This window comes from Amphibalanus amphitrite, unplaced genomic scaffold (assembly GCF_019059575.1).
Source record: "Amphibalanus amphitrite isolate SeventyFive unplaced genomic scaffold, NRLGWU_Aamphi_draft 000221F_arrow, whole genome shotgun sequence".
NCBI classification, from domain to species: domain Eukaryota; kingdom Metazoa; phylum Arthropoda; class Thecostraca; order Balanomorpha; family Balanidae; genus Amphibalanus; species Amphibalanus amphitrite.
The window spans coordinates 520,329-577,044 of NW_024881716.1; the positions used below are offsets into that span (position 1 = coordinate 520,329).

Here is a 56,716-nt window from a genome sequence, read left to right on the forward strand (position 1 = left end):
AACTGCCCTACATGTTCTTCAGAAAACTAACCCCCTTTGGCCTTGAACACTTTCTCAAGGTCATCAACCAGCTATGGGTTGAAGGCCACTTTCCGGACTCCTGGAGAGAAAGTATAATCATCCCCATTCTCAAAAAAGACAAACATAGCACCGACCCAGCTAGTTACAGACCAATTTCATTGTCGAGCTGTGCCTCTAAAATCGTCGAGAGAATGGTCAACAATCGAATCAGAGTGTACCTAGAATCACAACACAAGCTCTCACAACACCAAAACGGATTTCGACCAGCACGCTCCACAGCTGACAACTTGATACACATTATTGACACGATACAACAGGGGTTTTTCCATAATAAAGTTACAGCTGCACTCTTCCTCGATCTGAAAGCAGCCTTCGACAAAGTACATCACAAAGCTATACTTATAAAAACACATAACATGGGAATACGCGGACGAATGGCCAATTTCATAAGTAATTTTCTTAATAACCGCACTTTCAAGGTCAGAGTAGGCAACACCTACTCAACCCTACATAACCTCGATCACGGCGTCCCTCAGGGAAGTCCTCTCTCCCCGACGCTCTTCCTTATATATATAAATGACATCTTTGACAATATACACAATGTAACACATAACGTACACTATTCCATGTACGCGGACGATTTGGCGGTCTGGACGTCGCACCACAATGTGAATGCGGCATACCAAAAACTTCAAACGGTACTAAACCACGTAAACAAATGGTGTGACAAGTGGGGAATGCAAATTGCTCCCCACAAGTCAGCCTCACTAACCTTTTCCAAACAACGCAGACACCCCACACCTCCACGCCCGCTCCGTTTGGGCCGGGTTGAGATTCCGCAAACAAATACCTTTAAATATCTAGGCATCACACTGGACAGGGGACTCACTTTCACACAACACATAGCAGACATCACAGGAAGGTGCACCCGGCGCCTCAACATCATGAAATGTATCTCTGGTACACACTGGGGCGCCGACAGAAAAACACTGACACTTCTATATACATCTCTGATTCGATCCATCTTGGATTATAATGCCTTTTTACTAACAAATATATCCACTACTCTCAGTAACAAGGTCGAGAGTATCCAGAATTCCGCTCTTCGCATTATTTCTGGCGCACTCCGCACTTCGCCTTCATCGAATCTCCGTGTTGATTCAAACATTCCTCCTTTGGAAAGAAGAAGAGAATACCAGCTTATAAGGTATTACACGAAAGTAATGGCAAGAAAAGATACAATACCATACGCTATACTCAGTAACCTACCAGAAAATAACATAATAACACATAGAGAATACAAGTACCAAACAATAAGAAGACACCTTAAAAACATACTTAGGGACTATAAAATAGAGACTCCAAAAGTTCTAGATAACCCTCCACTGAGCCCGTACTGGACTAGGCACCCCATCCAAACCCTCATCCTCTTCGATGACAACAAAAAAGACATGAACACTGATGAAATGAAACAACTTTTCCTCGAATTCCAAAACGACCATAAAGACCATACTTTTATATACACAGACGGCTCTCGGGCGGACAACAAGACCGGAGCCGCCTTCTATATAAAAGGATTCGCACAATCCACCCGCCTCTCCGATAACCACTCCATCTTTTCGGCCGAACTCTACGCAATCAGTGCAGCGCTTCGACACGTAATCAACAAACCTGATAGACAACTAATGATTTGTACTGATTCCAAGGCAGCAGTGCAATCAATCGCAGCGGCCCATAATGATTCGCACCCAATCACGCGAGATATTAAAAGACAAATTAATCAAATCACCGACCAAAACAGAGAAGTTAAGATAATCTGGATACCCGGTCACGCGAATATTGTGGGGAATGAGCGCGCGGACAAAGCGGCCAAAGCCAGCCTCCGAGATCCCCCCAATAACTCCCTCCCATGTCCGGTATCAGATTATCTTAATGTCATTTACACGTCCTACAAAAAGTATGTCCAGTTTGAATGGGACGTAAATCCACATTACTACTTTCACCCAATCAAACCAATTATCGGACACTGGTCGACTGCTTATCAAAATACCCGGCTTAAAGAAGTAATTATAGCCAGACTTAGAATCGGACATACTAAATTGACACATGAATATATCTTTGATCAAGGCCCCCCTCCAATCTGCCAACGTTGTAACATAAGATACACAATTGAACACTTCTTGATCCACTGTCCCCAATATCAAGCAGAGAGGCAACCTATAATCCAATATATCACCCACAACCAACTTGCACTTTCAATTCCTACTCTCCTCGGCGATTCTCACCCGGATCTACTCGACTTGCTTTTCTCTTTCCTAAAGAATTCCAGGCTAGACCGATCCATATAGCACAGTCTCGCGCTCAGTTCCGTGGTCGGCCAGCCGTCGATAGCGGTTCTGGGCGCGGGACTCAATCTTTTTGATTTCCTGGACACTGGCCATGTCAATTAAGGAGCCCCGAGCTTACGGGCACCAGCCGCCGCCGCGGGGACCATTGGCACGCGGCGGAGGGCTCCTCTGCCCCCCATCTGCTTGGAGAAAGAGGTGTCGGCACTATGCCGTCCGCAACGACCCGTTTAATGGATTGTTACGTCACTGGAGTCAGCACTGAAACGTCAGTTCTCTAATCATACCAGTCAGCACTTGGTGGGGGTTTTGTAGGAGCCCCGAGCTTACGGGCACCAGCCGCCGCCGCGGGGACCATTAGCACGCGGCGGTGGGCTCCTCCCCCAACTCCTTGGACACATGATTTTCTCTTGGTTTTTCTTGGTTTCTCTTGGTTTCTCTCGTGGTTTCATCGTAATTGTTTTTGTTTCCATTGTTCTTGTTGTGCCGTGATTTCGTCTATGTTTGCGAGCGCGCGCGTTTGCGTCCCTCCGGCGGCGGCGGCGGCAATCGGCACCTGCCCATCCCTCTCGCGGTTCTCGACAGGGATCCCTCTTAAAGGTTGAGGCCCACTCGAGACACATAGCTCCACAAACACACTTACACATTAGCGATATAACGTAACGTAATATCAAAGCAAAGGGATTTTTCCTGTGCAATTTGGCAAAAGCGCACAGGTTTTGCCCTCTAAGATAGGCACCAGGTTTTTCTAGTTAGGACTTTCCTGGTGGAACTCACAACACAACAACATCACACATTACAACACTACCACATTTCAGCATCAAGATTCAGCAGCAAGAAATGTAAGTACTCAAAATCCCTCTCGGCACTGCCACTCTGGCACCCTTTCTGGCTTTCCCTTGCACTTGCTTCCACCGGACGTCACATGAGCCGGGCTAACGTAAACTTTGTTCTTAATATTGCCTTGGGCCGGAATAACATAGCCGGCATTAAAGTAAAGTAAAACGGAAGATCTGGCTAATTGCCAGCTAGTAACTTCCCCCTACCCCGACCAGGGCCTCGGCCTGTCGGGAGCAAAATTCAAAAAAAAAAAAAAAAAAAAAAAAAAAAAAAAGCTCTGTGTTGTGTTGTTCGGGATCGCAGTTGTTAGAGCAGTATGCTTTATGCGTCGTACGCTGACAGAACGCTGGTCGTACACAAGTCATGTGTTTCCTTTCGCCCCTAATGGGTTACTGCGGTACCTATGCAGTTGGAATGTATCTCGATTCTCGAGACACTAACTGGTCGCACTTGGTTGTGAAAATGACACTAGCTGGTCGCACTTGGTTTCAAGCTGCGCTTGGAAATGGTGCAATATTATTTGCATTTTGCAATGCAATTTTATTGCCGTAACCGTATTGGTAGATAGTGTCAGAAGTTGGCCATTTGATGCGTTGTCACTTGTCAGACGCTGTTGCCTTAGTACTGACAAATTGATGGGCCGCGTTTGTGTTCCTGTTAAGAAACGGATCTCAATATAAGGTGATTCAGAGGTAGGAACCTGAATGCATTCGTTCAGACTTTTCATTTTATGGGGATGCACTGTTTCATGAGCAAGAACGAGCATGGCTCTCGTTGAGTGAAGCGGAAGCGCAATCGATATTTGTTATCGTGTTTGTAGACTGTGGCCACATTTACATCACTATTCAACTCCACGCACCAGCATTATTTAAAGTGCTTGAACCTATACTTCATTTCGCTAAATTTCGGGGTCGTCAACCTACGGTCCATGGCCGTTACGTTTGGCCAATAACTAGATTTTATACATATTAACTGGTTCATATAATCACAGCATGATGCCCCGGACCATTTTTATTTGATTCACTGATAATGAATGTATCCCAGTACCGCACAAACTGAGACTGAAACTGGACAACTCGCTTTTCGAGGTTCAGGTTCATTATCTTCAGATGTTATGGTATGGTAAGCATTTAATGTCCGAAGAAAATGGTCAGCGTTAGCAGTGCTAGGCGGGTATTATGAGCTTTCAGTTATTTCAATATTTGTTTAGGCTATTATTATTGTGGTATCTCCTGTCAATTTCACGCGGAATATATAGTATTATCTATACAATGGCGGTAACTACATATTTTCTGCCGGTTACTGTTATTATCATTGATTCGTAATATTTCGCTACGAGCGTGGCTCGATTCACATTGTTATTATATTGGCATTCAAGATTTAAGAATAAACATCTTTTAATGCATTCCAATTCCATCAAAATGTCGATATGCAAAAAAAAGTTCTAAAAATTGCAGCAGTTTTGTGAATAAAAAATAGCTGTAAAATAGACCTGTGTAACTTCAACAACAGTGCGCCGAAAAACGTCTAAAAACGCGTAAACAAAAACTAAGATGTTTTTTTTTTTTTTTTTTTTTTTGAATTTTTCTCCCGACAGGCCGAGGCCCTGGTCGGGGTAGGGGGAAGTTACTAGCTGGCAATTAGCCAGATCTTCCGTTTTACTTTACTTTAAAGCCGGCTATGTTATTCCGGCCCAAGGCAATATCAAGAGCAAAGTTTACGTTAGACCGGCTCATGTGACGTCCGGTGGGAGCAAGTGCAAGGGGAAGCCAGAAAGGGTGCCAGAGTGGCAGTGCCGAGAGGGATTTTGAATACTTACATGTCTTGCTGCTGTATCTTGATGCTGAAATGTGGAAGTGTCGTAATGTGTGCTGTTGTTGTGTCGTGAGTTCCACCAGGAAAGTCCTAACTAGAAAAACCTGGTGCCTATCTTAGAGGGCAAAACCTGTGCGCTTTTGCCAAATTGCACAGGAAAAATCCCTTTGCTTTGATATTACGTTACGTTATATCGCTAATGTGTGTGTGTTTGTGGAGCTATCGCCTTCATCCACTCCCGGGGGCCATGGATGCAAGCCACCTAGGCCGCGCCCGGGGTGTCCGGCCAGATAGCTTGTGTCTCGAGTGGGCCTCAACCTTTAAGAGGGATCCCTGTCGAGAACCACCTGCCCACGGTGGGCAGGTCCCGATTGCCGCCGCCGCCGCCGGAGGGACGCAAACACGCGCGCTCGCAAACGTAAAGGAATCACGGCGCAACAAGAACAATTGAAACAAAGACAATCACAATGAAACCACGAGAAAAACCAAGAGAAACCAAGAGAAAATCATGAACTCGGGGAGGGGAGCCCACCGCCGCGTGCCAATGGTCCCCGCGGCGGCGGCTGGTGCCCGTAAGCTCGGGGCTCCTACAAACCTCCACCAAAAGCTGAATGGTATGATTAGAGAACTGACGTTTCAGTGCGGGGACCTGTGTCGTAACATTCCATTATAACGGGTCGTTGCGGACGGCATAGCGCCGACACCCCTTTCTCGAAGCAGATGGGGGGGGGGGGAGGAGCCCACCGCCGCGTGACAGTGGTCCCCGCGGCGGCGGCTGGTGCCCGTAAGCTCGGAGCTCCTAAATTGACATGGCCAGTCTCGAATTCTTCAGAGATCAAACAGATTGAGTCCCGCGCCCAGAACCGCTATCGACGCTTGCCGACCACGGAACTGAGCGCGAGACTGTGCTATATGGATCGTTCTAGTCTGGAATTATTCAGGAAAGAGAAAAGCAAGTCGAGTAGATCCGGGTGAGAATCGCCGAGGAGAGTGGGAATTGAAAGTGCAAGTCGGTTGTTTGTGATATATTGTATTATAGGTTGCCTCTCAGTTTGATATTGGGGACAGTGGATCAAGAAGTGTTCAATTGTGTATCTTATATTACAACGTTGGCAGATTGAAGGGGGGCCTTGATCAAAGATATATTCATGTGTCAATTTGGTATGTCCGATTCTAAGCCTGGCTAGAATAACTTCTTTAAGCCGGGTATTTTGATAAGCAGTCGACCAGTGCTTAACGATTGGCTTGATTGGGTGAAGATAGAAGTGCGGGTTTACGTTCCATTCGAACTGGATATGTTTTTTATAGGCCTCGTGAATCACGTTAAGGTAATCTGATACCGGGCAGGGGAGGGAGTTATTGGGGGGTTCGCGGAGGCTGGCTTTGGCCGCTTCGTCAGCGCGCTCGTTCCCCACAATGTTCACGTGACCGGGTATCCAGATTACCTTAACTTCTCTTTTTTGATTGGTGATTTGGTTAATTTGTCTTTTAATGTCTCGCGTGATTGGGTGTGAATCATTATGGGCCACTGCGATTGATTGTACTGCGGCCTTGGAATCAGTGCAAATCACCAGCTGTCGATCTGTTTTGTTGATTACATGTTGGAGCGCTGCGTTAATCGCATAGAGCTCAGCCGAGAAGATGGAGTGGTAATCAGAGAGGCGGAATGATTGTATGTGTCCTTTTGTGTAGAAGGCGGCTCCGGTCTTGTCCGCCCGTGAACCGTCTGTATATATAAAAGTATGGTTTTTATGTTCATTTAAAAAAATAACTGCACCCGGTTATTGACCTTTGGCAACGAATACCGGCGCAGGGCACCGCCCGCCACAAGGATTCACCAAATTTATTCTTGCAAGTCGGGCGCGTGCAACCATTTGTCGTATTAAATTTTGGTGGGGGTGCGCTCGGCGGTTTGCACGTGGCGGGCGCATCTCTGCGGGATTTTGGCCGCGGCCGGCTTCGAGCAGACTGCACGTGCCGTCTGCTCGAAGGCTCAGTTTCTTCGCTTGCAAAACTGACCGAAATCAGAGCCGGAAGGTCACTGACGTTTGGCAATGAATACCGGCGCAGGGCACCGCCGGCCAAGAGGAGTCAACAAATTTATTCTTGCAATAACTCGGCCGCTACTGGGCCGATTTTAATGAAAATTGATTTATTACGCTGCGCGTAATGCTGTCCCTCTAGTACTATGTAATATGTATCATAACAGCTTGTGTGCAGTGATGGAGCTCGCAGCTGGTAGTCCTATGGAATCGGACCGTGTGCGTGTCGCACCCATGCCGGATGGCATCGTGGACACGGAAAGTGGACACTGGACAGTTTGTTTGCAAGTTGTCCTCCAGAGTAACTGCAGGGCAGCTCGCCGCCTACTTAGGCTACTCGCGTGTTATTGGTGTTTTGTTTGTTGTCGCGTCGCACAAGCGACGCTGAATAAATAGGTACGATGATGACAGCTATACCTATCCGACTATAGCGCACGTTTTAGTGAGTAGGTAGAGGTAGAGCTGTGAGAAATGAACGTCACCCAATTCAACGGTTTAATGTTCCCCCATCCCATTATTTCTATCCATACGTCTATTGGCAACCGCTACAAGTTCAAATGTCAATGTGAACGATGCATCGTTTTCCCGTACCGTATCATCGTGCCTATGCTGAAAATCTGCACCGGCAGTATTCTAGCCGCTCGTGCTTACGAACGGGCAAATTGTCCATGGACTCACAGCTGCGCGGGTCATGCGCAGCGCCTCGCCGACTGAGCGTAGCCAGGCGACAAGCCAGCCCGTCACCGCAAGAACGGCGCTGCCTCCCCCCTCCCCCACTCCTCCCGACCCGGCGTCCCCCGACCGGCGCGGCATTCCACAGGCCACAATAGTGACTCCCCTCCCTCAGCTGACCCGTCCTCAGGTGCGGTGCGTGCGGTGTACACTGGACAAATACCTCTGCCGGGGCTGACGGGGTCCATGTTTGAACAAGGGATTAAGGGAAGCCTTCAAACATCTCAGACGGAGTTTTCGCCGAAACTACAAGCTAGCGCCATCCACCGGTGAACGGCGGTACTAAACTTCATTCGCTAGTTCCCGAAACGACACACCATGAAGTAAAAGTCTAATATCTTGAAAACCGGTGAATATTTTTCGGTGAAATTTGGTAGATATTCGTTTTCGCTCTTTCTGAACCGAGCGACATCACTTTCATGCCAATTCATAAACTTTTTTGAAGGTGGGAGGGTCCCTTTAACATAGCACAAGTAAGTCACAGTAATTGAAATAGGCCGGTGGTAATATTGTCACACGAATGCAGCACGAACACAGATACGGCCGATTAGACGGCCGGCAGCGGGCAGCCGCTGCCAATATTCTTCAGGATAAGGTTGGGGCCGCTGTCGCGTGGCTGTCAGCTGTTGTGCCAGGCGGTCGTGCTGACATGCCGGTGGGCGGTAGCGGTATTCCAGAATTCCATTATTTACCTAATTGCTTTGCTTTTAAAGGGGTTTAAATAATAGACGATTCCGGGCTTATCTCGTGAGGTTGTTATTATAATTAGGAGACGTTTGTTATTAATCTTACCGAGACCGTAGCATTTGAATGCAACAAATTCGGACGATCGTTCCCTAGTAGCACACAACATTGACTTCTATGGTGTATTTAGCGGAATGCCCTTCATGGTCACATCTCGGTCACCCTTATAATCCTCGCGAAAACATACCTTTGCCGAAGAATAATCGGAAACCGGTACAGGAAGGGCGAGGAGCCTGTTTCCGAATATTCTCACGGAAACATTCCTTTACCGAAGAATAGCCGGAAAACAGTACAGAAAGGGCGAGGAGCCTGTTTCCGAATATTCTCACGGAAAAATACCTTTACCGAAGAATAGTCGGAAAACGGTACAGAAAGGGCGAGGAACCTGTTTCCGAATATTCTCACGCAAACATAACTTTACCGAAGAATAGTCGGAAAACGGTACAGAAAGGGCGAGGAACCTGTTTCCGAATATTCTCACGGAAAAAAAGCTTTGATGGCCTATTTTTCGGAATGCTTTTTATGGTCACTTCTCGGTCACCCTTATAATTCTCACGGAAACATACCTTTTCCGAAGAATCTTCGGAAAACTACGAATCCCGTGGACTCCCATGGGAATTAGGCGGCATTATTGTAGGCATTTTTATTCGGCATCCTCGCCTCCGGCTAATTGAGGGGGAGACCGCGACAGGGGACCGCGCGTCCCCTGTCCCGTTGTGCCGGCTCGCAGAGTGCGGACGGGTGTGCTGAGTGTGTTGTGTCCAGTGTCGTCTGACGTCTCCTCCTCCGACCATGAAGGTTTCCGCCAGTTTCTGCTGTGTGACAATCAGAGCATTAATCCTAGTTATTGCAATGCTAGATCAAAAAACCGGCGCTGAAACGTTCACTTCAAAATGGCGGCGGTCACCATCGTCACTCATTTGCCAGCGGCAAAGGGGAAAAGTGCTGCTGGTAGCGTCATGTAGCGGGCCCAGGTAACGGTATATAACAATAGATTCAGGGTAGCAAAACGTAGGGACATGCGTGATGCTAAATGCACTTACGTAAGAATTTATTATCTAAACTGAAAACGGCCTTTGTCTTAGTTCTTGGGCCGGAATTAAATAGCCGGCATTAACGTAACGTAAACGGAAGACCTGGCCAATTGCCAGCTATTAACTTTCCCCCTCCCCCGGCTATAGCCTCATGGCTTGCCGGGAGGACAAAAAAAAATTGAACTGAATGTACAGCCCACCGCTAAAGTAATGTAGGGTTTTACCAATCTCAACGGTTGGCTTTGACTGGCGATTGTTTAATGCGGAGTGATCGAAAAGAAGATGTCAATAGCTAAAGTTGCAGCTGCAAGGGTGACGATACATACAAGCTACATTCAAAGTTTCATTGTAGTCTGGCTAATCGTTCCTAAGCTTCAAAAGCAGAACATACCCATGACTGAAACCACACATTACTTCTGCTGTGGACTGCCCAATTTATTACCGCTGTTACATAGGAATCTCCGCTTTGTTACAGGAGTGCCAGGCTCGACGAGCGACTCAACCGCAAGATGGCGGAGACTGAGCGGCGGCCGAGGACGTGTGACGTGATGTGTGAAGTGCAGCTGACTCGAAAAAGTGAAGAGCTGTGCATATATCTTAGAATTGCAGTTTTCCCCGAATATTGACTGTGACGGTGACGCTGGAATATTTTAGGTAGCTCTCTTTCTAACCGATGACTGTTACACGCGGGTTCATGCGACGGTTGGCGGTTCTCTTCTGTCATCTTTGAGCGCGCTTCTGGCTTCACACGGCGCCTGGCAGCGCCATTGGCGTATCTGTCTGCCTCTGTCTGTCTGAAAACTGCACAGCACGCTTCTTTTTCAAAAGTCATCCTTGAAAACGACAGCTGCGAGCCAGGTTTGTCGTCCGTTTGCAGACATTTGTAGCTTGAAAGGAGCGCAATCGATGCGTTGTGGATCCCGTTGGCTCCGTTCGTCAGCCGGTCATCGCTGCTTGCATATTTGTGCCGATGAAATGATGCCACGTCGCCGGATCACTGCAGCAGCTCGCCAACAGTAACTTGAAAAACAACCTGACTGCGCTCGACGTAGTGGTCTACTCCAAATCGACGGCTGCCAAAGGGAAGAAAAGTGTTGGCGCCACCACAGCGTGCGTGACTGCTCACCGCAACGAGTCCCTGGAAGCATTAGGGCGCAAACAAATGTCACCATTGTCGAGATCAGGCTGCCGGTTATCAGTAAACTGTTGCATCAGTCGTGTTTGTCCGGACTGAATCGTCTATGGCAGCTCTCTGGCTTTCAAGTAAGCAACCCGGCTATACAGGCGTGCCACTGCGGCAATTAGGTGATAGGCTACGGCATTTCTGCGGCTGCTTTCAGCTTTTAGATCCCCGGCTGTGTGCGCCCGTCTTTATTAAGACGGGCGACACACCGGCGGCGCTAAAGCCCCGCATAGAAGTGCTCGTAGTAGGCAGGTAATTTAGGATCGTTTTCGTTTTCTTTCATTCCCTCTCTCTTCTAGGGACATCCTGTCCCACACCCCTCCACATCTTTCTCTGATCTTTCGTTGCTGTTTGGGGGCATCCGAGGTCTCCGGCAGCGCCGGCCCTCTTCGCCCAATTTTTTTATCCGGATCGGACTAATTTTGCTATCTGCGGTTCTGCCCGCTACTGGTTCTTAATTGTTAGTTACTTTCACACATCTCCACCAAGTTTCGTTTTCCTTCCACGTCATGGCTCCGACCACCGACCCCGGTGAGCGGGAGCCACCTGCTGTGCTCCCCACCCCCAAAGATCCGCCCGACGGCCCCTGCTTTCTCCTGATCAAAAAAGACAACGGCGATTTTACGAAGTCCAATCCATTTGCTCTGAAACGGGCACTCGACACTCTCTGCGGCCCTCTCATCTCAGCCAAAACCAATAACACAGGCGCACTCCTCGTCGAAACTACCGACAAAACCCAGTCCATCAACATTCTCCGCACTAAAACTCTGGGTGGCCTCCCGGTCACAGTAACTCTCGCCAGCCGCATGCGCATCACCATGGGCTGTGTTCGAAGTGACGCTCTGACGTCGCTCACTAACGAGGAACTCCTCCAGGAGCTTGAGTCCCAGGGGGTCTGCCGCGTTGAACGCCTGCGCTCCCGGAACTAGGCGGAGTGGGGCCCCAACCCTACCGTTAAACTGGGGTTCTATGGGGATGCTCTCCCTTACCACATCTCCTGCGGCTACCTGAGGGTCCCAGTCAACCCGTGGATCCCGGCGCCGACCCTTTGCAGCCATTGCTGGGAGGTCGGCTCCCACACCGCGCGCTCATGTCGTCGCCGCTCCCCCAAGTGTGGCCGCTGTGGCCGGTCGAACCATGTGGCGGGCGACTGTCAGGCAGAGACCCCCTCCTGCCCCTCCTGCCGTCAGGCCCATCCGGCTTGGGACTCGAACTGTCCAGTACGTGTCGATGCTAGGGACTGGCACCGGGCCGTTCAAAAAGAGCGTCGTGATGCCCACCGCGCCGCGAGTCGCCAAGCCCCTCCCGTTCAATGGCCGTTGAACCCCGCCGAGTGGCCACTCCCCTCTGAAGCCCTTCCCAGGGCAGCAGAGTCCCGCTCGACAGCGAAGCGCGATCCACGCACACCCGAACGAGACGACGGAACCGGAACGCGCCCGGCCATGGAGCTCGCCCTTCCGAGCTGGGTCAGCGAGACGCCAGCGCCCCCCGCGGCTGCCCTCAGCGCGCCACAGACCACTGACTCGCCTGCGTCCCCTGCGGCGGTCCCGAGCGACAGCGAGACGCCCGCGTCGGCCCTCAGCGCGCCCACAGCCAGCGAGACGCCCTTGTCCCCCGCGGCCGACCCCAGCGCGCACACGGAACACCCACCGACCCCAGCGCTTCAGGTTGCTAAAGCGGGTGAGTCCCCGGATCGCGAGGGAAACTATTCCCTTTCCGAGGCATCAACGGAAGCCTCCCCGGTGCTTGACCGGACGATTGTTCCCTCCACCCCAGAGACTGAGCACTACAGCGAGTCAGACCTCTCGACCGCGACCTCAAGCCCGGCCAGCCCTAACATTAGGCACCCGGTGGCACCGCCGCTCCCCAGGCCCAAGTCAGACGCGCCGCACCCGTCAGCGGCTTCTGGTACAAGCGACACTGACGACGAGTGGCCAGAGTCTGCGCCGGAATGGTGGAAAACGAGTCCTGCGTCTCACAATCGCTCCCAGTCGCGATCCTCTTCGACAGACCGCCGTCTGACTCGCTCGGCGGTGCGCAGCCTTAATCTTTAAACATGAATCACAACCGTCCCGAATTCTTCCTTCAATGGAACACTTGCTCGCTAATACACCACTGGGCTGAATTCAAAAACTATATCTTGCATAACAAACCGTTGGTAGCCGCAATCCAGGAAACCAGATTTTTGGATTCAGACTCTATAAACTATAATTACAATATCAGGGACTACTCTCTATATACTAATAACGTAAACGTTCACCCACGCCAAGGCGGCTCGGCGCTTTATATTTCCAATAATCTTTTGCATCACCAAATCTCACTCCGCACAGCGCTTAACGTTGTCGGAGTCAAAGTCAAAATTGCACAACGTGACCTGACTATCCTCTCTATTTACCTTTCCCGTTCCTTTCCTTTCAATCCTTCTCAAATGTCAGAATTGCTTTCCCAAATCTCCCCTCCATTCATTGTGATGGGAGACTTCAACGCCTACCACCAGTCGTGGGGTTGTGCATTTAATGACACGCGCGGAACACAACTGTTTAACGTAATTGACTCACTTGATTTGATACCACTGACAAATCGCGTCCCCACGTGTACACGCATCAACAATGGCGTCGCGTCACACACCGTCATTGACTTCGCCATCACTGACACTAACACCGCACTGCTCTTCACACAGTATACTGCGGACGACCCACTTTTTAGCGATCACTACCCACTTCATTATTCCCTTGACGTCCCTTCAGGACAATCCAACTTCAATTTTCTTCCCAGATGGAACTTTCGCAAAGCCGATTGGGCTGAATATCAAAACCATATTAACGTAAACATCCAAACTCCCCCTAGAGATATTAACACTTTTCTAGATATAATACTTAACGCCGCCCGTAAATCAGTCCCACTTTCAGGCCCTCCCCGCCCCTATAATAATGCTCCATGGTGGAACAGTGAATGCCAGAGAGCGGTCGCCCTCCGGAGGCGGGCACTACGCGCCTTTAGGCGCTGCCTATGCTCAGCTCATGAGGAGGAAGCGCGTAAGGCTCGTTCTCATTCCCGCAAAATTATTCTTAGTGCAAAACAATCGAGCTGGCAACTTTTCTCGAACAACTTTAATCGTTTTACCCCCCTATCGCAAATATGGTCTCTCATAAAATGTTTCTCCAACAAACAACCCCGAAATTATAAAATTCCACACCTACACATAAACAACACCCACTATCTCACACCACTAGAAGTAGCCACACAATTCGCCATACATTATGCTAACATTTCATCAGCACAACAGTATACTCCACAACTAACCACAACACTCGATTCCCAGCTTGCTTCCCTTTCATTTCACTCCAACAACACCGAAATATACAATGCACCATTCACAGCACATGAACTACAATCAGCACTCAACAGATGTGGCAACACATCTGTTGGTCCAGATCAGGTCGCCTACGCTTTTCTCAAAAATCTCCCTGAATCTGGACAGCAAACCCTCCTGGAAACTCTAAATCACCTTTGGGAAAACAATTCGTATCCTGCTTCCTGGAGCGAAAGCACCATTATCCCTATCCTCAAACCTTCTAAACTTCCCTCAAACCCTTCTAACTATCGACCTATATCTCTCACCAGTTGTGCCTCTAAACTAACAGAAAGAATGGTTAACGGACGAATTAGGGCGTATCTCGAATCAAACAATCTTCTTTCCACTTACCAAAACGGATTCCGACCTGGTCGGTCAACTGCTGATTGCGTTACTCACATAATTGACACAATTCAAAGAGGATTTCAAAGAAGGGAATACACGATCGCCGTCTTCCTTGATTTTAAAAACGCCTTCGACAAAGTCAATAAATCCGCTCTTCTGATTAAACTTCATCGAACTGGTATTCGCGGCCATATGGCGAACTTTATACAGAACTTCCTTGCTAATCGAACATTCAAAGTCCGTTGTGGCCACACCTACTCTCCACTCTTTACGCTACATCATGGCCTCCCACAGGGCAGTGTAATTTCTCCTACTCTCTTTTTGATCATGATCAATGACCTTTTCAACAACACACCTAGCAATATACAACACTCTCTTTACGCCGATGACGTAGCCTTTTGGGTTTCTCATCGTGATCTTGATCAAGGCCTAACAATCATGCAACACGTTCTTGAAAACATAGAAACATGGTGTAATCAATGGGGACTCGTCCTCTCATCAGACAAATCAAAGTCGGTCATTTTTTCAAGACGACTCCCCAAAACCAATCATCGTAACCTTAGAATCAACAATTGTAATCTTCAATTCGTTTCACACTTCAAATATCTAGGCATAACACTTGATTCCTTGCTTAATTTTAGTAAACACTTCGAAGACATTCAACAACGATGCGCCAGACGACTTTCGATTATGAGATGTATAGCCGGCAGGGAGTGGGGAGCCGATCGGAGAACCCTCCTCCGTCTATACACCTCCCTAATTCGTCCTATCCTGGATTACAACGGTTTCTTATACGATGATATAGCTACTAAAAAAATTGATTCTCTCCAAGTGATTCAGAACACCGCTCTTCGTATCATCACCGGTGCAATGAAAACTTCCAATATTGACAATCTTCACATTGATGTCAACATTCCTACACTTGATCGACGACGCAAATATCTTCTTCTCCGATTTTATCTTCGTTGCTGCGCGAACCCCTCGAATCCCTCTAATCAAATACTTACAAATCGATATTCTTCGTCTCCTCCAAGCGATCCTGAAAGGAGATTCCCAGTGATCAGTTATCGCGTAGAGAAGGCTCTTAATCATTTCAACATTTCTTTCCCGTCCATTTTGCCTATCCCCCCTCTAACCTCATTCTGGCTGGCACCCATCCAGAACGTAGATCGTCTTTTCTCAGAAAATAAGAAGCATATCTCCTCACAAGAAATCTCTCAACTCTTCATACAATATGTAAATCAATACAACGATCATACTTTCTTTTATACTGACGGATCACTATCAAACGGCAAAACAGGCGCTGGTGTCACATCAAAAGTCTACGAAAACTCCATTCGCCTGCATAATCTTTTTACGGTCTTTTCAGCTGAACTATCAGCGATTCTGCTAGCTATTATCTATATCAACAAGCAACATATCCAAAAAAGCGTAATTTGCACTGACTCAGCTTCGGCAGTCAGTGCCATCTCAAGCAGAAAAAAAGAAGACAATCACATAATATACATTATCAAGAAACATATAATTACAATTCAGAAAAAAGGATTTGAATTCCGCCTGTTGTGGATACCAGGCCACGCGGGGATTCCCGGCAACACAAGGGCGGATCTCCTAGCGAAAAATAGCCTAGACAAACCGGAAAGAAACACACTTCGTTGTCCGCACAAAGATATTGCTAATCATATCCAAAATGCTCTTCTCGACCTTCGCCAATTCGACTGGAATAGTTTTCCAAATCAACATCTACACCCGATTCACCCAAAAATCAAATCATTTGCTTCTTCCAATCAAAGTAATCGTCTTAGAGAAACGGTATTGGCCAGGCTGAGAATTGGACACACCAGTATCACACACCGATACATCTACCAGCACGAACCCCCACCCACATGCCCACATTGCACACCACTAACACGACTCAACATTGCCCACCTCCTTCTCAACTGCCCACACTACGACCAATACCGTCAACCCATCATTCACTACACAAACACACACAACCTCAGCCTGGACCTCCCAACACTCCTGGGTGATGATCATCCAGATCTAATTGAACTTCTATTTACCTTCCTCAGTGATTCGAATCTCATCAATAGCATATGATCGCAACCCAGCACACAGTATATAGATGTTCTTATGATCCTCCATCGTCGTCTCCATCCGCTTCGTTTTGCTTCCATTCGCTTTCGTTCTCTCCGCCTTTTCCAAGTGTATTTATATATGTGTGTAAACTCGACAGGGATCCCTCTTAAAGGTTGAGGCCCACTCGAGACACAAAAGCTATCTGGCCGGACACCCCGGGCGCGGCCTAGGTGGCTTGCATCCATGGCCCCCGGGAGTGGATGAAGGTGATAGCTCCACAAACACACATACACATTAGCGATATAACGTAACGTAATATAACGTAATTAAAGAAAGGGCTTTTTTACTGTGTACTTTGGCTGAAAGCACAGGTTTTTGCCCTCTTGGTTAGGCACCAGGTTTTTTCTAGTTAGGACTTTTCCTGGTAAGTTCACCCCACAACAACACACACCAAACAACAGCACACAAATCAGCAGCAAGTCTCAGCAGCAAGTTCTATGTAAGTAACCAAATTTATTGTCTCGCCCATCAGGCACCTTTCGGCCTTCCCTTTGCTTTGAACCCACTGGACGCCACATGAGCCGGTTTAACGTAGTCTTTTGCCTTTCTCTTAGTTCTTGGGCCGGAATCAAATAGCCGGCATTAACGTAACGTAAACGAAAGACCTGGCCAATTGCCAGCTAGTAACTTTCCCCTTCCCCCGGCTATAGCCACTTGGCTTGCCGGGAGGACAAAAAAAAAAAAAAAAAAAAAAAAAAAAAAAAAAAAAAAAAAAACCCGGCTATACAGGGCGTGCCACTGCGGCCATTAGGTGATAGGCTACGGCATTTCTGCGGCTGCTTTCAGCTTTTAGATCCCCGGCTGTGTGCGCCCGTCTTTATTAAGACGGGCGACACACCGGCGGCGCTAAAGCCCCGCATAGAAGTGCTCGTAGTAGGCAGGTAATTTAGGATCGTTTTCGTTTTCTTTCATTCCCTCTCTCTTCTAGGGACATCCTGTCCCACACCCCCCCCCCCACATCTTTCTCTGATCTTTCGTTGCTGTTTGGGGGCATCCGAGGTCTCCGGCAGCGCCGGCCCTCTTCGCCCAATTTTTTTATCCGGATCGGACTAATTTTGCTATCTGCGGTTCTGCCCGCTACTGGTTCTTAATTGTTAGTTACTTTCACACATCTCCACCAAGTTTCGTTTTCCTTCCACGTCATGGCTCCGACCACCGACCCCGGTGAGCGGGAGCCACCTGCTGTGCTCCCCACCCCCAAAGATCCGCCCGACGGCCCCTGCTTTCTCCTGATCAAAAAAGACAACGGCGATTTTACGAAGTCCAATCCATTTGCTCTGAAACGTGCCCTCGACACTCTCTGTGGCCCTCTCATCTCCGCCAAAACCAATAACACAGGCGCACTCCTCGTCGAAACTACCGACAAAACCCAGTCCATCAACATTCTCCGCACTAAAACTCTGGGTGGCCTCCCGGTCACAGTAACTCTGGCCAGCCGCATGCGGGTCACCATGGGCTGTGTCCGCAGTGACGCTCTGACGTCGCTCACTAACGAGGAACTCCTCCAGGAGCTTGAGTCCCAGGGGGTCTGCCGCGTTGAACGCCTGCGCTCCCGGAACGAGGCGGAGTGGGGCCCCAACCCTACCGTTAAACTGGGGTTCTATGGGGATGCTCTCCCTTACCACATCTCCTGCGGCTACCTGAGGGTCCCAGTCAACCCGTGGATCCCGGCGCCGACCCTTTGCAGCCATTGCTGGGAGGTCGGCTCCCACACCGCGCGCTCATGTCGTCGCCGCTCCCCCAAGTGTGGCCGCTGTGGCCGGTCGAACCATGTGGCGGGCGACTGTCAGGCAGAGACCCCCTCCTGCCCCTCCTGCCGTCAGGCCCATCCGGCGTGGGACTCGAACTGTCCAGTACGTGTCGATGCTAGGGACTGGCACCGGGCCGTTCAAAAAGAGCGTCGTGATGCCCACCGCGCCGCGAGTCGCCAAGCCCCTCCCGTTCAATGGCCGTTGAACCCCGCCGAGTGGCCACTCCCCTCTGAAGCCCTTCCCAGGGCAGCAGAGTCCCGCTCGACAGCGAAGCGCGATCCACGCACACCCGAACGAGACGACGGAACCGGAACGCGCCCGGCCATGGAGCTCGCCCTTCCGAGCTGGGTCAGCGAGACGCCAGCGCCCCCCGCGGCGGCCCTCAGCGCGCCACAGACCACTGACTCGCCTGCGTCCCCTGCGGCGGTCCCGAGCGACAGCGAGACGCCCGCGTCGGCCCTCAGCGCGCCCACAGCCAGCGAGACGCCCTTGTCCCCCGCGGCCGACCCCAGCGCGCACACGGAACACCCACCGACCCCAGCGCCCCAGGTTGCTAAAGCGGGTGAGTCCCCGGATCGCGAGGGAAACTATTCCCTTTCCGAGGCATCAACGGAAGCCTCCCCGGTGCTTGACCGGACGATTGTTCCCTCCACCCCAGAGACTGAGCACTACAGCGAGTCAGACCTCTCGACCGCGACCTCAAGCCCGGCCAGCCCTAACATTAGGCACCCGGTGGCACCGCCGCTCCCCAGGCCCAAGTCAGGCGCGCCGCACCCGTCAGCGGCTTCTGGTACAAGCGACACTGACGACGAGTGGCCAGAGTCTGCGCCGGAATGGTGGAAAACGAGTCCTGCGTCTCACAATCGCTCCCAGTCGCGATCCTCTTCGACAGACCGCCGTCTGACTCGCTCGGCGGTGCGCAGCCTTAATCTTTAAACATGAATCACAACCGTCCCGAATTCTTCCTTCAATGGAACACTTGCTCGCTAATACACCACTGGGCTGAATTCAAAAACTATATCTTGCATAACAAACCGTTGGTAGCCGCAATCCAGGAAACCAGATTTTTGGATTCAGACTCTATAAACTATAATTACAATATCAGGGACTACTCTCTATATACTAATAACGTAAACGTTCACCCACGCCAAGGCGGCTCGGCGCTTTATATTTCCAATAATCTTTTGCATCACCAAATCTCACTCCGCACAGCGCTTAACGTTGTCGGAGTCAAAGTCAAAATTGCACAACGTGACCTGACTATCCTCTCTATTTACCTTTCCCGTTCCTTTCCTTTCAATCCTTCTCAAATGTCAGAATTGCTTTCCCAAATCTCCCCTCCATTCATTGTGATGGGAGACTTCAACGCCTACCACCAGTCGTGGGGTTGTGCATTTAATGACACGCGCGGAACACAACTGTTTAACGTAATTGACTCACTTGATTTGATACCACTGACAAATCGCGTCCCCACGTGTACACGCATCAACAATGGCGTCGCGTCACACACCGTCATTGACTTCGCCATCACTGACACTAACACCGCACTGCTCTTCACACAGTATACTGCGGACGACCCACTTTTTAGCGATCACTACCCACTTCATTATTCCCTTGACGTCCCTTCAGGACAATCCAACTTCAATTTTCTTCCCAGATGGAACTTTCGCAAAGCCGATTGGGCTGAATATCAAAACCATATTAACGTAAACATCCAAACTCCCCCTAGAGATATTAACACTTTTCTAGATATAATACTTAACGCCGCCCGTAAATCAGTCCCACTTTCAGGTCCTCCCCGCCCCTATAATAATGCTCCATGGTGGAACAGTGAATGCCAGAGAGCGGTCGCCCTCCGGAGGCGGGCACTACGCGCCTTTAGGCGCTGCCTATGCTCAGCTCATGAGGAGGAAGCGCGTAAGGCTCGTTCTCATTCCCGCAAAATTATTCTTAGTGCAAAACAATCGAGCTGGCAACTTTTCTCGAACAACTTTAATCGTTTTACCCCCCTATCGCAAATATGGTCTCTCATAAAATGTTTCTCCAACAAACAACCCCGAAATTATAAAATTCCACACCTACACATAAACAACACCCACTATCTCACACCACTAGAAGTAGCCACACAATTCGCCATACATTATGCTAACATTTCATCAGCACAACAGTATACTCCACAACTAACCACAACACTCGATTCCCAGCTTGCTTCCCTTTCATTTCACTCCAACAACACCGAAATATACAATGCACCATTCACAGCACATGAACTACAATCAGCACTCAACAGATGTGGCAACACATCTGTTGGTCCAGATCAGGTCGCCTACGCTTTTCTCAAAAATCTCCCTGAATCTGGACAGCAAACCCTCCTGGAAACTCTAAATCACCTTTGGGAAAACAATTCGTATCCTGCTTCCTGGAGCGAAAGCACCATTATCCCTATCCTCAAACCTTCTAAACTTCCCTCAAACCCTTCTAACTATCGACCTATATCTCTCACCAGTTGTGCCTCTAAACTAACAGAAAGAATGGTTAACGGACGAATTAGGGCGTATCTCGAATCAAACAATCTTCTTTCCACTTACCAAAACGGATTCCGACCTGGTCGGTCAACTGCTGATTGCGTTACTCACATAATTGACACAATTCAAAGAGGATTTCAAAGAAGGGAATACACGATCGCAGTCTTCCTTGATTTTAAAAACGCCTTCGACAAAGTCAATAAATCCGCTCTTCTGATTAAACTTCATCGAACTGGTATTCGCGGCCATATGGCGAACTTTATACAGAACTTCCTTGCTAATCGAACATTCAAAGTCCGTTGTGGCCACACCTACTCTCCACTCTTTACGCTAGATCATGGCCTCCCACAGGGCAGTGTAATTTCTCCTACTCTCTTTTTGATCATGATCAATGACCTTTTCAACAACACACCTAGCAATATACAACACTCTCTTTACGCCGATGACGTAGCCTTTTGGGTTTCTCATCGTGATCTTGATCAAGGCCTAACAATCATGCAACACGTTCTTGAAAACATAGAAACATGGTGTAATCAATGGGGACTCGTCCTCTCATCAGACAAATCAAAGTCGGTCATTTTTTCAAGACGACTCCCCAAAACAAATCATCGTAACCTTAGAATCAACAATTGTAATCTTCAATTCGTTTCACACTTCAAATATCTAGGCATAACACTTGATTCCTTGCTTAATTTTAGTAAACACTTCGAAGACATTCAACAACGATGCGCCAGACGACTTTCGATTATGAGATGTATAGCCGGAAGGGAGTGGGGAGCCGATCGGAGAACCCTCCTCCGTCTATACACCTCCCTAATTCGTCCTATCCTGGATTACAACGGTTTCTTATACGATGATATAGCTACTAAAAAAATTGATTCTCTCCAAGTGATTCAGAACACCGCTCTTCGTATCATCACCGGTGCAATGAAAACTTCCAATATTGACAATCTTCACATTGATGTCAACATTCCTACACTTGATCGACGACGCAAATATCTTCTTCTCCGCTTTTATCTTCGTTGCTGCGCGAACCCCTCGAATCCCTCTAATCAAATACTTACAAATCGATATTCTTCGTCTCCTCCAAGCGATCCTGAAAGGAGATTCCCAGTGATCAGTTATCGCGTAGAAAAGGCTCTTAATCATTTCAACATTTCTTTCCCGTCCATTTTGCCTATCCCCCCTCTAACCTCATTCTGGCTGGCACCCATCCAGAACGTAGATCGTCTTTTCTCAGAAAATAAGAAGCATATCTCCTCACAAGAAATCTCTCAACTCTTCATACAATATGTAAATCAATACAACGATCATACTTTCTTTTATACTGACGGATCACTATCAAACGGCAAAACAGGCGCTGGTGTCACATCAAAAGTCTACGAAAACTCCATTCGCCTGCATAATCTTTTTACGGTCTTTTCAGCTGAACTATCAGCGATTCTGCTAGCTATTATCTATATCAACAAGCAACATATCCAAAAAAGCGTAATTTGCACTGACTCAGCTTCGGCAGTCAGTGCCATCTCAAGCAGAAAAAAAGAAGACAATCATATAATATACATTATCAAGAAACATATAATTACAATTCAGAAACAAGGATTTGAATTCCGCCTGTTGTGGATACCAGGACACGCGGGGATTCCCGGTAACACAAGGGCGGATCTCCTAGCGAAAAATAGCCTAGACAAACCGGAAAGAAACACACTTCGTTGTCCGCACAAAGATATTGCTAATCATATCCAAAATGCTCTTCTCGACCTTCGCCAATTCGACTGGAATAGTTTTCCAAATCAACATCTACACCCGATTCACCCAAAAATCAAATCATTTGCTTCTTCCAATCAAAGTAATCGTCTTAGAGAAACGGTATTGGCCAGGCTGAGAATTGGACACACCAGTATCACACACCGATACATCTACCAGCACGAACCCCCACCCACATGCCCACATTGCACACCACTAACACGACTCAACATTGCCCACCTCCTTCTCAACTGCCCACACTACGACCAATACCGTCAACCCATCATTCACTACACAAACACACACAACCTCAGCCTGGACCTCCCAACACTCCTGGGTGATGATCATCCAGATCTAATTGAACTTCTATTTACCTTCCTCAGTGATTCGAATCTCATCAATAGCATATGATCGCAACCCAGCACACAGTATATAGATGTTCTTATGATCCTCCATCGTCGTCTCCATCCGCTTCGTTTTGCTTCCATTCGCTTTCGTTCTCTCCGCCTTTTCCAAGTGTATTTATATATGTGTGTAAACTCGACAGGGATCCCTCTTAAAGGTTGAGGCCCACTCGAGACACAAAAGCTATCTGGCCGGACACCCCGGGCGCGGCCTAGGTGGCTTGCATCCATGGCCCCCGGGAGTGGATGAAGGTGATAGCTCCACAAACACACATACACATTAGCGATATAACGTAACGTAATATAACGTAATTAAAGAAAGGGCTTTTTTACTGTGTACTTTGGCTGAAAGCACAGGTTTTTGCCCTCTTGGTTAGGCACCAGGTTTTTTCTAGTTAGGACTTTTCCTGGTAAGTTCACCCCACAACAACACACACCAAACAACAGCACACAAATCAGCAGCAAGTCTCAGCAGCAAGTTCTATGTAAGTAACCAAATTTATTGTCTCGCCCATCAGGCACCTTTCGGCCTTCCCTTTGCTTTGAACCCACCGGACGCCACATGAGCCGGTTTAACGTAGTCTTTTGCCTTTCTCTTAGTTCTTGGGCCGGAATCAAATAGCCGGCATTAACGTAACGTAAACGAAAGACCTGGCCAATTGCCAGCTAGTAACTTTCCCCTTCCCCCGGCTATAGCCACTTGGCTTGCCGGGAGGACAAAAAAAAAAAAAAAAAAAAAAAAAAAAAAAAAAACCGGCTATAGCCACTTGGCTTGCCGGGAGGACAAAAAAAAAAAAAAAAAAAAAGCGACTATTCAGGCGTGCCACTGCGGCCATTAGGTGATAGGCTACGGCATTTCTGCGGCTGCTTTCAGCTTTTAGATCCCCGGCTGTGTGCGCCCGTCTTTATTAAGACGGGCGACACACCGGCGGCGCTAAAGCCCCGCATAGAAGTGCTCGTAGTAGGCAGGTAATTTAGGATCGTTTTCGTTTTCTTTCATTCCCTCTCTCTTCTAGGGACATCCTGTCCCACACCCCCCCCCCCCCACATCTTTCTCTGATCTTTCGTTGCTGTTTGGGGGCATCCGAGGTCTCCGGCAGCGCCGGCCCTCTTCGCCCAATTTTTTTATCCGGATCGGACTAATTTTGCTATCTGCGGTTCTGCCCGCTACTGGTTCTTAATTGTTAGTTACTTTCACACATCTCCACCAAGTTTCGTTTTCCTTCCACGTCATGGCTCCGACCACCGACCCCGGTGAGCGGGAGCCACCTGCTGTGCTCCCCACCCCCAAAGATCCGCCCGACGGCCCCTGCTTTCTCCTGATCAAAAAAGACAACGGCGATTTTACGAAGTCCAATCCATTTGCTCTGAAACGTGCCCTCGACACTCTCTGTGGCCCTCTCATCTCCGCCAAAACCAATAACACAGGCGCACTCCTCGTCGAAACTACCGACAAAACCCAGTCCATCAACATTCTCCGCACTAAAACTCTGGGTGGCCTCCCGGTCACAGTAACTCTGGCCAGCCGCATGCGGGTCACCATGGGCTGTGTCCGCAGTGACGCTCTGACGTCGCTCACTAACGAGGAACTCCTCCAGGAGCTTGAGTCCCAGGGGGTCTGCCGCGTTGAACGCCTGCGCTCCCGGAACGAGGCGGAGTGGGGCCCCAACCCTACCGTTAAACTGGGGTTCTATGGGGATGCTCTCCCTTACCACATCTCCTGCGGCTACCTGAGGGTCCCAGTCAACCCGTGGATCCCGGCGCCGACCCTTTGCAGCCATTGCTGGGAGGTCGGCTCCCACACCGCGCGCTCATGTCGTCGCCGCTCCCCCAAGTGTGGCCGCTGTGGCCGGTCGAACCATGTGGCGGGCGACTGTCAGGCAGAGACCCCCTCCTGCCCCTCCTGCCGTCAGGCCCATCCGGCGTGGGACTCGAACTGTCCAGTACGTGTCGATGCTAGGGACTGGCACCGGGCCGTTCAAAAAGAGCGTCGTGATGCCCACCGCGCCGCGAGTCGCCAAGCCCCTCCCGTTCAATGGCCGTTGAACCCCGCCGAGTGGCCACTCCCCTCTGAAGCCCTTCCCAGGGCAGCAGAGTCCCGCTCGACAGCGAAGCGCGATCCACGCACACCCGAACGAGACGACGGAACCGGAACGCGCCCGGCCATGGAGCTCGCCCTTCCGAGCTGGGTCAGCGAGACGCCAGCGCCCCCCGCGGCGGCCCTCAGCGCGCCACAGACCACTGACTCGCCTGCGTCCCCTGCGGCGGTCCCGAGCGACAGCGAGACGCCCGCGTCGGCCCTCAGCGCGCCCACAGCCAGCGAGACGCCCTTGTCCCCCGCGGCCGACCCCAGCGCGCACACGGAACACCCACCGACCCCAGCGCCCCAGGTTGCTAAAGCGGGTGAGTCCCCGGATCGCGAGGGAAACTATTCCCTTTCCGAGGCATCAACGGAAGCCTCCCCGGTGCTTGACCGGACGATTGTTCCCTCCACCCCAGAGACTGAGCACTACAGCGAGTCAGACCTCTCGACCGCGACCTCAAGCCCGGCCAGCCCTAACATTAGGCACCCGGTGGCACCGCCGCTCCCCAGGCCCAAGTCAGGCGCGCCGCACCCGTCAGCGGCTTCTGGTACAAGCGACACTGACGACGAGTGGCCAGAGTCTGCGCCGGAATGGTGGAAAACGAGTCCTGCGTCTCACAATCGCTCCCAGTCGCGATCCTCTTCGACAGACCGCCGTCTGACTCGCTCGGCGGTGCGCAGCCTTAATCTTTAAACATGAATCACAACCGTCCCGAATTCTTCCTTCAATGGAACACTTGCTCGCTAATACACCACTGGGCTGAATTCAAAAACTATATCTTGCATAACAAACCGTTGGTAGCCGCAATCCAGGAAACCAGATTTTTGGATTCAGACTCTATAAACTATAATTACAATATCAGGGACTACTCTCTATATACTAATAACGTAAACGTTCACCCACGCCAAGGCGGCTCGGCGCTTTATATTTCCAATAATCTTTTGCATCACCAAATCTCACTCCGCACAGCGCTTAACGTTGTCGGAGTCAAAGTCAAAATTGCACAACGTGACCTGACTATCCTCTCTATTTACCTTTCCCGTTCCTTTCCTTTCAATCCTTCTCAAATGTCAGAATTGCTTTCCCAAATCTCCCCTCCATTCATTGTGATGGGAGACTTCAACGCCTACCACCAGTCGTGGGGTTGTGCATTTAATGACACGCGCGGAACACAACTGTTTAACGTAATTGACTCACTTGATTTGATACCACTGACAAATCGCGTCCCCACGTGTACACGCATCAACAATGGCGTCGCGTCACACACCGTCATTGACTTCGCCATCACTGACACTAACACCGCACTGCTCTTCACACAGTATACTGCGGACGACCCACTTTTTAGCGATCACTACCCACTTCATTATTCCCTTGACGTCCCTTCAGGACAATCCAACTTCAATTTTCTTCCCAGATGGAACTTTCGCAAAGCCGATTGGGCTGAATATCAAAACCATATTAACGTAAACATCCAAACTCCCCCTAGAGATATTAACACTTTTCTAGATATAATACTTAACGCCGCCCGTAAATCAGTCCCACTTTCAGGTCCTCCCCGCCCCTATAATAATGCTCCATGGTGGAACAGTGAATGCCAGAGAGCGGTCGCCCTCCGGAGGCGGGCACTACGCGCCTTTAGGCGCTGCCTATGCTCAGCTCATGAGGAGGAAGCGCGTAAGGCTCGTTCTCATTCCCGCAAAATTATTCTTAGTGCAAAACAATCGAGCTGGCAACTTTTCTCGAACAACTTTAATCGTTTTACCCCCCTATCGCAAATATGGTCTCTCATAAAATGTTTCTCCAACAAACAACCCCGAAATTATAAAATTCCACACCTACACATAAACAACACCCACTATCTCACACCACTAGAAGTAGCCACACAATTCGCCATACATTATGCTAACATTTCATCAGCACAACAGTATACTCCACAACTAACCACAACACTCGATTCCCAGCTTGCTTCCCTTTCATTTCACTCCAACAACACCGAAATATACAATGCACCATTCACAGCACATGAACTACAATCAGCACTCAACAGATGTGGCAACACATCTGTTGGTCCAGATCAGGTCGCCTACGCTTTTCTCAAAAATCTCCCTGAATCTGGACAGCAAACCCTCCTGGAAACTCTAAATCACCTTTGGGAAAACAATTCGTATCCTGCTTCCTGGAGCGAAAGCACCATTATCCCTATCCTCAAACCTTCTAAACTTCCCTCAAACCCTTCTAACTATCGACCTATATCTCTCACCAGTTGTGCCTCTAAACTAACAGAAAGAATGGTTAACGGACGAATTAGGGCGTATCTCGAATCAAACAATCTTCTTTCCACTTACCAAAACGGATTCCGACCTGGTCGGTCAACTGCTGATTGCGTTACTCACATAATTGACACAATTCAAAGAGGATTTCAAAGAAGGGAATACACGATCGCAGTCTTCCTTGATTTTAAAAACGCCTTCGACAAAGTCAATAAATCCGCTCTTCTGATTAAACTTCATCGAACTGGTATTCGCGGCCATATGGCGAACTTTATACAGAACTTCCTTGCTAATCGAACATTCAAAGTCCGTTGTGGCCACACCTACTCTCCACTCTTTACGCTAGATCATGGCCTCCCACAGGGCAGTGTAATTTCTCCTACTCTCTTTTTGATCATGATCAATGACCTTTTCAACAACACACCTAGCAATATACAACACTCTCTTTACGCCGATGACGTAGCCTTTTGGGTTTCTCATCGTGATCTTGATCAAGGCCTAACAATCATGCAACACGTTCTTGAAAACATAGAAACATGGTGTAATCAATGGGGACTCGTCCTCTCATCAGACAAATCAAAGTCGGTCATTTTTTCAAGACGACTCCCCAAAACAAATCATCGTAACCTTAGAATCAACAATTGTAATCTTCAATTCGTTTCACACTTCAAATATCTAGGCATAACACTTGATTCCTTGCTTAATTTTAGTAAACACTTCGAAGACATTCAACAACGATGCGCCAGACGACTTTCGATTATGAGATGTATAGCCGGAAGGGAGTGGGGAGCCGATCGGAGAACCCTCCTCCGTCTATACACCTCCCTAATTCGTCCTATCCTGGATTACAACGGTTTCTTATACGATGATATAGCTACTAAAAAAATTGATTCTCTCCAAGTGATTCAGAACACCGCTCTTCGTATCATCACCGGTGCAATGAAAACTTCCAATATTGACAATCTTCACATTGATGTCAACATTCCTACACTTGATCGACGACGCAAATATCTTCTTCTCCGCTTTTATCTTCGTTGCTGCGCGAACCCCTCGAATCCCTCTAATCAAATACTTACAAATCGATATTCTTCGTCTCCTCCAAGCGATCCTGAAAGGAGATTCCCAGTGATCAGTTATCGCGTAGAAAAGGCTCTTAATCATTTCAACATTTCTTTCCCGTCCATTTTGCCTATCCCCCCTCTAACCTCATTCTGGCTGGCACCCATCCAGAACGTAGATCGTCTTTTCTCAGAAAATAAGAAGCATATCTCCTCACAAGAAATCTCTCAACTCTTCATACAATATGTAAATCAATACAACGATCATACTTTCTTTTATACTGACGGATCACTATCAAACGGCAAAACAGGCGCTGGTGTCACATCAAAAGTCTACGAAAACTCCATTCGCCTGCATAATCTTTTTACGGTCTTTTCAGCTGAACTATCAGCGATTCTGCTAGCTATTATCTATATCAACAAGCAACATATCCAAAAAAGCGTAATTTGCACTGACTCAGCTTCGGCAGTCAGTGCCATCTCAAGCAGAAAAAAAGAAGACAATCATATAATATACATTATCAAGAAACATATAATTACAATTCAGAAACAAGGATTTGAATTCCGCCTGTTGTGGATACCAGGACACGCGGGGATTCCCGGTAACACAAGGGCGGATCTCCTAGCGAAAAATAGCCTAGACAAACCGGAAAGAAACACACTTCGTTGTCCGCACAAAGATATTGCTAATCATATCCAAAATGCTCTTCTCGACCTTCGCCAATTCGACTGGAATAGTTTTCCAAATCAACATCTACACCCGATTCACCCAAAAATCAAATCATTTGCTTCTTCCAATCAAAGTAATCGTCTTAGAGAAACGGTATTGGCCAGGCTGAGAATTGGACACACCAGTATCGCACACCGATACATCTACCAGCACGAACCCCCACCCACATGCCCACATTGCACACCACTAACACGACTCAACATTGCCCACCTCCTTCTCAACTGCCCACACTACGACCAATACCGTCAACCCATCATTCACTACACAAACACACACAACCTCAGCCTGGACCTCCCAACACTCCTGGGTGATGATCATCCAGATCTAATTGAACTTCTATTTACCTTCCTCAGTGATTCGAATCTCATCAATAGCATATGATCGCAACCCAGCACACAGTATATAGATGTTCTTATGATCCTCCATCGTCGTCTCCATCCGCTTCGTTTTGCTTCCATTCGCTTTCGTTCTCTCCGCCTTTTCCAAGTGTATTTATATATGTGTGTAAACTCGACAGGGATCCCTCTTAAAGGTTGAGGCCCACTCGAGACACAAAAGCTATCTGGCCGGACACCCCGGGCGCGGCCTAGGTGGCTTGCATCCATGGCCCCCGGGAGTGGATGAAGGTGATAGCTCCACAAACACACATACACATTAGCGATATAACGTAACGTAATATAACGTAATTAAAGAAAGGGCTTTTTTACTGTGTACTTTGGCTGAAAGCACAGGTTTTTGCCCTCTTGGTTAGGCACCAGGTTTTTTCTAGTTAGGACTTTTCCTGGTAAGTTCACCCCACAACAACACACACCAAACAACAGCACACAAATCAGCAGCAAGTCTCAGCAGCAAGTTCTATGTAAGTAACCAAATTTATTGTCTCGCCCATCAGGCACCTTTCGGCCTTCCCTTTGCTTTGAACCCACCGGACGCCACATGAGCCGGTTTAACGTAGTCTTTTGCCTTTCTCTTAGTTCTTGGGCCGGAATCAAATAGCCGGCATTAACGTAACGTAAACGAAAGACCTGGCCAATTGCCAGCTAGTAACTTTCCCCTTCCCCCGGCTATAGCCACTTGGCTTGCCGGGAGGACAAAAAAAAAAAAAAAAAAAAAAAAAAAAAAGCGACTATTATTACTGACTATACCTGACGCCAGAAAAAGATGACCGAGTCTACCGCTGCCACCGCCCCTGCTGCTGGCGCCGCCAAGGCGGCCAAGGCAAAGGTGCCTCGCACCAAGCCGACGCACCCGCCCACCAACGAGATGGTCCAGGGAGCCATCAAAGGTCTGAAGGAGCGAGGAGGCTCGTCGCTGATCGCCATCAAGAAGTACATTGCAGCGAACTACAAGGTCGACGTTGAAAAGCTGGCGCCGTTCATCAAAAAGGCTCTCAAGACTGGCGTCACCAGCGGCGCCCTGGTGCAGACCAAAGGCAAGGGTGCCAGCGGATCGTTCAAGCTGTCTTCCGCTGCTGCCAAGCCGGCCAAGCCCGCCGCAAAGTCGCCTAAGAAGCCTGTGGCCGCGAAAAAGACACCAAAGAAGACTGCTACCAAAAAGTCCGCGGACAAAAAGAAGACTGCCAAGTCTCCCGCCAAGGCCCAGAAGCCCAAGGCCAAGCCAACCAAAGCTAAGAAGGCCAAGTCGCCGGCGAAGAAGCCCAAGGCACCGAAGCCCAAAAAGACGGCTGCCAAAAAGCCTGCCGCCAAAAAGGCCCCGGCTAAGAAGTGAACGATGTGCCTGACCGTTCCGCTGGCACATGTCAATGGCTCTTATCAGAGCCATCTAATCGTCTCGTTTTTGTCTTTTTAAGCACAGATGATATCTGGATCTCCCCACTCTCCTGGGAGACGACCATCTACTTCTCCTCGAAAAACTCTTCGCATTTCTCAAGGACGCGCAACTTCTCCACGAACTTTAACCCCCGGCCTGGCCTAGTGCCAGAAACTTCCTCCTCTCCTACATTCTTCTCCGCCATTTTCTCTCCGCCGCGCCGTTGATTGTACGTGCTAATGATTGATCTTCCATTCTTGCTGTTGATGTTGTTCTTGTGATTTTTGTGATTATCGTTCGATGTTGTTCCCCCACCGCTTCTCATTCGCACTAATTGCTCCGTTGAATCGTCGATCTCGCCTAATCACCTGTGATTTACACGCGCGCTAACGGCGGCGGAGGCGCGGCACCGCGAACACTTAGGTGACTCCATTGCGCGCTCCGATCAGGTCGATTGGGCCGAGATCGTTGAGCGTCAACACCGACTGGGGGCTTAGCTTTTCCTGCTTGGCCTCCGGGCGCCCTTCTCGCGCGGAGTCATCTCCCTGTCCCTCTTCTTATCCCTCCTTGCATAGACGGTCTCCATATTGCGCGCTCCGGTAAAGGCCCCGTGCCAACAACCGTCGCAGCGCCAACACCGACTGGGGGCTGAAGCGTTTGCTGCTAGGCGACCCCGGGTGTCCCTCCCCGCGCGGAACCGTCTCCCATCTCCCTCTTCGTCACCCTCCTACACATTAGCTTAAACGATACAGGTTTTTTCCCCGCGCTATTTTGGCTTCAGCGCGGGGTTTTTCCCTTTGCAATAGGCGCCGGGTTTTTCAGTTCATAGAACTTTTTCCCTGGCTATTACACCCCACAATCGAACACTGACACCTTGCACAAGTATGACTGTGTGTATGAATGCTAATAAATACATGAACCAATGTTGTGTTTGTGCAGCGAGAAGGTGGAGACTGCCGGAGACCCGTGTCAGTCGCCTCCAAAGTCCGCCAACAGCCCCATCTCAGCTCGCCTGGCGAGATACAGACAAATATACGAGGAAATGAGGGCGTATTTTGCTGCACAAGATCTACCGCGGAGCCGCGACCCTCTGGATGATCCAGACCTGGCACCGTACCTCGTGCGCGGCGTAGATCGGTGCTAGGGTGTATCGTGTTATTCTAGAGTGTATGTATCGTGTAACTGTATCTATGTAGTGTGAATGGTAACAAATATAAGTTACCGCGGTGTTAGCGGCCTATTCGCGAATGCAGTTACCGAGGTGCTACTGCCTCAGTCTGCGCTGCATTCTCGTGCTGCCTTCTTGTGTTACAATGCAGTCTCCACTCGTAGCTGTTTAGAGTGTTGCGGTGGCGACTCATCCTTGCCGTTCGGATTGTTCTTTAGAACAGCAATAAATGTGATGTTGTGTTTCAAACAACATCAAAAAATTTCAAACGCCGCTAGTAGCTGCCACCGCTACGTCCCTTATCATGCCGTTCTGTTGCGATTTCGATAGCGACCATGGTGAGTGCAGATCAGCGTCTGCTTGAAGCCAACGACCCGCTGCAACAATGACCCGGATGTAAACATCTGTGCTGCAAGTCCACTATTTGATTTATTGGTCTTGAAAAAGACCTATTTGTGCTGCTAGGAGCGGCACCGGCCGGCATGGGAGGCGATGAGCGATGATCAGTGATGAGATGAAGCGAGCGTCGACCGGCACCGGCTGCCAGGCCCAGGCACGTACCCAGGATTTCGCCCAGGAGGGGGCCACCTGCTTTCGAAGGGGCCCCCCACAGTGTATAGGGCCCCCCAGGTTCCCCGGGGGCCCCCGGGAGTCATGAAGAACCTTTCGATGGTGGGGGGGGGGGGGCATAGTGGGTCCTGTCTCTCCTGCAGACGTAGGTGAGAAAACGCCGCGTGTGTGGGAAAACGCCATTCAGTTCTTTACAACCTAATGTAGCATTTGGTTGTGATTTCTCGCGTTCAACTTCATCAAAGTCAATTAAAACGGTCTCTGTAACGGTCTAAGCCTTGAGAAAATGTGGAAAATTGGAAAGTAAAAATATTTTTGCTTGAGGAGTGTGCATGAAACGCACGGCATTTTATGAGCGAGCGCCTCAATTACTGAACATCCTCCAATTCCGGATATGTAGGTATATAATATAATAGTGGGGAATAAATGTCTCGTTATCGGAATTCCACTATCTGGCAACTAGCTCTATGTAAACGCGGCTATTATATGTTTCACTAGGAAACGAGCGCAATTGTACTTTTAGCCAGCAAATAAATGCTTGGGTAATTCTGGGACACTCTGTATTAATTGGAGGAATAGGACTTAGGAGGAAATGCGATTGCAAATCGACCCACATCCCTGTGTTAGCCAATGACGCCTTTGGGGCCAAGGTTGGGGGGTATTCAGTTGAGCCTTTTTGTTTTTCTGTGATATCTCCGGCACCGTGAAAGATATTGGCTCCTTCAGATGAGTGCCTACTCCAGTCACTACTTATATCCAGTAGCCAGTAGCCACTCAGATGATTTGGGATCAATCAGGTGATAAGCGTACTTTCAGACGACCAGGGGCCCCCAGTCGACCAGGGGTTCCCAGGCGACCAGGTCCTCCAGATGACTAGGGGCCCCACCGCCCCAGGCGACCAGGGCCCTTCAGGCGACCAAGGGCCAATGCGATCAGGTCCCCAAAGCGATCAGGGGCCCCCAGGCGACCAGGGGGCCCCCATGCGACCAGGCCCCCGGCTACCAGGGGCCCCCAGGCGACCAGGGGCCCTCTAGGTGACCAGCGGCCCTCAGGCGATCAGGGGCCCCCAGGCGACCAGGGGATCCCAGGCTACCAGGGGCCCAAGGCGACCAGGGTCCCCCAGGCGACTAGGGGCGACCGGGGGCCCCAGGCAACCAGGGGCCCCATGCGACAAGGCCCCCCGGCTACCAGGGGCCCCCTGGGCGACTAGGTACCCCAGGCGATCAGGGGCCTCAATATCATGCAACCAGAGGCCCCCCATGCGACTAGGGGCCACAGACTATCAGGGGCCCATACGACCAGGCCCCCGGCTATCAGGGCCCCCTAGGCAACTAGGGGCCCCCAGTCGATCAGGGGCCTCATGCGACCAGAGGCCCCCCATGCGACCAGGGCCCCCTAGGCGACTAGGGGCCACAGGCTATCAGGGGCCCCCATGAGACCAGGCCCCCGGCTACCAGAGGCCCCCTAGGCGACCAGGGGCCCAGGAAACTGGGGCCCCTTGGATGACTGCAGGGGCCCCTCGGGTACCCAGGGCACATAAATGAAACTTTAATATCAATTTTTCTTCCGAGTAAAAGACGTTTTATCCAGTGTTTAAAAAATATCCTGGGGCCTAAGGGGCCCCCTGAGCGCCTTCGGCGCTCAGGGGGGGCCTTGGCCCCCGTGGCCCCCCCCTTGGGAACGTCACTGGCCAGGCCAGCCAGCTTACTTGCTGCTCGTGTACTTTGTGACGGCCTTGGTCCCCTCCGACACGGCATGCTTGGCAAGCTCACCGGGGAGGAGCAGGCGGACAGCAGTCTGAATCTCCCTAGAGGTGATTGTCGAGCGCTTGTTGTAGTGCGCCAGACGCGAGGCCTCGGCAGCAATGCGCTCGAAGATGTCGTTGACAAAGGAGTTCATGATGCTCATGGCCTTCGACGAGATACCGGTGTCCGGGTGGACCTGCTTCAGCACCTTGTAGATGTAGATGCCGTACGATTCCTTCCTCTTGCGCTTACGCTTCTTATCTCCCTTGGAGATATTCTTCTGGGCCTTGCCGGCCTTCTTTGCGGCCTTTCCGCTAGTCTTCGGTGGCATGGCGGCGCTTCGAGTGCAATACACTGTTCAACACGAAGGTAGGTAGGTAGGTATTTGTGGCTTACGGGCCACCACAGCGTCCTGTATTTGGGCCCGGTTCTGTCGTCCGTCTTCATTGTTGGTCCGTCCGTTGTCTTGCAGTGTCCGTCGTCTTCTTTGGCTCGAAAGGGTGGGGTGAGGGGTGGGTCAGGGTTCCTAGCTATCTCCTCCCGGGTAGCCGGATTGCCCCTTCTATTTTTTTTCTTTTTTTATGCTTTTTTTTGTCTTTTTTTTTGCCATTTTGCCATTCTGGGGTCTTTTATTTTGATTGTCATTGTTTTGAATGTTTTTTTTTGGCTTTTTTCTTTCTTTTGGCTTTTTTTTGGCTTTTTTGGCTTTTTTGTCCTTGGCTCTAGGGGAGGAGATTTACAGGTCATTTATCAGCCCAGTGTTGTGTATGTAGTGGATGAGTAGTGTTGTTAGCTCGGGGTGTAAGTCCCCGAGCAGTGTTGTGAGTGTTAGTGGGATGTTGGCGTCTCTGCAGTATGTTTGTATGTTTGTCCTGTGGTGTTGGTATTGTGGGCATGTGAGTAGCAGATGTTTGACAGTGATGAAAGTGTTGCAGGTGTTGCATTTTGGTCTCGGGCTTCTTGTGATGATGTAGTTGTGTGTGATAGTGGTGTGTCCGATGCGAAGTCGTGTGATAGCCCTCTCGTTTTTGCGTGAGTTCATGTTCTTGGTGTGCCAGTGTTCTATGCGTGGTTGAATGGTTTGTAGTGCGGTTCGTGTGTTGTGCCATATTGACTGGTAGTGTTTGTGTAGTTGGGCTGAGATAATGGGTGTAAAGTCATTTAGTGAGAGTGGGATGTGGATCGGTTGTGGTTGCTGAAGTGCATGTTTGGCGTGTGCGTCTGCTTGCGTATTGCCGGGGATGCCGCAGTGCCCGGGGATCCAGATAATGGCAGGCTGTTGTTCCGGGTCAAGTTGGTGTTGCGTGTATAGAATGTGGTGGATTATGGGGTGTGTTCGGGTCGTAGTGGTGTGTCTGATAGCGGTCACCGCAGACTTGGAGTCTGTTGCGATGATGCTGTTTGTTAGTTGATGTTCTTGGATTGTGGTGTATGCTGTGTAGATGGCGTATAGCTCTGCTGTGTATACAGATGTGTGGTCTGGGAGGCGGGCCCTGAAGGTGATTGTCGGTTGTGCTTGTTGTCGGTGAAGAATGGTTGCTGCGGCTGTTCTGTCGTTGTGCTTTGAGCCGTCAGTGAAAAAGATGTTGGTCGGTTTGTGATGGTGTATGTATTCGAGGAAACTTTGCTGTATTTCTGTGTCTGTGAGTGTGTGTTTGCTTTGATCTATGAGGGTGTGGGTGGTGGGTGCTGTGTCAGCCCAGTAGGCTGGAAGGGGTGGTGCAGGGTGTGACCTTGGAAGTGTGATGTCAAGTGTCTTTGATAGTTGTTTAAGTCGTCTGCCGATTGTGATTCTGTTGCGTGATCTCCGTGTGGTAGTGTAACACGACCTCCTGTTGATCAGTGGAATGCATGGGTGTTGTGGGATTTGTTGGATTTTGAAGAAGTATCTGAAGAGTGCTTGTGATCTCCTGTAGTGCAGAGGTGGCGTGTTGTTGTAAACGTGGAGTGCTGCTGCAGGTGAAGTGCGGTAGGCGCCTGTGATGGTCCTAATGCATTTGTTTTGGATGACGTCGAGTTTCTTCAGGTGTGTAGGTGCAGCGTTTTCAAAAATGATTGCTCCGTACTCAAGAACCGGTCGGATGATTGCTTCGTAGAGTTTGGTGAGCGTGTGTCTGTCACCTCCCCATTCCGTGCTGGTGAGTGCTCTGAGAATGTTAATGCGTCGTGTCGCTCTGTCGCGGATGTCATTGATGTGTTTGCTGAATGTCAAGTTCTTGTCAAAAGTGATGCCAAGAAATTTTGCATTGTTACTGAAAGGGATAGGTGTGCCATTGAGCATGAGCGGTTGGCTGTTTTCGGTGCTATGTCGCCCAAAGACGACACATTGTGTCTTTGAAGGTGAGATGTGAAGGTTGAGTGTCTGAAGTTTTTGAGTAATGTTGTTGAGTGTCCTTTCGAGTTGTGTTAGAGTGCTTCCTAGTTGGTTTTGTGTTGTCCAGATTGCTATATCGTCGGCGTAGGTGGCTATCTTGACTTGTCTTGTGTTCTGTTTGAGTTGTGAGTTGAGTGCAAGTACGAAGAGCAGTGGACTGAGTACTGTCCCTTGCATGAGTCCGGTGCTCGGGTACTGTGTGTTTGATGTGTGTGTGAGGTGTCTGACTTTGAATGTGCGTTTTGTGAGGTAGTTGTTCAGGTAGGCCATGAGGTGTCCATCTATGCCAATGCGTTTGAGATAGGCGAGAAGTGCGGTGATGTTCAGTGTGTCGTATGCGTTTTGTATGTCGAGAAATAGTGCTGCTGTGCAGGTTTTCCTTGCAAAGCTGGATTGCACGTCAACTGTGAGCCTGACAAGATTGTCAGTGGTGCTCCTGCCGGGGAGGAATCCCGAGTGAACGGGTGATAGGATGTTTCTTGTGGTGACGTGGTGTAGAAGTCTTGCTTGTGTGATTCGTTCGAAGGTTTTGTGAAGGCAGCTGGTCAGTGAGATTGGCCTGAAACTGCCAAGTTGTGTGGTGTCTTTGTTCTGTTTGGGTATGGGTATGATGTGTGCGTGGAACCATGTGTCTGGGTATATGTGTGTGTGCCATGCTGTGTTGAATGCTTTGAGGAGTTGTGTGCGCGCCTGTGTCCCGAGGTGTTTGAGAAAACTGTAGTGTATCTCGTCTGGTCCTACACTCGTGTTGCCTCCCTTCGAAATTGCGTTGTTGAGCTCTTGCATTGTGAATGGTTTGTTGAATATGTGGTCTGTTGTTTGTGAGATTGCTAGCGGAATCGGGTTGGCCATACTGGATGATTTGTCGAGGTAGTGTTCTGCAAATAGATCAGTGATGGTCCCCTGATCTGTTATGGTCGTGTTATTGTGGTGTATAACACGTGATTTTGTCAGTGTTTCTTTGTTGTTGTCAAATGATTTGGCGAGCTTCCAGATCTTTGAAAGTGGTGTGAACCTGTTGAATTGATTGATGTGTTCTGACCAACTGTCGCGTTTGGCCTGTAGAATGGTGCGTCTACAGCGTGCTTTTGCCTGTCGGTACTGTTGGAGCGTTGTTTGTGTTCTGTGTTTTTTGTGTCTGTGTAGTGCCCTCTTTCGTTCGAGTATAGCGTGTTTGCACTCTTGATTCCACCAGGGGACTGCTCTCTGTGCTTGTGGTTTGGGAGTCGTTGTTGGAACGTACTTTTCTGCTGTCTGAATAAGCCTGTCTGTGAACTGTGTGATGTTGTTTGTGTCTGTGTGCTCCATGTCATTGGTGAATGCTTCCCAGTTGGCATGCTTGAGGTTCCAACGTGGATGCGTGGTATGGGCCGTGGCCTGAGCGTTGAGGGTGATTTGAATGAGTTTGTGGTCACTGAACAAGGTGTCTTCCAGTGTAGTCCATTGTGACGACCTTGAGATGTCGGGTGATGCAAAAGTGATGTCTGGTGCTGTGTCCCGGTGTCCGACTTGTCTGGCCGGTAGGGTGGTGTCGCCAGTGTTGAGGCACACGAGCTGATGGTTGTGTATAATGTTGTGAATCTTTCGGCCTCGTGTGTCTCGTGGTGTGTTTTTGTCCCAGAGAGGATGGTGTGCATTAAAGTCTCCCAGTAGAAGTACTTGAGTGTTAGTGTTTGTGATGATGTTGTCAAGTTCTGTCAGCTTGTTGTCAATTGTGTCATCTGCTGGTGGGAGATAGCAGTTGATGACTGTAAGTGCATTGTGCCGAGTGTATATTTCTACTGATTGGATGTCTGCTGTGGTGTTGGTGGGTATGCTTCTGTGTGGAATGTTGTGCTTGATGTATGTTGCGACTCCTCCCCGCCGTGGTGAGAGAGAGCTGTCGTGGTGGTCCTTTCTGATGAGTGTGTATGGGTAAATGTCAAGAGAGTATGGGTCTGATGGCTTCAGGTGTGTTTCTTGTATGCAGATGACTGATGGTTGAAGTGCGTGGAGTGTGTTCTTGAATTCTTGAAAGTGTGTGATGAGACTGTTTGTGTTCCATTGGAGTATGTGTATGTTGCGTTCTAGGTGTCCCATGGCTTACTGTGTGCTGTGGAGTACCCGGGCTCTGCGGCTGGGCTGGCGGCGCTCGGGTGATGTGTGGTTGGAAAGGCTTTTGCTGCGTCGCTTTTTCTTTGTGGTTGCGGTCACCCAGTGGTAGGTGGCCTCGTCCCGTGTAGGGGTGCCACCGTCTGGGTGGGGCCCCGACTCCTTGGAGGGGGCGGCGTTCACAGGCGATCCCTTGGGTCGGGCGCCCTGACTCAAGAAGAGGTCTTCTGAGTCACGTGTGGTGGGTGTGCTGTGTGTGGTTGATGCCGTGTTTGTCGTGGGTGTGGTGGGTGTGGTGGGTGGTATCAGTGGTGGGTAGTGCGTGGAGTCCACTGGCGGTGGCCGTGGGACGTTTTCCATGCGACGGCGAGGGTTGGGTGACTGGAACCCGAACTCCCTCTGCATGAGACTCCTTGCCTGCCGCGGGGGCATGTGATCTACGGTGATGAGCCGGCAGATCTCAGACTCCATCTGCCACTTGGGGCAGGCCTTGGCCGTGATGGCGTGGCCGCCACCGCATGCGGCGCACTCCCTGTGTGTGCTGGTGCAGGTGTTTGTGGCGTGGTCGCCAGCACACGTGCCACAGACCAACCCTGAACGGCAGGCTGCCGCGAGGTGGCCATACCGCTGGCAGTGCGTGCACCGCCGCGGTCTTGGGATCAGCCGGCGTACCTGGTAGGCCAGGTAGCCGGCGAAGATGCGTGGTGGGAGTTCGTCCGTGTTGAAGGTGAGATGGAGGAGTGCTTGTGGTCCGCGCGGTGGTCGGTAGACGGCGGTGACGAGCTGGGTGGCGAGTTTTGTCTGGATGTATGCAGTGTCGTGGGTGGATAGTTCAGGGGCCCAGATGGTCCCCTGGACTCGTGGTGGGCTGGGTGTGGTGATCGTGACTTCGGTGTTTTGGATCGTGGTGATGTTCATGATGTGCTGCGCATGGTGCTTGTCGTTAGTGGTGATGGTTAGCGTTTTGTTGTCTTTCGAGAGGGTGGCGTTGATTGATGGGTGTTCAGCAGTGGTGAGAGATGTCTCCACCTCCCAAGGGGAGAGGAGTGTGATAGGCTGGCTGTCCTTGCGCCGAAGGAGCAGCGTTACTTCCCTGGGTGGGTGGAGGGTGGGGGACGCGGGGGTTTGGGTTCGGGACATGGTTGGCCTACCAAGGGACTTTACTGTTATTTGGAGGGGGCAGTATTTATAAGCCCTATCCCTTGGACCAGATTGGTGCCAAATAACAGTAGAAATTCAATTTCGTCAACCCGGTCTAAAAGTTGGAGTTGGGGCCTACAGGAGGGTGGCGCGTCAAAAGTTAAAGGGTGGAATCTAAGGGGGGCGGGCTGTGTCAATCCGGGACACAGTGGGACGGGGGAGCCAAGATCTGTGGGGTAGAACAGGAGCCTTAAAAGGCAGCCGTTCTCATCAGTTTTTGAAGATAGACTGGAAGAGCTGGCGCGGACGGTGGAGAATTTTTTTTTTTTTTTTTGAATTTTGCTCCCGACAGGCCGAGGCCCTAGTCGGGGTAGGGGGAAGTTACTAGCTGGCAATTAGCCAGATCTTCCGTTTTACTTTACTTTAATGCCGGCTATGTTATTCCGGCCCAAGGCAATGTCAAGAGCAAAGTTTACGTTAGACCGGCTCATGTGACGTCCGGTGGAAGCAAGTGCAAGGGGAAGCCAGAAAGGGTGCCAGAGTGGCAGTGCCGAGAGGGATTTTAATACTTACATGTCTTGTTGCTGTATCTTGATGCTGAAATGTGGTAGTGTTGTAATGTGTGCTGTTGTTGTGTTGTGAGTTCCACCAGGAAAGTCCTAACTAGAAAAACCTGGTGCCTATCTTAGAGGGCAAAACCTGTGCGCTTTTGCCAAATTGCACAGGAAAAATCCCTTTGCTTTGATATTACGTTACGTTATATCGCTAATGTGTAAGTGTGTTTGTGGAGCTATCGCCTTCATCCACACCCGGGGGCCATGCATGGCAAGCCATCTAGGCCACGCCCGGGGTGTCCGGCCAGATAGCTAGGGGTAGACCCGCCCACGGTGGGCAGGTCCCGATTGCCGCCGCCGCCGCCGGAGGGACGCAAACGCGCGCGCTCGCAAACTTAGACGAAATCACAGCGCAACAAGAACAATTGAAACAAAGACAATCACGATAAAAACATGAGAAAAACCAAGAGAAACCAAGAAAAATCATGTGTGCAAGGAGTTGAGGGAGGAGCCCGCCGCCGCGTGCCAATGGTCCCCGCGGCGGCGGCTGGTGCCCGTGAGCTCGGGGCTCCTACAACACTCCACCAAATGCTGATTTGTATGACGAGAGAACTGACGTTTTAGTGCGGGTTCCTGTGATGTGACAATCCATAATAATGGGTCGTTGCGGACGGCATGGTGCCGGCACCTCTGTCTCCAAGCAGAAGGGGGGGGAGGAGCCCACCGCCGCGTGCCAATGGTCCCCGCGGCGGCGGCTGGTGCCCGTAAGCTCGGGGCTCCTAAATTGACATGGCCAGTATCGGAGTCCCGCGCCCAGAACCGCTATCGACGGCTTGCCGACCACGGAACTGAGCGCGAGACTGTGCTATATGGACCGTTCTAGCCTGGAATTCTTCAGGAAAGAGAAAAGCAAGTCGAGTAGATCCGGGTGAGAATCGCCGAGGAGAGTGGGAATTGAAAGTGCAAGTCGGTTGTCTGTGATATATTGGATTATAGGTTGCCTCTCAGTTTGATATTGGGGACAGTGGATCAAGAAGTGTTCAATTGTGTATCTTATGTTACAACGTTGGCAGATTGGAGGGGGGCCTTGATCAAAAATATATTCATGTGTCAATTTAGTATGTCCGATTCTAAGTCTGGCTAGAATAACTTCTTTAAGCCGGGTATTTTGATAAGCAGTCGACCAGTGTTCGATGATTGGTTTGATTGGGTGAAAGTGGTAATGTGGATTTACGTCCCATTCAAACTGGACATACTTTTTGTAGGACGCGTAAATGACATTAAGATAATCTGATACCGGGCATGGGAGGGAGTTATTGGGGGGATCACGGAGGCTCGCTTTGGCCGCTTTGTCCGCGCGCTCATTCCCCACAATATTCGCGTGACCGGGTATCCAGATTATCTTAACTTCTCTGTTTTGGTCGGTGATTTGATTAATTTGTTTTTTGATGTCTCGCGTGATTGGGTGCGAATCATTATGGGCCACTGCGATTGATTGCACTGCTGCCTTGGAATCAGTGCAAATCATTAGTTGTCTATCAGGTTTGTTGATTACGTGTCGAAGCGCTGCACTGATCGCGTAGAGTTCGGCCGAAAAGATTGAGTGGTTATCGGAGAGGCGGGTGGATTGTGCGAATCCTTTTATGTAGAAGGCGGCTCCGGTCTTGTTGTCCGCCCGAGAGCCGTCTGTGTATATAAAAGTATGGTCTTTATGGTCGTTTTGGAATTCGAGGAAAAGTTGTTTCATTTCATCAGTGTTCATGTCTTTTTTGTTGTCATCGAAGAGGATAAGGGTTTGGATGGGGTGCCTAGTCCAGTACGGGCTCAGCGGAGGGTTATCTAGAACTTTTGGAGTTTCTATTTTATAGTCCCTAAGTATGTTTTTAAGGTGTCTTCTTATTGTTGGGTACTTGTATTCTCTATGTGTTATTATGTTATTTTCTGGTAGGTTACTGAGTATAGCATATGGTATTGTATCTTTTCTTGCCATTACTTTCGTGTAATACCTTATAAGCTGGTATTCTCTTCTTCTTTCCAGAGGAGGAATGTTGGAATCAACACGGAGATTCGATGAAGGCGAAGTGCGGAGTGCGCCAGAAATAATGCGAAGAGCGGAATTCTGGATACTCTCGACCTTGTTACTGAGAGTAGTGGATATATTTGTTAGTAAAAAGGCATTATAATCCAAGATGGATCGAATCAGAGATGTATATAGAAGTGTCAGTGTTTTTCTGTCGGCGCCCCAGTGTGTACCAGAGATACATTTCATGATGTTGAGGCGCCGGGTGCACCTTCCTGTGATGTCTGCTAGGGGGGTGAAGTGAGTCCCCTGTCCAGTGTGATGCCTAGATATTTAAAGGTGTTTGTTTGTGGAATCTCAACCCGGCCCAAACGGAGCGGGCGTGGAGGTGTGGGGTGTCTACGTTGTTTGGAAAAGGTTAGTGAGGCTGACTTGTGGGGAGCAATTTGCATTCCCCACTTGTCGCACCATTTGTTTACGTGGTTTAGTACCGTTTGAAGCTTTTGGTATGCCGCATTCACATTGTGGTGCGACGTCCAGACCGCCAAATCGTCCGCGTACATGGAATAGTGTACGTTGTGTGTTACATTGTGTATATTGTCAAAGATGTCATTTATATATATAAGGAAGAGCGTCGGGGAGAGAGGACTTCCCTGAGGGACGCCGTGATCGAGGTTATGTAGGGTTGAGTAGGTATTGCCTACTCTGACCTTGAAAGTGCGGTTATTAAGAAAATTACTTATGAAATTGGCCATTCGGCCGCGTATTCCCATGTTATGTGTTTTTATAAGTATAGCTTTGTGATGTACTTTGTCGAAGGCTGCTTTCAGATCGAGGAAGAGTGCAGCTGTAACTTTATCATGGAAAAACCCCTGTTGTATCGTGTCAATAATGTGTATCAAGTTGTCAGCTGTGGAGCGTGCTGGTCGAAATCCGCTTTGGTGTTGTGAGAGCTTGTGTTGTGATTCTAGGTACACTCTGATTCGATTGTTGACCATTCTCTCGACGATTTTAGAGGCACAGCTCGACAATGAAATTGGTCTGTAACTAGCTGGATCGGAGCTATGTTTGTCTTTTTTGAGAATGGGGATGATTATACTTTCTCTCCAGGAGTCCGGAAAGTGGCCTTCAACCCATAGCTGGTTGATGACCTTGAGAAAGTGTTCAAGGCCAAAGGGAGTTAGTTTTCTGAAGAACATGTAGGGCAGTTTGTCCGGGCCTACCGAAGTATTCCCACACTTTACGATTGCATGTTGTAGTTCATATAGGGTGAATAGGTGATTGTAATGTTCTGTGTTGTCGGATTGGAACGTGAGTGTTGATAGGGTGGTGCTAAGGTTGTTGTGTAGAGTGTCTGAGTAGTTGTTGTTTGAGGATATGTTTGCATAATGGGCTGCAAATTGTGTGGCAACTGCTTGTGGGTCTGTTGTGAGTGTGTTCTGTATAATCAGTGACGGAACTTTATATATCTTTGGTTTATTGTTGCGGAAACATCTAAGATGTTCCCAAACTTTAGCAATGGGTGTGAAACGGTTGAATTTGTTCGAAAAGCTTTCCCAAGACTCTTTTTTGGCTGCGTTGATGACTTCTTTTGCGTTCCTGATTTCGTTCCTGAGCTGAATTTCATGAGCAACACAGGGGCAGGCCCTACATTTTCGTAGGGCTCTGCGGCGCCTCGCGACTGCTTTTTGACAGTTTTCCGTCCACCACGGGGCGTGTTTGTAACCCTGTCTTTGCTTTGTCAATGGGACAGAACGTTCAGCTGCTTCGCCTATTATCTGAAGGAAACTTTCTATGTTTACTGTATCATTGTCATTTACGTTATTGTTTGTATTGTCGTTGAAGCTAAGGATGTCAAGTTGTTCATCTATGTCGTCCTGGAATGTCGTCCAGTCCGCTTTGTTAAAATTCCATTTCGGGAGGTATGTATTTATGGTTGACCTTGAAGAGGATTCAACTGTTATATGTATAGGATAATGATCACTGAAGTATTGGTCGATTTGCACTTTTGGGGTGAAAAACAAACTAATGTCTGGAGAGGCCAGCACAAGATCAATTACCGAGTATTGATTTGTTCCGTTCATGATTCTGTGGAATGTTGGTGATTTGTCATTAAGACAAATGAGATTATGTTTGTCAATGATGTTGTAAAGTGTGGTGCCGCGCTGTGTTATGTTGTTGCAGCCCCAGGCAGTGTGGTGAGCATTAAAATCACCTATTATCAATTTAGGGGAAGGGATTTGGCCAAAGAGTCGATCCAGTTGTTGGTACGTTACGTTAATACTAGGTGACAAGTAGAGAGAAATTACATTAACGTCTCGCTGTGCAATTTTGATTGTGGTTGCAACGTAATTTAGGTTAGAGTCAAAGTTAACTTGTTGATGTAGAAGGTTGTTAGAGACATACAAAGCCGAACCGCCTCGGCGTGGGGAATCATTTACGTTATTGCAGTAAAGAGAATATCCAAAGAGGTTAAAATTGTATTTAGTCGAGTCGGTGTCGAGGAAGTGGGTCTCTTGGATGGCGGCTACTAATGGCTTTTTATTAACTATATATTCACGGAATTCCGCCCAGTGGGATACTACAGAGTTAGTATTCCACTGGAGCAGGAATTCCTCCGTGTGTTGTGGCATATTACTGTTTCTTTAGGGCGGACCGAGTGAGCGGGCCGGACCTGGCTGACTCCAGCACATCCAGGTCGGCCAGGCTCATAGGAACGGTGTTGTTCCGGCGGAGCGGTGGAGTGTCGTGGGGCGGCGGTGAGGGGGTGGGGGCGCTGACTATGGTGGTGTCTAGCTCGTCGAGCTGTAGGGAGACAGTGTCGGCCTCTGACTGGCCGCTGCTGAGGCTCTCCGCGGAGCTGCTTGAGTGTTTGGAGAGGCGGGACGGCCTTGGAGCGGGGTCGTCAGTGTCTGTGTCGGACGGGACGCTGTGCGTGGAGGGCGAGGCCTGAGGGGCGGCCGGTGAGGACATGGCGCCGGCTTCTCGGTCCTCGGCAGTGCGCTTGGGAGCGGGTGGCACGGAGCGTGCCGGTGGTGAGGCCACCTTCTGGGTCGCGCCTGGGGCCGGCAGGGGCGGCCAGTCGTCCCCGGCGAGAGGGGCGGCTGCGGCGTCGGTCGGGCGGGCGACGGCGGCGGCGGCGGTCGGGCGGGCGGCGGCGGCGGCGGCCGGGCGGGCGGCGGCGGCGGCGGCCGGGCGGGCGGCGGCGGCGGCGGTCGCGGAACGAGTGGGAGGGGACCCGGTGTCCGACGGCGGGTGAGGGGCGGGGAGCAGCCCGTTGGGCCGCTCCTCCCGGAACCACGTGGCTCCGTTGGGCCGACCGTGGCCTTGGGCCCGGTGCTCCGCGCGGCGGTTCTTTACTTCCGCGCGGTGCCACTGCCTGGCGTCCTCCGCGATAGGGCACCGGCGGTCCCACGCCGGGTGGGGACCGCCGCAGCCGGGGCACTGTTCAGGGCCGCTGCACTTTTCGGCGTCGTGCGGCCCGCCGCAGCGGCCACACTGGGGCTGGCGTCGACGGCAGGCGCGCTTAGAGTGACCGTATGTCCAGCATTTTATGCATGGACGCGGGGCCGGGACCCAGGGGTCCACGGGTACGGATAGATATCCGCATCGGATGGCCTGCGGTAGAGTGCGGCCGCTGAACGTGAGCCGGACGGTCGGGTTCGGCCCAAGATTTTGAATGTCGCGGGACCGGAGACGCTGCACTCGGACGACGCCTTGCGTCTGCAGCTCTTCGAGGAGCTCTCGGTTTGTGACTTCCGTGAGGGCGTCCGAGCGGACTGACCCCTCGATCGAGTTGAGTCGGGTGGCCAGGGTGACTGTGATGGGTGTGCCTCTGAAATAGGCGGTACGGAGCAGTTGGTGCGTTTGGGTCGTTGTTTTCGTCTCGATGAGGAGGGCGCCGCTCCTGAGTGCTTTTAGCGAATGAACTGGCCCTATGTAAGTGTCAATCGACCGGCGAAGCGAAAAGGGGTTCGTGTGCCGGAAGCTCCCTTCCTCCCTTGTCACAAGGACGAACGCCGGTCCTTCGGGGATGGCCTGGGAGGGGGGGAGCTCGGCGGGCTCCTCGGATGCGTGACCCGGTGGAGCCGGCTCGCGGTCGACAGAGTCCATGTTGTTGATGTTGTACTCGACTTTCTGTTTTACTTTACGTTATGTTTTGTTGTTTTATTTAAGTACGTATTTGGTATTACCTCTAACCGTTTAACTCTTAGGAAGTCAACAATTCACTGAAGCGTCTTAGCAGGATACAAAAATTGGGCGGAGGGGGCCGGCAGGCCGGTGACCCCGGAAAACCCGGCTAACAACGAAAAGAGAAAAGTCGAGAGGCGGGAGGGTGGGGGAGATTAAGAATCTCCCGGAGAGTGGGTGAGAGGAAAGATGAAAAAGACGACCACCTTAACTGACCTGCCTACCGGCGCTAAAGATCGCCACTAAAAGGCCTTGGAGCGGCCACCACGGGATAATAGAGCGGTCTTAAAAAAGACCGCCCTACGCGCTCCTACTGCTAGAACAACTTGACTGAACGGGCAAGCCACGTACAGGTGCAAGGTCCAACAGTATCCTGTGGAGAATTTTGTTTTTTTTTTTTTTTTTTTTTTTTTTTTTTTTGAGTGGTGCAGATGTTGAGGAAAGCTTCCGGACGGTGCAGAACGAACCCAGTTGATGACGGTACAGGACACAGGTCTTCACACGGACGGTGAAGAGGTGACAGGAGCTAGTAGGACTTGAAGAGATGCACCGAAGCGCGCCGATCCGGCCCCGCTCCGGTGCTGCCCGCAACAGCGGAAGGCCTCGAGGGTGTCGAGGAAAACGATGCTAGTGCCCCGGAGCGTGCCGAACCGGCCCCACTCCGAAGCTGCCCGCAGCCGCGGAAGGACTGACAGGTGTCAGGAAAAAGGCAACAGAACGTGCCAAACCGGCCCCGTTCTGTTGCAGCCCGGCAAAGCGGAAGAAGGTTGGTTGAGCTTGAAGCTTGTAGCTTGACGTAAGGATCGCGTCGTGGCGGAGACCCGCTCTTGCAACACGAAAGGTAGGTAGGTAGGTAGGTATTTGTGGCTTACGGGCCACCACAGCGTCCTGTATTTGGGCCCGGTTCTGTCGTCCGTCTTCATTGTTGGTCCGTCCGTTGTCTTGCAGTGTCCGTCGTCTTCTTTGGCTCGAAAGGGTGGGGTGAGGGGTGGGTCAGGGTTCCTAGCTATCTCCTCCCGGGTAGCCGGATTGCCCCTTCTATTTTTTTTTTTATGCTTTTTTGTCTCTTTTTTTTTGCCATTTTGCCATTCTGGGGTCTTTTATTTTGATTGTCATTGTTTTGAATGTTTTTTTTTTGGCTTTTTTCTTTCTTTTGGCTTTTTTTTTTTGGCTTTTTTGGCTTTTTTGTCCTTGGCTCTAGGGGAGGAGATTTACAGGTCATTTATCAGCCCAGTGTTGTGTATGTAGTGGATGAGTAGTGTTGTTAGCTCGGGGTGTAAGTCCCCGAGCAGTGTTGTGAGTGTTAGTGGGATGTTGGCGTCTCTGCAGTATGTTTGTATGTTTGTCCTGTGGTGTTGGTATTGTGGGCATGTGAGTAGCAGATGTTTGACAGTGATGAAAGTGTTGCAGGTGTTGCATTTTGGTCTCGGGCTTCTTGTGATGATGTAGTTGTGTGTGATAGTGGTGTGTCCGATGCGAAGTCGTGTGATAGCCCTCTCGTTTTTGCGTGAGTTCATGTTCTTGGTGTGCCAGTGTTCTATGCGTGGTTGAATGGTTTGTAGTGCGGTTCGTGTGTTGTGCCATATTGACTGGTAGTGTTTGTGTAGTTGGGCTGAGATAATGGGTGTAAAGTCATTTAGTGAGAGTGGGATGTGGATCGGTTGTGGTTGCTGAAGTGCATGTTTGGCGTGTGCGTCTGCTTGCGTATTGCCGGGGATGCCGCAGTGCCCGGGGATCCAGATAATGGCAGGCTGTTGTTCCGGGTCAAGTTGGTGTTGCGTGTATAGAATGTGGTGGATTATGGGGTGTGTTCGGGTCGTAGTGGTGTGTCTGATAGCGGTCACCGCAGACTTGGAGTCTGTTGCGATGATGCTGTTTGTTAGTTGATGTTCTTGGATTGTGGTGTATGCTGTGTAGATGGCGTATAGCTCTGCTGTGTATACAGATGTGTGGTCTGGGAGGCGGGCCCTGAAGGTGATTGTCGGTTGTGCTTGGTGTCGGTGAAGAATGGTTGCTGCGGCTGTTCTGTCGTTGTGCTTTGAGCCGTCAGTGAAAAAGATGTTGGTCGGTTTGTGATGGTGTATGTATTCGAGGAAACTTTGCTGTATTTCTGTGTCTGTGAGTGTGTGTTTGCTTTGATCTATGAGGGTGTGGGTGGTGGGTGCTGTGTCAGCCCAGTAGGCTGGAAGGGGTGGTGCAGGGTGTGACCTTGGAAGTGTGATGTCAAGTGTCTTTGATAGTTGTTTAAGTCGTCTGCCGATTGTGATTCTGTTGCGTGATCTCCGTGTGGTAGTGTAACACGACCTCCTGTTGATCAGTGGAATGCATGGGTGTTGTGGGATTTGTTGGATTTTGAAGAAGTATCTGAAGAGTGCTTGTGATCTCCTGTAGTGCAGAGGTGGCGTGTTGTTGTAAACGTGGAGTGCTGCTGCAGGTGAAGTGCGGTAGGCGCCTGTGATGGTCCTAATGCATTTGTTTTGGATGACGTCGAGTTTCTTCAGGTGTGTAGGTGCAGCGTTTTCAAAAATGATTGCTCCGTACTCAAGAACCGGTCGGATGATTGCTTCGTAGAGTTTGGTGAGCGTGTGTCTGTCACCTCCCCATTCCGTGCTGGTGAGTGCTCTGAGAATGTTAATGCGTCGTGTCGCTCTGTCGCGGATGTCATTGATGTGTTTGCTGAATGTCAAGTTCTTGTCAAAAGTGATGCCAAGAAATTTTGCATTGTTACTGAAAGGGATAGGTGTGCCATTGAGCATGAGCGGTTGGCTGTTTTCGGTGCTATGTCGCCCAAAGACGACACATTGTGTCTTTGAAGGTGAGATGTGAAGGTTGAGTGTCTGAAGTTTTTGAGTAATGTTGTTGAGTGTCCTTTCGAGTTGTGTTAGAGTGCTTCCTAGTTGGTTTTGTGTTGTCCAGATTGCTATATCGTCGGCGTAGGTGGCTATCTTGACTTGTCTTGTGTTCTGTTTGAGTTGTGAGTTGAGTGCAAGTACGAAGAGCAGTGGACTGAGTACTGTCCCTTGCATGAGTCCGGTGCTCGGGTACTGTGTGTTTGATGTGTGTGTGAGGTGTCTGACTTTGAATGTGCGTTTTGTGAGGTAGTTGTTCAGGTAGGCCATGAGGTGTCCATCTATGCCAATGCGTTTGAGATAGGCGAGAAGTGCGGTGATGTTCAGTGTGTCGTATGCGTTTTGTATGTCGAGAAATAGTGCTGCTGTGCAGGTTTTCCTTGCAAAGCTGGATTGCACGTCAACTGTGAGCCTGACAAGATTGTCAGTGGTGCTCCTGCCGGGGAGGAATCCCGAGTGAACGGGTGATAGGATGTTTCTTGTGGTGACGTGGTGTAGAAGTCTTGCTTGTGTGATTCGTTCGAAGGTTTTGTGAAGGCAGCTGGTCAGTGAGATTGGCCTGAAACTGCCAAGTTGTGTGGTGTCTTTGTTCTGTTTGGGTATGGGTATGATGTGTGCGTGGAACCATGTGTCTGGGTATATGTGTGTGTGCCATGCTGTGTTGAATGCTTTGAGGAGTTGTGTGCGCGCCTGTGTCCCGAGGTGTTTGAGAAAACTGTAGTGTATCTCGTCTGGTCCTACACTCGTGTTGCCTCCCTTCGAAATTGCGTTGTTGAGCTCTTGCATTGTGAATGGTTTGTTGAATATGTGGTCTGTTGTTTGTGAGATTGCTAGCGGAATCGGGTTGGCCATACTGGATGATTTGTCGAGGTAGTGTTCTGCAAATAGATCAGTGATGGTCCCCTGATCTGTTATGGTCGTGTTATTGTGGTGTATAACACGTGATTTTGTCAGTGTTTCTTTGTTGTTGTTAAATGATTTGGCGAGCTTCCAGATCTTTGAAAGTGGTGTGAACCTGTTGAATTGATTGATGTGTTCTGACCAACTGTCGCGTTTGGCCTGTAGAATGGTGCGTCTACAGCGTGCTTTTGCCTGTCGGTACTGTTGGAGCGTTGTTTGTGTTCTGTGTTTTTTGTGTCTGTGTAGTGCCCTCTTTCGTTCGAGTATAGCGTGTTTGCACTCTTGATTCCACCAGGGGACTGCTCTCTGTGCTTGTGGTTTGGGAGTCGTTGTTGGAACGTACTTTTCTGCTGTCTGAATAAGCCTGTCTGTGAACTGTGTGATGTTGTTTGTGTCTGTGTGCTCCATGTCATTGGTGAATGCTTCCCAGTTGGCATGCTTGAGGTTCCAACGTGGATGCGTGGTATGGGCCGTGGCCTGAGCGTTGAGGGTGATTTGAATGAGTTTGTGGTCACTGAACAAAGTGTCTTCCAGTGTAGTCCATTGTGACGACCTTGAGATGTCGGGTGATGCAAAAGTGATGTCTGGTGCTGTGTCCCGGTGTCCGACTTGTCTGGCCGGTAGGGTGGTGTCGCCAGTGTTGAGGCACACGAGCTGATTGTTGTGTATAATGTTGTGAATCTTTCGGCCTCGTGTGTCTCGTGGTGTGTTTTTGTCCCAGAGAGGATGGTGTGCGTTAAAGTCTCCCAGTAGAAGTACTTGAGTGTTAGTGTTTGTGATGATGTTGTCAAGTTCTGTCAGCTTGTTGTCAATTGTGTCATCTGCTGGTGGGAGATAGCAGTTGATGACTGTAAGTGCATTGTGCCGAGTGTATATTTCTACTGATTGGATGTCTGCTGTGGTGTTGGTGGGTATGCTTCTGTGTGGAATGTTGTGCTTGATGTATGTTGCGACTCCTCCCCGCCGTGGTGAGAGAGAGCTGTCGTGGTGGTCCTTTCTGATGAGTGTGTATGGGTAAATGTCAAGAGAGTATGGGTCTGATGGCTTCAGGTGTGTTTCTTGTATGCAGATGACTGATGGTTGAAGTGCGTGGAGTGTGTTCTTGAATTCTTGAAAGTGTGTGATGAGACTGTTTGTGTTCCATTGGAGTATGTGTATGTTGCGTTCTAGGTGTCCCATGGCTTACTGTGTGCTGTGGAGTACCCGGGCTCTGCGGCTGGGCTGGCGGCGCTCGGGTGATGTGTGGTTGGAAAGGCTTTTGCTGCGTCGCTTTTTCTTTGTGGTTGCGGTCACCCAGTGGTAGGTGGCCTCGTCCCGTGTAGGGGTGCCACCGTCTGGGTGGGGCCCCGACTCCTTGGAGGGGGCGGCGTTCACAGGCGATCCCTTGGGTCGGGCGCCCTGACTCAAGAAGAGGTCTTCTGAGTCACGTGTGGTGGGTGTGCTGTGTGTGGTTGATGCCGTGTTTGTCGTGGGTGTGGTGGGTGTGGTGGGTGGTATCAGTGGTGGGTAGTGCGTTGAGTCCACTGGCGGTGGCCGTGGGACGTTTTCCATGCGACGGCGAGGGTTGGGTGACTGGAACCCGAACTCCCTCTGCATGAGACTCCTTGCCTGCCGCGGGGGCATGTGATCTACGGTGATGAGCCGGCAGATCTCAGACTCCATCTGCCACTTGGGGCAGGCCTTGGCCGTGATGGCGTGGCCGCCACCGCATGCGGCGCACTCCCTGTGTGTGCTGGTGCAGGTGTTTGTGGCGTGGTCGCCAGCACACGTGCCACAGACCAACCCTGAACGGCAGGCTGCCGCGAGGTGGCCATACCGCTGGCAGTGCGTGCACCGCCGCGGTCTTGGGATCAGCCGGCGTACCTGGTAGGCCAGGTAGCCGGCGAAGATGCGTGGTGGGAGTTCGTCCGTGTTGAAGGTGAGATGGAGGAGTGCTTGTGGTCCGCGCGGTGGTCGGTAGACGGCGGTGACGAGCTGGGTGGCGAGTTTTGTCTGGATGTATGCAGTGTCGTGAGTGGAGAGTTCAGGGGCCCAGATGGTCCCCTGGACTCGTGGTGGGCTGGGTGTGGTGATCGTGACTTCGGTGTTTTGGATCGTGGTGATGTTCATGATGTGCTGCGCATGGTGCTTGTCGTTAGTGGTGATGGTTAGCGTTTTGTTGTCTTTCGAGAGGGTGGCGTTGATTGATGGGTGTTCAGCAGTGGTGAGAGATGTCTCCACCTCCCAAGGGGAGAGGAGTGTGATAGGACTCACCGACACCAACCACGGACCCCGACGACTTCGGCTGCTCTCGAAGCAGGCCGTTCACCCGAGGCTACACGGCGAGCTTCCAGCCTGACAGCCCCCGAAACGACACCGACGATCCCGATCCAGACCTGATCCCGAAGAGACGTCCCAGGGGTGAGATCCCTCCACCTGACATCGGGTCGCTGAAGTTTGAGTACGCCAGCGGCAGGCGACTTTCCTACCCTCCCTCCACCCTCTACTGGTTTGACCATGAAATCCGACTATACGACCTTGACCTTCGCCCAGAATCCAAAGCGTACAGGGCAGCCGTGGCTGGCTTCTATTTTGACGGACCCCCTCACCACGGACGCCGTATCTTCCTTCAGAGAATTCCTCCAACGGGTAACCACTAGCCCTACCAACATCGCTGCCTAGGAGTCGAGCTATGCCTCACGGCTACTCCTCCAGAGCCACCAAATTCCAGTCAAAGTTGTACCCCTGAGACGGGCGGGACATGACTGGGGCACCCGGGTCACACCGGCTGCCATAACCCGCTGGCTGTCTCACTCGGTAGGCCGGTTTTTATTTTGGCCGATCCCTGCGAACAGCCTGCGCAATCACACTTTCACTGTCCACATTAGAGATATAACGTAACGTAACTATTGCGGGGATTTTTACTGTACTCGACAGTTTTTGCCCCTTGACTTAGGCACCAGGTTTTTTCTAGTTAGGACTTTTCCTGGTAAATACATCCCACAACAAACATCACACATTGCAACACCTCACACCATCAGCAGCAAGATTTACAGCAGCAAGTATGAATATTCTACCCCTTTCTGGACACCCTTGCCTTGTTAATCGGACGCCACATGAGCCGAATTAAAGTAAAGTTTGCTTCTCTCTCTTGCTTGGGTCAGAATTAAATAGCTGACAGTAAAGTAAAGTAAAACGAAAGATCTGGCTCATTGCCAGCCTTAGTAATTTCCCCTTCCCTGGCGGTTGCCTTAGGCATGCCGGGAAGACAAAAAAAAAAAAAAAAAAAAAAAAAAAAGTGTGATAGGCTGGCTGTCCTTGCGCCGAAGGAGCAGCGTTACTTCCCTGGGTGGGTGGAGGGTGGGGGACGCGGGGGTTTGGGTTCGGGACATGGTTGGCCTACCAAGGGACTTTACTGTTATTTGGAGGGGGCAGTATTTATAAGCCCTATCCCTTGGACCAGATTGGTGTCAAATAACAGTAGAAATTCAATTTCGTCAACCCGGTCTAAAAGTTGGAGTTGGGGCCTACAGGAGGGTGGCGCGTCAAAAGTTAAAGGGTGGAATCTAAGGGGGGCGGGCTGTGTCAATCCGGGACACAGTGGGACAGGGGAGCCAAGATCTGTGGGGTAGAACAGGAGCCTTAAAAGGCAGCCGTTCTCATCAGTTTTTGAAGATAGACTGGAAGAGCTGGCGCGGACGGTGGAGAATTTTGGAGTGGTGCAGATCTTGAGGAAAGCTTCCGGACGGTGCAGAACGAACCCAGTTGATGACGGTACAGGACACAGGTCTTCACACGGACGGTGAAGAGGTGACAGGAGCTAGTAGGACTTGAAGAGATGCACCGAAGCGCGCCGATCCGGCCCCGCTCCGGTGCTGCCCGCAACAGCGGAAGGCCTCGAGGGTGTCGAGGAAAACGATGCTAGTGCCCCGGAGCGTGCCGAACCGGCCCCACTCCGAAGCTGCCCGCAGCGGCGGAAGGACTGACAGGTGTCAGGAAAAAGGCAACAGAACGTGCCAAACCGGCCCCGTTCTGTTGCAGCCCGGCAAAGCGGAAGAAGGTTGGTTGAGCTTGAAGCTTGTAGCTTGACGTAAGGATCGCGTCGTGGCGGAGACCCGCTCTTGCAACACGAGGTAGGTAGGTAGGTATTTGTGGCTTACGGGCCACCACAGCGTCCTGTATTTGGGCCCGGTTCTGTCGTCCGTCTTCATTGTTGGTCCGTCCGTTGTCTTGCAGTGTCCGTCGTCTTCTTTGGCTCGAAAGGGTGGGGTGAGGGGTGGGTCAGGGTTCCTAGCTATCTCCTCCCGGGTAGCCGGATTGCCCCTTCTATTTTTTTTTCTTTTTTTTATGCTTTTTTGTCTCTTTTTTTTTTTGCCATTTTGCCATTCTGGGGTCTTTTATTTTGATTGTTATTGTTTTGAATGTTTTTTTTTTGGCTTTTTTCTTTCTTTTGGCTTTTTTTTTTTTTGGCTTTTTTGGCTTTTTTGTCCTTGGCTCTAGGGGAGGAGATTTACAGGTCATTTATCAGCCCAGTGTTGTGTATGTAGTGGATGAGTAGTGTTGTTAGCTCGGGGTGTAAGTCCCCGAGCAGTGTTGTGAGTGTTAGTGGGATGTTGGCGTCTCTGCAGTATGTTTGTATGTTTGTCCTGTGGTGTTGGTATTGTGGGCATGTGAGTAGCAGATGTTTGACAGTGATGAAAGTGTTGCAGGTGTTGCTTTTTTTTTTTTTTTTTTTTTTTGAATTTTGCATCCCCGCTAGCACAAGGCTATAGCAGGGGAAGGGAAGTTACTTGCTGGCAATTAGCCAGATCTTTTGTTTTACGTTAAGTTAATTGCCGGCTATTTGATTCCGGCCCAAGAGGCAAAGCAAAGACAAACTTTACGTTAGACCGGCTCATGTGGCGTCCGGTGGGTTGCAAAACAAAGGGAAGGCCAAAAGGTGCCAGATAGGCGAGACCGATAAATTTGGTTACTTACATAGAGCTTGCTGCTGAGACTTGCTGCTGATTTGTGTGCTGTTGTTTGGTGTGTGTTGTTGTGGGGTGAACTTTACCAGGAAAAGTCCTAACTAGAAAAAACCTGGTGCCTAACCAAGAGGGCAAAAACCTGTGCTTTCAGCCAAAGTACACAGTAAAAAAGCCCTTTCTTTAATTACGTTATATTACGTTACGTTATATCGCTAATGTGTATGTGTGTTTGTGGAGCTATCACCTTCATCCACTCCCGGGGGCCATGGATGCAAGCCACCTAGGCCGCGCCCGGGGTGTCCGGCGATAGCTTCTGTGTCTCGAGTGGGCCTCAACCTTTAAGAGGGATCCCTGTCGAGCTTACATACATATATATATATATACACTTGGAAAAGGCGACCCGTGTGTAGGCAAAGGAGAACGAAAGCGAATGGAGGCAAAAACGAAGCGGATGGAAACGACGATGGAAGATCAAAGGACATCTATATACTGTGTGCAAGGTTGCGATCATATGCTATTGATGAGATTCGAATCACTGAGGAAGGTAAAGAGAAGTTCAATTAGATCTGGATGATCATCACCCAGGAGAGTTGGAAGGTCCAGGCTGAGGTTGTGTGTGTTTGTGTAGTGAATGATGTGTTGACGGTGTTGGTCGTAGTGTGGGCAGTTGAGAAGGAGGTGGGCAATGTTGAGTCGGGTGTGTGCGGCGCAGTGTGGACAGCTCGGGGGTGGCTCATTTTTTATGATAAAATCATGTGTTATCTTTGTGTGTCCTAGCCTCAATCTGGCTAGAACTATTTCCTTGAGTCGATTATCTTGATTAGAGGATGTGAAGTTACCAATTTGCGGGTGGATTTCAAAGAGATGATCGTAGGGAAGGGCCTGCCAGTCATACTGGCGCAGGTCTCGGAATGTGTGATTGAGGTGCGAAAGGATGTCTTGGTGTGTACAGCGATCTTCTTTACGATTAGAGAGATTAAGGCTTTGTTTGGCAAGCTCGTCGGCTTTTATGTTTCCCGGGATGCCACTATGTCCCGGGATCCATAGAAGTCTGATGTTGTATCCTATTTTGTTTAGGTTAATTATGTTCTTCTTAATCAGGTATACAATGTGGTGGTCGGTTTGATTCTGTGATTTGATTGCCGAAAGTGATGATGCAGAATCAGTGCAGATCACGCTGTTCTTAACTTTTTTCTTTTTGATGTGATTGATAGCATGAAGTATAGCCGCAAGCT

At 50.1% G+C, this 56,716-nt stretch overlaps 2 protein-coding genes across 2 annotated transcripts; one reads left to right on the forward strand and one right to left on the reverse strand.

The window, feature by feature from the left end:
* The first annotated feature begins 2,736 nt into the window (after positions 1–2,736).
* LOC122385531 (histone H1-like) lies at positions 2,737–30,944 on the forward strand. The gene is made up of 2 exons (XM_043373872.1): positions 2,737–3,468; positions 30,300–30,944. The coding sequence occupies exon 2, from the start codon at positions 30,325–30,327 to the stop codon at positions 30,889–30,891; it is 567 nt and encodes a 188-aa protein (XP_043229807.1). The 5' UTR covers positions 2,737–3,468; positions 30,300–30,324; the 3' UTR covers positions 30,892–30,944.
* A 3,422-nt stretch (positions 30,945–34,366) lies between these two features.
* Positions 34,367–34,800, reverse strand: LOC122385535 (histone H2B). Its single transcript, XM_043373877.1, has one exon. The coding sequence runs from the start codon at positions 34,745–34,747 to the stop codon at positions 34,376–34,378; it is 372 nt and encodes a 123-aa protein (XP_043229812.1). The 5' UTR covers positions 34,748–34,800; the 3' UTR covers positions 34,367–34,375.
* Between the last annotated feature and the right edge of the window lie 21,916 nt (positions 34,801–56,716).

Coding starts and splice junctions, on each gene's coding strand:
- LOC122385535 (XM_043373877.1), bottom strand. CDS start 34,747: ATGCCACCGAAGACTAGCGGAAAGGCCGCAAAGAAGGCCGGCAAGGCC.
- LOC122385531 (XM_043373872.1), top strand. CDS start 30,325: ATGACCGAGTCTACCGCTGCCACCGCCCCTGCTGCTGGCGCCGCCAAG.